Here is a 72,089-nt window from a genome sequence, read left to right on the forward strand (position 1 = left end):
CGAGGACGTTGCGAACTCGACGGACTGGCACTGAACCCTCCTCGAGTACAACAATAATTCGTGAATCAGAGTGTACCTGACTTCCGTTGTAAAACATGTCATACATCATTTATTTGTGCACAACACCGGACGCTTGTCAACCGGCACGGAGACCGGATGCGTCGGAGCATGAAAAACGTTGCTGAGCTTTGTGGTCAGCTTAACGTGAAACGTACAACGACTAGATGCTTTTGAAAACAGGGTATGAGTTCGCAATGCTCGCACCAAAAAGCGTAACATATTCGAAATTCTTTCACATGCACACGAAATAGGTTGAAAACAAAAAAGTGTCCGCTTACAGTCAAACGCTACTGATCCATAGAACGAATATTAAAAATTAGATCTTATTTGTTACAGGTTTCTGAGCAACCATTAGACTTCCGAAATTTACCAATAAGAAGAATTGTTTCACTTTTCTGAAATTCGCTCTTCTAACTTTCGACCAATTTCCACAAATTTAAGACTAACATAAAATACCTGAGATGAAAGAAAGATTTTAATATATTATTCCCTCCATTTTTTTTCCTGCTACCTTTTAATTTTCGACGTAGGGCAACTCAAATTGATGTATCAACCAAAGCAACAGAGTTCGCTGCTCGAGCCAATAACAATTGGAAAACAAATGTTGGTACACTACTGCATTGTTATAACGGAACTGCAGCATATGTCGCACATTAACTTTGGAACAATCCTGATAGTTCTGAATCAAAAGGTAACATTAATAGACGAGTTCAAGTTACAAATCATGGCATTTTTTATGATCAGTCACAATTTTTTCAATTGCTCCTCACAGCGCCTTGAGCATGTATTCAAAACCATTTTCTCGCCAAACTAAGTCGGTATAGGGTCGATTACTAATTGATTTCATGTTGCAGATTCTAATCTTTCCACTATCCGTCAATAATTCACGTGAAAAATCTAATCGGGTTATTATTATTATTAGTCTTTATTAATGTCCATGGCAATGTTGGGAAACTAAGATTTGCCTGTCTAAAACAAGTGCAACAGTTACAAAAGCAAAGTTTGAGAGATGAGAATGCCAAGAAAACAACTCCAGAAAATAAAATACAATAAAAATTGTTAAGCCAAAGTCAACAATAAAAAAACAGTAAAAGTGAGGGAAACAGAGAGGTTAGCCTTCGGTTTTTTACGGTATTTAAGGGCCTTTTTCCATCAACCGGATCCTAAGAGACTTATTAAATAAAAAATATCCAGAATATCGTAGAACCAGTATCTAAGAAAGAGGTAATTAAGCTAATTAAGAGGTAACACCACTCCAGCGACCAAAAAAAGGGCTCAACTTTGACGATTTATTTTGAGAGTATGGGAAACGAAATAGGATTTCTTTTCAGAGTGTTTATTTAACAGATATTGAGGTATGATAAAAAAAAATTTCATTATCATTTCGATGCAAAATGGCGGCGACGGAGCCAATCTAGGATATCGCCTTTTTTTAAAACTCCTTCACGGGACGATGGATTTCTCGTAAAATATAAGACCTGGAACAAAAAACCAAAATATGTTATAATCTATATACCATTGCCTATAAAAGTGCGTAGGGAGTTTTTTTTTTTTTTTTTTAATCAAATGTTGTAAAAAATGGTACACTTTTCAAGAAATGAATCAATTTTAGCCAAAAAATAAACAGTAAATTACTTATGAAAGAAAAGCTTACATTAGGTAAAAAAACAGCTACGTACTTTTATAGAGAATGTAAATGTGAAGCTACTGTTAAAATTTCAAATCTATCCGACCAACGTCGTTCCAATAATCTATCCTTCCAACATTTTTCAAATAATCTATGCTCACACTTTGAAAAAAATTGATTCGGGAAAAATACGTTAAAAGTTTTACGAGCAATCAGCGCGCGCTTCGAGGTACTCGGGCAAAATCGAGTTTTGAACCTTTTAAAAAAATTCTTTCACTATAGAACCAACTGGATATTATTCTTACGGCCTTAAAATATTCTTTAAGTAAAAAAAAAAACGCACTTTCCAAAAGCCTAGAGTGGTGTTACTTAAGATGCCGCAATTTCATTCAATGACTAAAATGATCGCGGTATCAACAGCACTATTCGTTTCAACCAAAAATTCTATCACATCTCAGATATGATATTTGTGTACCAATGATTTCTATAAATCAATATTTCTGCTTGCAGATCGTGCACCTTATGTACTTATGCCGCATAATGTGATATTCCAAATTATATAATATAAATATAATATCTAACGGGTGTATCCAAACTTACCGCGTGTATGCATACATGCTGAATTTATTCAAACGGAACACCGAATCCAACTTGACCTATGAAAATCTCATGTACCATATGAGTCAATAGAGCGTAGTGTGTTGACTTTTTTCCGCTTCCCAACCAGACAAAGGCTCCAAGCGCTTTCCATTCGGTTTACATAACCAAGCCCTTTGTAATTTCTCTCTATTGTGGAGCAGTATTTCCACATGTTTTTCAACGATGTTTGAACCCATGTAGGCAAAGCATTATTCATAAATTGGTTCCCAGAATCTTGATTACTGGTGTAAGACAAGTGGTTTTAAAAAAATTATGTTATTTACCTGAAAAAAATTCCATAACGGTCGAGATTGTATTTAGAAAAAATCATTAAGAAATTGAAAGCTCTATAATCAAGTGAACAGTTTTCCTTCGTACTTTAATTTTTCCCCACTCAAGAGTTTTGATTATTTATTTTCTGTGATCTACTGAATTTTTTACAGGCTACAATCAAAAATGAAAAAAAATTCTTGCCTTAACTTATTATGCTATCTTAACTATCTTTTGACCAAAGCTGAATGTGCTCATTTGCGGTTACCAATAAATTTTGCATTACTTGCAATTTTTTGGCGAAAGAATTCGACTGACTGTAAAACGCAAATTTGTAAAAATAAAATATCTCAAAGATTAATGATCAGGTTCACGTGGTAAGTTCTATTTAACCATCATTTTGTCGCCGTAATAAGGAGTGACAAGATTTCCCCATCGCCGCAGTGCGTAATTGCTTGATCTGTCCAATTCGTTGTATTAGTTTTACACGTCCCAAAGATATTAGGGCTAATTGTATTTAGCAACCACATTCAGTGCTTCCCAAACACTTTCCCCAAGTTCCACATAGTTATATCACACAAACTCAGCTTGATGTAATAACGGATACCAATAAAGTACCAACGTGGTGGCCAAGTGCGAATCATCTAAATCTGCTGTCTTGAAATTATCCAAGTGTCTTACGTGTTGTGGATCTCGTAAAAAACAGGCACAGATACAGCAGGTCATCAAGAAAACTGACAGCATTCGTGAAATAAAAGAATGAATTAACAAACAAATCAGAGAAACAACGTCGTTATAGTATGACGATGGACGCCATTTAAGAAGCTGTCAACTTTGAATTAGAAAAAATTGACGACTTCACCAAGCTAATTGTAGAAGTGATGCAAAAACCAAAGCGCTGTAAAACTACTGCGCAAAGTTGAAAAATTAAACCGAAGGATCGAATCGATGTACCTGGAGCAGAAACTAGAATTCCTGGGACAGAGAAGAAAAAATCACAAAGTAAAGATACAGGGTTCACCAGGTACGTAATGATTCTCACCGAAACGTGGACTTCCACGAAAGCAGAACGTGCGAAATTCAGAGTCTACCAAACTTACTGGGTGTAGTCCTTGTAAATTGTATTCCTAATCAATAAACACGTATAGGTTCGAGAAATGGAGACAATTATGACAGTTAAGAACTGCTTAAAACTTACGTTGGAAATAGACCCAGAAAAGGTAGTCTTGTATGCTACGCACAGATTTCCTTCGGAAAATACATACAAGCAGTTCCTAAACAATATCAGATCCAAATTAGGCGAGGATGATGATCGTTACTGAGCATCGACATTGACACACTACCGAAGACCATATGGAGTGGTAAACAAGTATGTTTATATTACGGGAGAATGAGGTTTTGTCTGAAAAAATGGAAACTAAACAACATCCAAGCATATGCACTAAAACTAGCATCATATATCACTACGCCATTATACTAGAACTATAAGAAGAAAAAATTATAAAAGACCCCTTGATCACAAATCAGCACAATCGAAATGGAGAGGCTAGAGGGGATTGTTCTTAAAGAAGACTAGGTAAAAGTCCGCATTGGGAACAATGTAAATAAAACTACTGAGGAGTTTACGGGAGTAATAACAGCAACGAGCTTAAACGGGTGAACGATATATAAAATATTAAAATGAAGTAACACAAAGAACAATTGACGTGATACACAGAATCAAGCCAAAAAGAGATAAACTAATGCAGAGGATAAGGCAAGAGTCTTTTAAAGGAAACGTAAAAGGAGAATTCAAGGGACTTAGGAATATCGTAACAACAAAAAATAAGAAAAATGGACAGAAAAAGACAGAAAACAACAAGTAGAAACTATGCAAAATTATAAACGGAAACAGAGGAACAGAAAACAGTACAATCGATACCAAAAGTTTACAAACAAATATAAATTGACTAATGACGACAGACAAGAAAGAAATTTCAGATGGCTTCGCTTACTTTCTTCCTCAATATCGGAAAAGAAACAGCAGATGCAATACCAGTTAGCAAAGATACAGAGCACCAGGTACACAAAAGGCTGATGCAAAAAAGTATTTTCTTCTCACTGATTAGCAAAGCCGAGATCTACAAATACGTACAAGAACTCAAGATCAATAGAGCTCCCGTAGAATTAGGGGTTCCAAAGATAGCTAGATATACTAGCAGAAATAACGTGCGATCTTCAAACACGTAACACACATATTTAACCTTAGAATAGAAACTGGTTGCTTTCTTGCTATTTAAAAGAGAACCACTGTAACTCGAATCCACAAAGGCAGTGACAAAAAAGAAATGAAAAACTATAGGCCCGTATCAATGATACAGAACGTAACTAAAATTTTGGAAGATTGCATTAAGGTCTTATTGAACGGATATTCCCAACCAAAAGTGAGTCTCCATGAGAATATTGAACACTTCGAGATGAGATAAAAATCTGAAAAAAATTGATCGTAACCGAGTCAATGAGATATTTCGTTTTGAATAATAGTAATGCCAGAAAGTTGTTAATAAACAGTTCGAATGAAAATTTGTTCAAAAAACCTTTAGTGAAATTTGTTTTATTTCATATACAATGAATTCATTGACTTTTCTAAATACCTATGAATTTTTTTGGAATATTCGGCCATTTCGAATAATTCGGTTTTCCAAAATTTTCTAACGTCTCTAAAACTTTTTGAGTCTAATATATAACCATTCACGGAAACCTCTCCAAAAATTCAGGACTTTTGATCCATTTTTCAAAGTTGAAAAAATTCTCGGAGCCAGTTTTTTCAAAATCACCAAAAATTCCAATAAAATTCATAGCTATTCAAAAAAATCAATGAATTAATCCTATATGAAACAAAACATACCTCACTAGAGATTTGTTAAACAAATTTTTATTCAAGCAATTTATTTTCAACTTTCGGGCATTGTTATTATTCAAAAAGAACTATCTTATCGAAAAATTATGACTGATGTTTTAAAAATGCTTATCTCATCGCGAAGTGTTCGATATTCTCACCGAGACTCACTTTTTGTTAGGAATATCCGTCCAATAAGACCTTAAAAATCGTCTGATACAATAACTAGACAAAAACGAAATAATCTCCAACAGACAATACTGGTTCACGCAAAAAAAAAAAAAAAACCATAACGTCGTACGGTGCCTTACAAAATATCGACCTTGCAGAAACCTTCAACACCGTCCACCGTTCGTGGAGTTCTGTTACTAAACCTGCACGACACTGATTTACGCGGCACTCTGGTTGGTTGATTTCAGAGTTATCTGAATAAAAATATACAATACCACCCAAGAATAGTTAAATATGGCCTACCGCACTATCCTTTTTGCAAGTTCTGCAACCTGATTTAGCATATCGGGACAATCTCTTGAATCTTGAAAACCAACTGCGCATGCGCCAAGTAATCCAGTCTCATTGGTCGGCGAAATCTTCCCGCAGCGATATTTTTGTCTGCAATGCAGGGAACCAACGTACACAAAATGTGTACGTTTGAATTTTCAAAGAGCATAAGCATTAAATTCCGATCGTTCTTTGAATATTCAATTTTCCGACCCAATAACAAATGCTTGGCAAACCTTTCCGAGTCACTAGCTCAATTATTTGAGATTCTAACCTCGAAAATTCGTATCAACTACATCGCCGGCAGAAACAGAGTTTGACAGCCGAAACTCGGGATGGCCAGCCTGCACGAACAGCCGATAAAACTCGCGCATGCGCAGTTTATTTTCAAGTTTCAAGAGATTGTCCCGGTATATGTGAACGAAATGTAGGACATGACACCGTTATAGGTAAACAATAGACTTAGCAGTCTCAAACTATCTCTCAATGAAAATAAAACGCAATACATAACCCATGTTTATGACCAGAAGAAAAATGAGTGCAGAATGGAGTAAAATAAAGAGAGTGGACAAGTATAAGTACTTGGAAATAACAATCGCCTCAAACCTGAAATGACAAGAACACGTCAAGAACACCGCGCTTGGGTCAGGGAAGCAAATGCGCTCTTTTCTCAATATGAGAAACATAGTTGATACCGAATAATGATAATAATATACTACAACCTCGTTAACTCGATCTTGGAATACGGAATAATAGGCTGGGGAGGGAGTACAAAAGAATGCTAATGCCACTGATACATTCAGAAAAACTCATTATATGGATAGCATTCAAGTAACGGAAGGACTACGTTTTTCAACTCATTGAGGGAAGCATATGCACGTTATATATGGACATATAATGTGATAAACGTATAGACGTCAGACAAATATTCATGATAACAATCCTAATTGAAGTCCGCGCAGACAACAAAGATGCAGAATTGAATATAAGACACCACGTACATTAAACGAGGGCGAGCACTAACGAACAAGTGGCAGTTAAAAGAATAAAAACTACCAGAAGATAAAAAACAGGAAAAATACGTAGCGGCAAAACTATGGAACAAGATAACCCTGGAAAAGAAATAAATAAACGGATAGTAAACAAAGCACGGAGCTTTTATAACTCTATCTTTGTAACTTAAGCACGATATCATTGGTATAAAAGAATAAAGCATGTATTGGACTTACACGTATTACACTGTACCTATAAATTATATTACATATAGCATAAATCATACACAGGCATTCGTCTGTGCTTGAAATAGAGGGCTATAAACATTATAACACTGTATGCTTCTGTATTCTTCGCAGTTACGTTGCGAAAACCGATCACTACAAGATGTGAATCTCATCATTTTTTATTTCTTATTTCATGCTCTAAATTCTTGAGCTTTTAAAAAATTGATAGTCTCAGATGTTTACTGTTCGAGAATGAAAAAACACATACTATACATTTAGGCTGTTTAGTATCGAAAATTTGATACCGATTCCCGGTATATCGAAACACCGCTCATGCTGGTGATTACGGTTATTACAAAACTGATTTTTCTACCGGTGAATAACGAAATACTGAATTACCGATAAAATGTTGAAGTAAAGATGAAATATCTAAAAACCGCTTATGGAAGTGCGTATCAAATTCCAAACTGTTGCACCTGATTGCAGCAAATAGCTGAATGTACATGCAAGTTGATTGCGTAGAACGCAAATTCTTCCGCGGTTAACCGTAGTCAAATATATCAGCTACTATCATTCAACAAGGCGGTATCACTATGTCAAAATACAACATTACACGAAGATTATTCGCACTACACAACGCAGAGGAAGTACCGCGAAAGTACAGAATACTCAGTGGTTTAAAATCTGCATTTTGATATGACGGTCACCGTAAGTGAGAGTTGGGCTTTCAATATTTCGGTGTTTCGGTATTTGGTATGTGTAGTTTCAACTAACGATATTTTGGTGTCAGTATTGAAAGCCGATCTTTATACCGAATTATTTTGAAAAAAATTTTTCAAAAAAATTTCTATTCACCGAAATATCGCGTAGTCCTACTATACATCATTGGTCATTGGCATCATTTGGGTCGACTCATACATATAAGTTCTCTTTTAGGCAAAACCAGACGGACGTGATCATATTGACCGCACATCGTTGGTCCAGTTCGATTACTCGAGGCACAGTCTTCTTCGGAACATATGCCATTTCCGGATTGCATTGTCTGTAGATATGCGTCGAAGACGCAAATAGCAATCCTGTATTTGCGATTGGTTTCAAAGAGAGGGCAGGTTCCGTTTGAAAGGCGAAGCGATTCGGAATTCCGCTTGTTATTCCGTGCTTACTCCTCCTTTCATCCCTCTCGCCTTCTTGCATGGTGACCCACGGGCGACCCAAGCGAGCAGCGATTTCGGTGACCCTTGCGAACCCTTTCAAAGGAGACGACTAAAGGGCAAGTTACGTAACATTTTCATCCGAGCAAAGAAGGCAGGGAGGTACCTACCCCAAAGGTACAACAAGCGTCACAACATTCCAACTGAATTCGAATCGAGTTCAATTTAAATTTCAAACACTGCTCTGGCTCGCAGCTAGGTTATACAAAAGCACACGGCCTTCGCCCGTTCGAGAGAGAACTTTCTGGTCCCCGTCTCTATCCCGAGTAACAGTTTAATGCTGGAAATTGCGAGGTTGGTAAATAGTCGTCGGGTAGTGGAACAGAATGAAAAGAGGAATAAGTTCGACATTTGATTCTTCGTGATTATACGGTTATACAGAATGTGCTCGTCTAGAACATTCCAACAATGAGAAAACAATTTTCTTCCTACGTTTTTTTCTTGTGTCAATGTCGCGTATCTTTTCGAACGCTAATAATACGACATTCCATGCGATGCAATTCTTCCAGCAATATTTTTCTCCTCCTTTAAAGACGAATACTATCCATATTTCCGGGTTAAAAGCGTACGTCAATCAAGCAGTTCATCATTTTTATTTTAACCGTTTCATTATTTAATTTTTCTTTAAAGATTGAGTGAAATAAACTTGAGAACGGAAAAAAGTTTTCAAAGTTACGAAGTCTGACGGAAATTAATATCAAAGACAGATAATATATTGCTAGAAAATGTGCCGCGCCTATTTGTCTTCACTCTATATCTCTGTTCCGGTCATTTTAGCTACCGCAGAGAATAATGATAAAGAGAATTCGTTCCACCGTCCTGAATCAAATATTTGTAAGGGCTGCTAAATGTAACGTTTGGGAAATCGCGAGAGACAAGAGGATGAATACATAGTAAACGGACTATCTTCTTCTCCGATGTGTTAAAGTTACGGATCATAAACCGAAGGAACGATTCGCGCTTCATGTCCCGTGCTATCTTCAGCTCATTTTAATACAGATAAACCGTTTCATTTGGATTTAGTATAACGTAACTATTATAGTAGTGGAATTCGTCTGCATTTTCGATTTCTCTAAAACGTTTCGTATTCTATTGATAATTTTCGCATCGATTGCATAATAGTTGAAAAAATTAACTTCTTTGTCCGAGTATTTTATTCCTGCGTTCTAGTGAATATTAATCGAAAAAAAGCGCACGATTGGATAGATTTTGCATTTATCGCATAAACAGCAATTTACAACGACAGTTTATCTACGACGTGTTTTCTCTGAATAACATTGATGAAACGGTCAATACGTCAAGAGAATGAAAATTGATTCCCCACAAAATTGCAAGCCCACAAGAATAACGTAAACACTATCATTACGTTCTCAACGGGTGATTTCAACTCACGAAAATCATCGTATCTGAAATTGTCGATGGAAATTAATATGCTGTGAAATTATCGTGGACTACCGAAGCATCGATAAACTGTTGAGAAAAGATAATCCGAAGACTTGATACTGACGATATAGCGAATCACAATACAGGCCGTTTCCAAGTAAGCAACATAGTATGCTGGGTTGCCTACCGCTAAGGTGCACAAATATCGTTACAACAGATCTGCCGAGTTATCGATAGGCAACTCGGTAGGTAACGCGTTCAAGGTCCTCGCTAACGAGCTGCACACAACTTAGCAAGACGGGCGGTTCTGGCTCACTCGCGAGGACATTAAGCGCGCTAATTATCGATAAGTCGGTAGGTCTGTTTTACCGATATTTGTCATCCTTACTGGTAGGCAACCCAGCATACTGCGGCGTTTGCTGGGAAACAACCTGTATTACCACCAAATATTGCTTCTCCGGATTCCCTGAGTAGAAAACAATAAATATCGAGGTTTGAAAAACCGAAAATGTGTATTGCACGCAGGGCAACAATTCGGGCACCGCAGTTGGAGATGTAAATAACTCAGAAGAGCGAGGTCTAGACTCTGGAGAAAAAAAAAAAAGATGAAAACAAGACCCGAATAGGTAAGGTCTGCAATGGCGTGGAAGGAGTACTCCGCGTGGCTTCGTGGCATTTGTAAGAATAAGTGGCACTTTACGCCGCTGAAGTGAAATTAAATTCAACCAAGATAAATGACAGAGACTAAGCCAGCTGGGTGCGAACATGTGAAATGTAAATTAGCCTGAATTAAGGCGAATGGTCACAGCCCGTATAAAATGTATAAATATAACCTGTTCCCATGTCTATGCCAACAGTCGACCACCTTTTCGCTCTCCGCAGGATTTAATTAAATAAAAAGGCACACGTATGGTGACAAATAGACGACGTCCTTTACGTCCACCGGTGGCTTTAAACTTTATGCACTCGGATTCCAGATTTGCGTAATAGTACAATTTATATGAATTATATTTCGGGTCAGCTACTCTCCGGGGAATATTATCGGGTCAAGTGCGATTCGAGTTGAAAACCGTTCGAGGAAAAATCACCGCTATCCGTTTACATTCAACACTTGAGCCTTTGCGTTCCGTAGCGAAGTATGGTAGCACTCTTTATTTTCCTGAATAAGTGTCTACGCGATAAGTTATTTCTTTTAATTATACAGAAGGCAGCCTAATTACTCGGTAATCAAACTGATCGTGGCATGTTGGCAAAACTTATTGCAAACTCTCGTGATTAATTGTTTCGCAAATAAACTATCCGTCACAGCTTATACAAAGCAAAATTTTAACAGTCGATCGACGATGCGTGCGTTTAATTTTGATCGGTAATTTTAAAACAGCAATCCAGTAATGGATCTACAATCTACATAATTAGCTTCAAGTATCAGATTAACTCATAAAGGAATGATTAATTTTTAGCTTAATCTATTGGTCGTGGTATTTTTAATACTTTTCTGGAATTTCCAAGGGCCAAAAGTTTCTGCATTTGCATGTATACGTATATACGTATAATGTACACGATACATCATCGCGGAGAAAAGTTTTGACAGCGACAACGAAATCTATATCTGGTTATAACAATGAGATGCAATTTAATATAATTAAGTAACGTTTGATCATTAATTACCAACGCTGAACGGCATATTGTCCGCTTTTCAAGTCGAGGCTACAAGTTCACTTTCACTCCGGAGAATTAATGAAAACCAAAATTAAATGTAACATCTGGCAGTAATATCATTTGTTGGGTTAATCAGCAGAAGAAGAAGAGAAAATGAAGTAGAAAACAAAATGTATACTCGCAAATTGAGCCGTTTCATTAATTCCTTCGAATTGTTTCACATCCCAGGAGGAAAGATTTACATCTCTATGTTCACGGTAAAAAATTCAACCTTCGATATTTAATTTATACATGGAAGTGTGAACGATACAAATGAAAGGAACGATATTCATCTTAATTCAAAAAGTCGATGATACGTAAAATTGTGAAAATAAACGGTGCGTGGAAATTCTTGAATGCTTAAAAAATGGAACAAATTCTACGAATGACAATAAAAACAGTAATTTCCTCGGCTCTCAGTTCGTCCAGAAGAAGATGATATGAAACCGGAAGTCGAACGTGATCGTGTTTCCAGACAGATCGGCCAACATAATTTTACTAATTTCTACGCGTATAAGCGATTCCAGGCGAATGGATGTTGAAACATATTCATATACGGTTGGAGGTGTTATTTTTTTCCTCGTTAAATCGATTGAATCATTCGTTCGGTGTACTATAAATCCGACATTATTGAACCCCTGATTTGTCATTTGTGAAATGTTCGTTCCCTCTTTTCTCTCCTCGCTACTTTCTTTCATGCTATGGGTTTTTTTCACGCCTTGAACCTTGCATTTTCCATCGAGCTTTTCCGTTAGTTTTGAAATACTTTCCAGTCACGTACTGGATATGCATGGACTTTGAAAACGGCAGTTCCGTGCTTTACGGAATATTAAAGATATTCGCAGTAACCATGGCTGGATATAATGTGGAGCACTGAATGCCATTAGGGAAGTGATTATCTGCTTTTTACAGAACTTACTTATTTTCAACTCGGTATTAAATGTGACACGTTTTGTTTCAGCATCCGTCCCAAGATTTATAATGTTTTCTAGTTTTTCAGGGTAGCTGCTTTGTTCCGAGAGTCACATACAAATTAACTGAACAGAAGCGTCCAATACAGTTCACGAAATGAATAATCACAGACATAAAAATTGGATATAAATTTCTAACGAGTGTCGTACAGTTTCCTGGAATCATTATTTCACGTTGAAATTTATTCTTCATTATAAATTGAGTGTAATTGGTCAGCTAAAACAAACGATCGAAATTTTATGAAGACAACAGCGATTTAAAAATTTTTTTTGATCCTACAAAAACCATGCAATCAACTATCCATAAGCCATTTTTTCTTCGAAAATAAATTTCGCACATTGAAATAACCAAATCCTAGCGAGCCTGTTTTTCACTCTTTGTAGTTGAAGAAAAAATCCATGCATTATATACGCGTTACAGATATTCTTTGGAGCTTGCAATACGATATAGAAGTAGTAAATTAATATTCAATTGATGCATTAACTTTCCGGCTAACTTTTTTTCGATTCTATACGAATTATGTGACAATGCGTCCGCCAATAATTGTTACATAAGTCGCATAAAATTCAACACGCGTTTTCTTTCGGACGACAAAAAAGTTAACCGGAAGGTTGAGGCGTTAATGAATGTTACTGTACGTAGGTCATAAAGTCAAGCAATCAGAGAGTCGACACTTTACGTCCCGGCGGAGGAAATGTTTCTGTAATTCTTCAAGTCGGCAGATTAATTGCTTGCATATACATATATTAAATGCCGAGATAAACGCCATCGTTCTTACAGAGAAACGAAGTAGTTTCATTGCCGTTTTCGACGTCGGAAAAGGTTCGCATTCTTTCTGCCAGAGCTGACTCCCATATTTTCACGTCAACCCCTATAACGCGCAACTTATTACATAAACCTGAAGATTGTTGTTTTCCGTTTTTTATCCTCGATTCTATCTGCTTTCCTCCGCTCGTGTTGTTTATCGTTCTTCCTTACAGGATCCAACGGATTTCCTTTCCCAAAACTCTATAGGCGCGTATCGTTTCGATCGCGAAGTGAACGTTCTTCTCTTTCCCTCCTTTCCTTGCCTTCGCCAAATTCATAATTCAATCATTTCTAAGATAAATGACTATCCGAAGGAGATGGAAAAATGGGAAATGTTTTCACCTTGTTTCCACTCCCCTTTTTCACCAAGCTCGTTATAGATATATCGGCGTACTCGTTCGATAATTTATACCTTGTCGTTTGAATGTGAAGCATTAAGAGCTTTTTGATCCTTTGATTACGAATATTTCCTCACGTTCCTTTCACTGAATAAATCGACTGCGTTTTCGTGTTCAATAAGTAAAGCTACTCACGCAAAATTTCACTCTGGGACTATTCACGAGTCTCATTATTTATTCCCGATCATACAACGCCCGCACAAAAAGCTGTTCCCACATCAAACCCGACTTTCGGCCGTACCCACACGAATTGGGAAGACTTGGGAAAACTTTTTTCCACGTTTTTTGCGTTCATCTTTTACCAAGTGAAAACTTGAGACGTTTACTTAGCAAAGTCTACATAATTTATATCCTGCCGCATGCGAAATTATGGACAGACACCTGTCGTGAATTGTACTGCGTATAATTAAACGGCGTAGAAACAGTCAAATTCTATTTAGATAGGCGACCAGGTAAACATTTAACCCCGTCTAAGTATAACTTTTGGAATAGCAGAAGCAAGGGTCCGACCTGTGTAAATTCCACATCGAATCGAAATTGAAGTATGAGAATACACAACTATTTGTCTACCTGCAGAGAAAATGGATTTTTAAAATTTACTCAAGCCTTTTCCAATCAAGTTAAATAACTAATTACTGGTATGTATCTATGATGTACGTATATTTGCCTTATACATAATTATATTATACTATATGATAGAAAATTCCTCTGAGTACATCTTACGCTATTTCATTTTCTTCTTCACAACATGCAATGCGAATTGGTATCGACAGAATGGTTTGTCATCTGTTATAGTTTAATACGCATGCGCTACAATCCGAGAGGAGTTGTTTACCAGGTTGACCAACCGTCATAAAATTAGACGGCAGCTTGCCGCGATATATGCAACCTCAAAAATTTCGACAGTTGTCAGTGTTGAACACAACTGTCAGCGACCGTTGACAAAATTTTTGAGGTTACCTGCGTGACGGTTGGCTGCCCTGGCAAACAACTGCTCTCGAATTATGCGCATGCGCATTAAACTATATCAGACAGCCGGCCATTCTGTCATCAGCAATTCACGTTAGTCACCCTGTCCATAAAATTCGATGTTTCTCTGTCTGTCCGGCCAATGTCGTTTATAACTCCAGAACTACCGAACCGATTTTAATTAATTTCCTTTTTCCGTGAATAGCTGCAAAGTTTGGCCAGATTTTAGGCTATGTTTCGTTACAACCAGATTCATATTTTTGAAAATACAACGATATTTACACGCCAAGTCGGAACAGGATCACAAACTCATACGAACGCTGACTAAACTCTCACAGATTGAGGAAAATTACGTTAAAAAGTTTTCAAGGTCTCGACAATCTCTACTACAAAGTCCGCCGGAGCGTATGGCCGTTTCTGATAACTTCTGGAATAATAAAGGAAACAACAAGGCAAGACGATATCGGTATAACCGAATGTGGGACGGTACTTTGGTATAAATGGATTATGGAAAAGGGTAGGTATGATGTGTAACTGAAGCACATGATCGAAACGGGCAAGGATAAAGGGACGTGAGCCAACAATTACCGAAAACGACAAAGTTAGGCGCAAGCGGACAGCCGGCGTATAATTAAAGGGACTCGAACCGCGCCATCAACTGTTCCATTTCCGTTTTACACTCGTAACCGTTGCGGCTGGAGGCTGGGCACCGTGACTCTCGGCAAAGTTTTTGCCTCGAATTAGCGCGCGAATTTGCAGTCGGATCACGAACCGCACGCGTGTTATAGGACACGTGTGTCCCGGTGCTGACTGCGAATCAACACTCCGAGCAGCCGTTGGTTTACCGCAAAGTGATCAGACTCTACATTTAGGTACCTCTACGTCCAGGGTGCGGGTTCGTGCACCTGGTGCGTGCAGCCTGCATTCTCTCAGATAAAACCTGACGTGGGGGTAAAAGATTGAATTACCCGACGATGGAAGGAATGAAATGGCGAATTTTTAAACAAGTGGAAATCTGCGTCCCAGAATTATTGAAATTTAGAAATTAGTTCAAGTGTAGAAAATTGAAAACATAGAATATCAAATACTGAAAGGTCAAAACACGGAACGGCGAAATGTTGAATCTAATAGGATTCCATATTATCGAAAGGAATTCTGAGTATTCTGTGTTTTTGGTATTTTTTATTCTCACGTTTCTTCTGTGTTTCTCCTTCATACTTCTACTTTCTACATTTTCAAATTCGAAAATTTAAATTTTCGCTTCTTTAACCTTTGGCTGGCATCTTGGGGTCACTGACGACCCCAATAGAAAATTGCTTGCTGTAACGAAACAATTTAATGTTTCGCCTTAAATTTTTTTTTTTTTTTTTTGGGCATTCAGTTAAGTCTCTTTTACAAGATATAAAAGATCGCAACAATAATTTTTAATCTTAAGGTACTAAAAATTTGAAAAACTGCAAAGAACAGTTTTGAAAAATTACGTATTTCATCAAAAAAATTAATATCTTTGTTAATTTTCGATATTGAGGGCTGAAAAATTGGCTAGATACAGTCAAGATATTGTAATTTTGAGAAAAATTCAGCTCTATTATGTCAGACGAAAAAAGGCATTTATTTTGAAAAATGAAACCAACAATTTTTGGCGCAAAAAAACTCATTTTTTTCAACGATATGCATTTATTTTCTGAAAAAAGTTTTTTTTCACACGGAAACCGTTTGAAAATCTTGTTTTCATAATACTTCAGAAAAAGTTGTTTCCGTACAGACAACCGTAGAATATACGATATCTAAAATAATGAAATCGTCTCGTATGATTCGATAAAAAAGCGGTTAGAACAATAAGTTTTGTTATTGAGTAAAACGTGTGCATTTGTTTGAATTTGAACATAGAAAACGTTTATTCCAACATGTTTGAACAAATAAAATTTCAGATGATTCCAGAATATTCAACGATATTTGCAAACAAAATTCACAAAATATAATCGCAAAAGAGTTCTGAAGATTTTATTGAATGATTTTGTAAGATTTCAAATAATTTCGAGATATTTCTCGATGGTTTTAGAGATTTTAAATGATTTCCGATGTCGTCCTTCCATTTTAACACGTGTAAATTTCACCACTAATATATGTACAAATTTGATTCCTGGCTATAAAAAATAAATCATTACATCGGTTGAATTTGATTTTAAAATACGGCCACACTGTCATAATTCTAACAAAAGATAATTGGACGTACATGTCATTCGATAATAATCTTTTAAAATTACGAAAAGGTAAAAAGTGTTGAAAGTTGACCTGCTAATTAATAACAATCATCTCAGTTTACCACGATGAAACGAGTTCTCTTCTGAAAGAGGACATTACGTCAATTCCTCTTTTACAATAGACGCGCCGCTGTCTTCAGCAACCATTTCACTTGTTAAAAAATTGCGGAATCTCTGAAAAGTTTTTGTTAAAGCTTAACCCGGCGTAAAAAACCTACCCAACATTGTGGGGAAAACTGAAAACGAAGCGGAGTTTCAAAGTTTATAAATTCGGATCCACGAGTTAATGACCTCTGGAGGATACATTTGGAGAAGAACCGTGCACGCAATTATTTCCCTCTTTGTATTATCCTTACCTGTATATATATATTTTCTTTCCGCAAACTTCGGGATATAGAATTTTTCTGGATTACGCTATGACCGTTTTTCATTCCAAGGAAAGAAAGCATAAACAGTGAACGAATAACGTTGTCCCCAGTTTTCACAGTGTCAAAAGCCAAATAATGGACCTTGGAGGATCTCACATCCACCTATTTTTATGCTCACGCTTGTATAGCCACATAAGCATGTCTAAAAGAGCCTTTTTAGGGTGTTCTTACAGATTTGCTCGTGCCTCGCGAAGGCAAGAAATAAAAAGGAGGAAAGACATTAGTCACTTGCTGACAATCGTCTTTATGTATCCGGATCTCCTCCCTCGAAGCTGGGGATCGCGATTAGGGTGGATTTATCAGATTTTGACGGAAACGGGTCAGAGACCGCGAGTCCAACAGCTGCAATTTTTTTATTTTTATTTATTTTTTTTACTACCAGTTCCTTGCAGTTGCCTTGTTTTCTCCAACCAGAAGTGGCTTTGGTTTGCTCTCACCTTACGTCGCGTCGTTTCAAATTCCGTCCAACCGTCTTATTTGTTTATTTTGTAATCACTGCAGTGGAACCTAAATGAAAATTATGAAACCGTAATATTGTTTATTGCTTCTATTATAGTTACGAAATGAGTTTCGCGTCAGTATCAGTATTACTGATCATTTAAAGGTAATCGCGATGGTTTCAGAAATTTAATTAATACATATTCGAACGGATCTTTATATCCTTTTTTAAACGACGTCGATATATATATATATATATATATATATATATATATATATATATCGAAAATTTAAGAAACGAAGTGTCCAGATTTTATTTAAATCTGAAGTGTAATTCAAATGTCCGAAATTTTGCTTGTTCAAAAACTGACACTGCACAGATTTCAATTAATTTTACCTAAATCAAGATTATACTTGAAATGATCGCGCGGATTAGTTATTTTTACTATTCATTTTTATACACAATGATGTAGTACCTATGATAAAAATGATCAGAAAACGTAGCAAAGGGAACAATACTATAGTGTTTTACAAAAGAGATACAACAAAAACTATTATTCAATATTATGTCACAGTAAGTCGCTTATTTTTCTGGGTATATAAAAATGGTGAAAACATTCGAAAACGAAGTACGTGAAAATTGGAGTATTAAGGAAGTTTTATCGCAAAATGAATTGACGGTTAGAAAAAGATGAAACTCGAAACCATTCTTCTAATCGTCAATTCTTAGACGAAAAAAGTACTTTGCCATAAGAGTACTTCTTAAATTACGAATATACCGGAACAGTCTCTTAAAACTTGAAAATCAACTGCGCACGCGCCAAATAATTCAATCTCATTGGTCGGCGAAATCTTTCCGCGGCGATATTCTTGTCTGCGATGCAGGCGTGCCAACGTACGCAAAATGTGTACGTTTTAATTTTCAAAGAGCATAAGCATTAAATTCCGACCGTTCTTTGAAGAATCAGCTTTCCGACCCGATAACAAATGCTTCCCAAACCTTTCCGAGTCACTAGCACAATTATTTGAGATTCTAACCTCGAAAATTCGTATCAACTACATCGCCGCTAGAAACAGAGTTTGACAGCTGAAACTTGGGATGAACAGCCGATGAAACTGGCGCATGCGCAGTTCGATTTCAAGTACTTATCTTTAGATGTTTACATTACCCATGTTTCAAATCCTATTTTTCTCTAACCGTCAATTCGTTTTACGATAGAACTCCCTTAATTCGTGCCCATGGTGGTCACGTCACGCAATTCATGTGCGTATATACGGAAAAGACACAGGTGCAGACATGGCAGCTTAATATATAACCTTAAAGGTGATGGGATGGAGGGAAAGCCTGAGGAATTTATTTGAGGACATGGCTACCATTATATCGAAACGGATAGTTCTGCCCAGGAGATGTATTTGCGGGTGTAAATAATTTATGAGCAAGTGCTCGACTGTCATCCGGACACCTTGGAGTTTCCTCCAATGCTCTTGAAATCGACACTCCGGCTGCATTGTTTATTCCGCTGTGTGTCAGCTTCGCTCACTTTACCTAATTCAATATGCATCTATAATATATTTTTACCTAACCGCGTTGATTCACCGCTATTCTCATACACAGCCCAACGCCACATCTAATTGTAATCTAAATGAAAATCTAATGTTTGATGGTAATACGTTGAGAAAAGTTGTGACGGGAAGGTGTTGTCTCCTTAATTTCTATCTTCCACTTTATTTTATTACGGTTATTTATTTATCTGGTTCGTTGCGAGAAGTCTTATCAATTTATCTCAAGATAAATTGGTGATTTTTCTAAGATGTTTTCTTTTAAGTTTGTCAATTTTTGGAATCCTTAGCCGGTTAAATCATGGCCTTTAGCTTTCTGGACGACTTTTCCTTTTCGATAAATTACAGTTGCCAGAATCTCTCTGATGAACTTTTACAACAGAGGTGGAACGACTTAAATTGAATAATTAATTGAAATAAACTTTTCCAGTGCACTTGATGACACCAGCGATATCAAATTTGTAAATAACTTTACTCATTATACACAAAACGTCGCAATTTCTCCCAACATATTTTACCGGATGCCTTCTCCTCCCTTTTCACAACAATCCCGTGAAAAGAGTGTTGTTTGTCAAACTTGAACCTATTTTCTATCAATCCAACATTTACAAATAACTCTAAATTAACTTAGAACTAATTTACAAACTATAAATCAATGAAAAAGCCTTTTCTACACAAAGCATCGTTTTTTTATCGCTTATGCTTCGGTTTTTTTTTTTGTTCTCTTTCTTATCATTATACTGGTATAATTAGTCGTATCAAAGACCGAGTCGACTACCGACAAAAAAAGATTCTGTAGCAGTAACATTGTGAAATCGGACAAATCTATTTGATGTTTAACGATTTTAAAACGATTTTAAATGAAGCATCGATACCCCAGACATTTATTTATCATTCGAATATTTTCTATTTGTGTATTTGTAACGAGATCTTTGCACTTGACGAATATGATAATTAATAAATTATACTCGACGTACGACTATCTCGTAATAAAATTATTAAAAAGTATGAATTTTTGTTCATCCGAGCCGTAAACTTTATACGATTGTTACAATGATGTATCAAATATTATGTGACCCGATTTCCCGTGAATATTTTTAGACTCTACAGCTGGGTAAACAAATAAATCGCATTTAAACTTATTTGGGAAAGAATCGAATCGGTGTGTACAGCGATAAGTGTGAGTGGACAGTCTCCATTCCTATCCCGACGAACTCGGCAGCCATATACTGAATTGCACACTTCATTTCAAGTGAATATTTATACGCTCGCTTAACGGTCGGTTGTAAACTCGTCCGAAAGTTTATGCATCGTGTCCCTTCGCAGTAGTATTACTGCAATTTTATTGCGTTACTTAAAGTGATCTAGCTTTCTACTAGATCAGATCGTTGATGCAGCTTCCGTGTTTCGCTGGGAATTACGACAAAGACAGATGCGATACACAGACGCAGTTTGGCTTATGGAAGGAAATCACTTCTCACTGAATTAAATCAATCACATTTTGCCTTTTATCAATCTCATCTGATTTTGTACAATTATTTGAAACACGGACGGGCATATTTGTACTTTTCAAGTCCAACGTACAGAAGTAAAAAATTACTTAGTACTGATCAGATTATCAATATCCAAGTACAGATGGATTTTGTATTGAGAAATGCGACAAGTACCAAATACCGGTGTATTTTTTATTTATAATTCTAGTCGTTTCTAAGTACTACGGTATTGAGGTGATTGGAACTCGTCAATGCTGTAGTTGCAAAATACATAAATCGAAAAGTAGGCCGAGTTGCCAAATGCATTTATCTCTTTTAAACATCGTTACACGTGATCTCGTAATTTTAAATTTACGCGGTTGTATCGGTCATGTCAGCAATTGTTTTATCGATGTATATAAAATTTGAAATTATATTTCCAACATTTACCATGTTTGCCGAAGAAACTTTAAACTTTTTCATCGTTATTGTTACAATTTTTTTCCTCATTCTTGCTTTTACTGCTATATATTTCAGAAGATGAACAAATTGTTCCTCAAAAATTTAGGTTGCAACTATTCTTGTACTATTTTGAATTCACACGTGATAATTTTCTCATTCAAAATATTCTGGAGATATTTAAGAACGTCATAAAATCCTGAATTAGTAAGTAAGTCTTTACATTAACAGTACAATTTTAATTAGTATTTCCTATTTCACAAAGTAAAAATCAAAATTGCACTTAGTATTTTCTGTTTAAAAAAATACGAAATAAATTTTTACTTAGTATTTTGTACTTCACAAAGTGCGAAGTACATCAGAACTCGATATTTAGTCAATATCAAATGCAGAAGTATCATGTACTTCGTAATTACCGGGGGTATTTTAAGTACAAATTTACTCAAGGGCTGTGCATTCCTCATATGAAATCTAGAATATAGTTTAAGATAAAGAAAAAGAAAAGAAAAATTCAAAATAATCAGATTTTTCAGACGGATCAAGTAACGAGAAATTCATCTTAAATAACGATTTTGATTGGTCATCTTTGCGGTATAAATGCCTGAAAGAAATTTCGACACCGTTGAACGAGGAAAGTTCGAAACACATAACTCGGCATTAGGAGCAAAAGCTCCTCGAAACGAATAAAATTCATTTTGAAATGGTATACAATGCAACGAGGAGAAGGATCAGCGAAGTTTTTCTTTTGAAACGAAACTCGGTCAACGATACCGCGAATTGTACTTAGCAACGGTGTTCCAGATCTAAATGCGGATATCATCATCTATCAGTTACCGCGGAACGAAGGGTAAAATCTCGAGGGAGGCCGGGGTCGAGGCATTTCTAAAAACGCAGATTGCAATATCGCAGGGACGACGGCGGAATCCCCGTAATGGATTCAGGAAACATCTATCATCTACCCGCCATCAGCGTCAAAATCCCGCAGACCGGCAACTACAGCGGGCAGCGAGCTTTTCCACACACATATGTACGTGCCGGTGCAAGCATGGATGTAACAGGGACGCCGAATACCGAAGAGTAAATATAAGAGCGGGTGAATAGCTGATCAGAGTGACTGGCATCTCCGTCGGCGAATTTTCACCCCCCCATCACGATTTCTCCAAGACCAGACTCGCTGGTTATTTGCGATGAGATTTCACGGAAGTGTTTTTTAAGCCCTGATTTGAACCCCCCGCGATCCGCGGAGAGGAAGAAGAAAAGAAGCCGAGGGTTTTTCATGAATTTTAGAGATTTCCAAGATTATTACCGAACAACAATCAACCTCACCGAAAGTTTTCCAATCGTCCCGTCTAGTATATAAGACGTTATCGTACACGTTGATACAAAATTATGTTTTTTTACTAATTTCTTCTACTTTATGTACGTGTTTCAATTTGTATACGAACACCGTCGTGTAATTTATTCTCGAGGCAATAAATTCACCTCGTGTAGTTCCGTTGAATTTAAAACTCCTTGACGTCTCGGAAATTGAAATATTTCCACTCTTGGGAATTAAATTTTTGTTACCCCGTTATAAGGTTAAAGAAGTTCTTATAATGGAAATAAAGAATTCATTCGCAAAACAAATCGTGAATTTGTCGTCAGCAATCACCGGGACGTAAGCAAACTTCTATATCTACTCAGAGCAAAACCTTTGATTTGGTTCTCCTAATCGGACAATCGATTGAAAAAACGTTTGAAAAGTCTACAATGGAAACCGTGCTGCAAACACATGAGAATAATTAGTATACCGTAATCTTTTTTCAGAGCTTGATGCAAATATTCGCGAGATGTTGACGAGATTTAGGAAAATTGTATTTTTTTTTGCTCGTATTTTACGATGTCACATGCTCCCATAAAAGAAAAATAGTTTTTTAACACACGAAATTCATTTTCAGCTTACTCGTAATTGTTTATTCAGAAATAAATTTTTGTCAACCTCTTGAAATGTAATTTTCAAATACCTGCGTCAGTCGAACAAATCAGAGTTCTAAAAAAAAAATGTATTTCGAGGGGTGTACACAGATTACTGTAATCTCTTGTATTCATTGTAATAATGTATATTCTCTGTTATCTTTATGCAATCCATGTGTAATCTTTTCTAATAAGTTGCAATGCTGCTGTAATATTTACAATATTTCTGCAATCTTTGCAATCCTTCTATAATCCCTGCAATCATTGTAATAAATTTGTGATATTTTTAATTGCAATCGATATATGGCCATGTTCGCATAGTGTGTTATTTCGCTTTTCTAAATATTACGTTAAAATACAGAAATGCAACAATCAACGAGAAAGATCGTGGAAAGTTTGCGTCAGCTTGGCCAATGAAAGAATTCCCGTGCATCTAACAGTTAAAACTTTGTCAAGAAGTTAAGGTGGTGTGAGCAGCTGGTCTTTGTAGAGCGATAGCTTTATCCGTCGAGAAAGTTAATTTCAGGTTGTACCACTGCCGAGCCCTCAAGTGTTTATAATCTAAGAAACCGTATCTTATAAAGCTGAACAGCTTAATTTGCAATCGCCGTCCAGGTTGAAGATAATAAGAATAATGCCTTGTGATTATGGGCTGGGTAGTCTTATCAGGGTATTGTTGTGCTCTCCCCGCCTGCACCCTCGAACATGAAAACGCTTCAAGGTTTTTTAACCTCTCAAGTTTTCACCTTATCCCAAAGCTTGAGCCAAAGCTGTTCAAATTCGAGAGATTCTCATTGTGCGAGGACCTTTATTGTCATACCATTGTTTACGGAATCCCGTGACGCGAAACTGCTCAAATCACACCGCGAGAAGGTAATGAAATAAGAGTAACGGTAACGATCGTGTTAATCTACAGATGTTGAAACGGTACCTTTTGAATGGAAATTCGCGTGGCGAAATCTCGCTGCTACTTTCACTTTAAGGGTGGACGGGGTTTTATATACGACGTCAATTCAAGAGAGCATGCAATATCGATGCCGATCCACGCTTATCAGCACACCGGGGGTAAGTGAAGTAACCCAAAGTCGATGGGATCCCGGCTCTCCTCGAAGGAAGCCAGGGAGACACTTTTGGGTTCCTTTTTCGCGGGGGAAAAGGCAATTCTTTTAATGGGTTGCGTGATGGCCCGATCAGTACGTATCCGGAACACGCAAGCCGAGGGAAAACCCAACTCGCCATCCCGTGCTCGAAACTCCGGCGTCTCTATGGCGGCAGGTTCGGCTGACCGTTGGCCGACGTCGACGTCGAGGGTGGGTATCGTCGGATAACGCGGACGGCGACGATGAGATAACCGAATCAGTCGAACGTGCCCATAACACGTTAAATTGGAAAATTATCTACGATTTGTTTGCGCTGTCTTAGCGACGACGAAGAATTCGTCCCGCGTCGAACCCAAGCGATCTGGTGATGAGATACGAGGCTGACTGGTTTAAAAAAAATTGGTACAAGTTAAAGGAACCGTTTAAAGAACCTCTTGTTTTTATTTTCCTAGCATTTGGTTTAGGGGCTCGGATCCGTTCATTCGTAAAAAGGAATAAGACTTTCCCTGTGCATGGAAATAGTGTTTTTGTTCAGAAAAACATCGCGCCGTGAAAATATGGTGTTTACAGTTTTTCGTTGTATGGATTATGTAGTGCCTGGGGGGTGGGGGTAGGAAATCAGTAGAACCGAAAATCAGAATTGACAGAATTCCGAATTTAGTAAATTCTGATGACAAACGTAAGAGAAGAGATACTGTCAGAAATTTTAAGTCCCTGATGGTGCCCAATAAAAAGCTGCAGTTTACCTAAAATGTATTTGGTAGAGGGCTCTATTATCCGAACCCATTTACTTCAGAAAACGTTAATCCAAGAATTCAGAGATGCAGAATTTAATAATGTATAGAGTCAATATTCCAGTGAACGAATTTGTAGAAAGTTTCATATTCTCAAATGTCCAAATATTATAAAAATAAAAGTTGGAACTTGATCATCTAGAAATATATTTACGTTCGGAATTCTGACCATTCTGATTTGTTACCCGCACCAGCGCCTGGGTACAGACCTTGAATTTGTATTCCCAAAGCAAAGTTTGGAATGAAATACTGAAGAAAGAATCGTACATTTTCGATGAAGGCAACAATATTATACTGTAATAAATAGCTAAATCATTGACCGATGGTCAAATTTCCCACTGGAATAATTTTCTTCGCTTACAGAACAACATTCAACCTCCGAGTAACGTAAACTATCTTCTATAATCTACAACAGTCGTATATTATTCATACCAAGTACTTGGAGCAGACCGACCGCAACCGTACGAAACTACAGAACCGTCATTCGACTCAGCTAATTGCAAGACCATACTATCCACCGATGATCAGAGGTTGAAGTTTAGATTAAAACCATCCGAAGAAAGTTGCGAGGGCTTTGCGTCGAATCTGTGTTGACCTTTAGGAAGTTTCACAAACTGACCACAGAAGCAGAAACAGAGCTTCACTGCCAGTTTCTCGATACTACAGGCTGTCTGTCCTATCCTGAAACTAAAGGTTACTTAAACACGAATTGCAATCAGTCTCCAAGGTACGTATCGAGGTATGAAATCGACCAGATGTCAACGAATTTAGATTAAGATGCGTAGGAAAAATGCGACCAATTCTCATCTCCAAAGACTCCGAGTGCTCGCAATAATGGCAACTCTTGATTTTCTTTTCAGTGTGCCGGCACTCTGCTCTTGCAGAATTCCAATTGAATTCCGCCTCGGGATGAGAAATATCGAATAAGACATTTTACCACACAGCTAAATACGTAGCGAACCCTTGATTCGACCACTTCGTCTTTTTTGTTCGTTCTCTAGGCTTGAATCCGACCAAGCAATCAATATCTAACCACCATTATTCGAACTAAAATGCAGAGTAAGTTCACTTATTACTGATCGACTGTTTTAAAGCCCACGTAACTTTATCACTGGCCTGTTTAACCGTATTCCAGATGAACGTCTTAAATGTTCGCCATTCTTTATTTTCCTTCGCCAAGATTCACCTATTAAAGCAATCACGAAACAAGATTTCAGTGATTTATAACGATATGCTAAATATAATTAACTAGAATCATGAATATTGTGTCAGTTTCTTCAAATTAGTTCCAAAAGATTTTCGTAGTTTCAATATTCGTTAATTTCAGGTGAAATGGAAATATTTCGTTAGTATAGGTATATCTGTTTAAAATGAAGCCACTTGTTATGTTTCTGAAATGAGAAACGAAGTAGACAATACTTATTGAAATCATTATCAAATAAGCAGCACAGCCTTGTCGGAGCCAATTGTAACGGATCGAAACTTTTCAAGTATGACATACAATGGGAACGTTATAAAAATGCGAGCATTCCGTTACCCGTGAAACTGTTGGATCGAGGGTGAAGCGCCTCGGGTATGGAACACAATCATGTTGATGATTTGCTCAAATGAACTAACGAATAAGCTGGTACAGCATTGTTAAAACTTTATCGTCAAACTTCTCACTTTGGCACTACGAACTGCAAGATGCAGCGGCTCGAAAGTTACCAGCAGCAGTTAAAATTCATACCATCCGAGGAATATCTAGAACAGAACCAAATAAAATGATTCACCATTCTCATTGAAGACCCTTAAAAGTTTAATACAGAAATTACAGAACAGAATGAGGAGTTGTTACCGCTTGAGAATTATCTACAGACAGTATCTAGGACGGGATAAAACATCGCAGTAACATCGCGGATGCGTGAAATAATTTAAGTACACAGTGTGTGGTGGGAACCGGGTTACTAATTAACCCTAATCGATCACGTTTCTTTCATAGTTTTTTTGCTCAAAATCGATTCTGTAAAAATAAAAATAATTTACAATATTAAAACAATCAATTTTCGTTAGGAAAACTGTTAGAGTTTTTTCTGCGATCCTTAACCAATTACCAGATATTTGTCTAAGATTTTTAGAACTCATTATTGAAGCAGGGTATAATTTTTTTGGAGCTGGGGTCAATTTCACCCCGTGTGGCCGTTATGCGATTCTACTGACAATGAGGTATCAACTATTAGGGTCAATATCTCAGCTAATCGAATTACAACAACTTCTGATAACATCACCTTCACTATACTGCCATTGTTTTTCATTTTTTGTTTGTTAAACTGATGGGGACTTATGATCACCGACGAACAGAGTTATACTAATCCATCGCCAGTTGTAAAGTAGGTAATTTCCATTCGGTAAAATGAAATGAAATAAGTATTGAGGCATAACAATGTCCATGATCGAGGTAGAACATGCCCTGTTTCCGCCTCACTGACCACCGCCCATTTCTAATTGTGACCCCCATTTATCATGGGCTACAAGCTGCTTTCGTGTTGATCCTATCCCGTTGCCCGTTATTACCCAGTTTATACACACCTATTCAAATATCATCTACGGCTGTACTACGAGATCAATATTTGCTAATTAATACCCGTCAACCAAAAATAGTGACACTGGCAACAGTATCGGGTTACTTGTACCGTTGGTTATGAAAGCCGGATAACACCGTGCAGTATAATTATTTACTGGTATTATTACATGACTATAACAACGTTATTACACTCTCGGTCATTAGTAGGTCTAATTATTCAATTTGAACTTTGCTGACCATCTTGAATCAGAGTATTTACTGATCCTTTGTTTGGTTTTCAAGTGTTGATATCTACACTTTCGAAACAAGCTGTTACATGAACTAGGATAACGAGTAACATAACCTCCAAAACCGATGCATATGCGATGGCCTCTGATAAGAGTTTTTATCGCTACCCAGCTGAAAAAAAAATATCTTTTTTCACTTCGAGCGAGTCGTTGTACCTTCATCAAGAGCACAAAAAATAATTAATTAAGCGACTTCAGCGGCATTCTCACTTTAGCTGAAACATAAAAAGATTGCAATGTCGGATATGCTTTTCGTCTTAAGCCGTCATGTGTACATCAGAGTGGTCCTTACTTAGGGTGTTGACGAATTGCTGGAGCAAAGAAATAAAGTATAAAGTGATCATAAGATCCAATTTTATTCGTATGTCGAAGCAAAAACCTCTTGGAACCAGCGTAAGAAGTTGGCGTTAAAGAATAATCAGTGGATAATATAGCGTGTCCATTGAATTGTATTTGAGGTACGTGGTGGCGCTGCCGTATACTTGTATCCATTTAGTCAAGTTAGCCTTCTTGAGACGGCTGTTAATTATGTTACAGTGACGATAAAGAACTTCCAAAAGATGTGTGATATTAATTAGAATCCCACCAGATCTGTTCAGTTGGGATAAAAATTTGAACTCAATTTAGGTTGCACGGCGCGAGAAAAATTCAACACCCCAAATAAAGAATTATTCGGGAGGTTATGTTGCCCGCTTCACTGGTTCATAGAGTGTGTTGGGAGCGTAGATGTTGACAGTAGACGGTCGAAAGAGGATCGGTATTAAAGCTGTGTTCTAATTAAACAAGTTATTCAAAGTCGGAGGAGAAAGCATGAAATTAGATTTCTCGCGCACCAAGTATTCGGCTTTGAAAGGAGAAGGGATTCGGTCGGACTCGAAGTCTGTATAGTTTTTAATCGTTATTTCCTCACGAGACGTATATAATACTGTCTGTTCATTGTACACGAAATGATTTAGACTCCAAGCGTGGATCGTTCCGTAGTAGGTGACAGACCAGAGTAGAAATTGAGACGTTTTTTCATATCTCAAAAACGCGGAACGTTTAGGCAGCTGGTTTTGGGTAGGCGAAAAGGTCGGTGTGTACAAGGTATAAAAAATAATAGTAACCCCTGCAGATGCTATAAATTTCTTTGGACGACGGGAGATGAAACCGACTGTAAGCTCGGCGGGATACGAAAGAACGGATATAAGGTAGTACGAAAATGATAAATTTCTTGTGAAGGATGGTAAATTGATGTTTGCAAAAGACAAGCGAGAGGAAGTCTACGGGTGACGATGTAGGGGGGGGGTGAAAAAGTTGAGGAATCCCGGGGTTTCGATGCCGCTGTGTCACTCGGGCATTTTTGAAGGATTCGATTAAGGCTCTACCTCCGACCGAGATGGACCAGAAGTTCCGGGAAGGGATGGGAAATAACCAGCGAACGCCCTTCGGCGGCATATCGCTTCTGGGGAATTGAATACCGCGGGCTTTTCCCCATCCTCTATTTTTATCCTTTATCTTTCTGTCCCGCCTCGCCCCTCCGCGAAAATTACATTCCGCAAGTACGAAACGAAGATTTCGATCTTTGATATTTGTTTATGCTTCACGCCTCGCCCCTCATCTCATAACTTAAAAACGCCTCGGTGCCGCTGCCGCACAGGAAATCGTATTTTCCACGAAACGAACGATGATATAACGTAAAAGTTATCGATACGTTAAGTATACTGGACTACTCAAGCGTTCGGCACCGGTTTATATTTCGGAAGAAATTACATCGGATGCAGGTGAAAATTCAGATTTATATGAACTATAATCATGCCTGTACAAGCTTATCATTCCAGTGGGTCAGAACTTGAAAATATTCACATAGATTACGATTAATTATCGCGAAATTCTAATCAATAGAAATTTAAATTCTTAGACTAATGAGATTCGACATCTTGTGGCCAATCTCAATTTTTGTCCACCTGGATTTTGACCCGTGTTAAAAATATGAAAATATGGCAACGATATACTTTTTGCATACAAAATAATTTTGGTATCATATTTTCAATCTCCCATTAGTCATATTGACTAGTTCTAGTGACTAATGCAGGCTTGAGACAACCCTATTAATAAATGACGGTGATGTTATCGGAAATATTACCCCATTTGGTTAATAAGTATAAATAATATCCCGGTTCAAGTCAGTTGTACAAAATCGTAGACAAAAGTTGGCTGTTTCCAGACGAAAACGAAATAACAGCATCGATTTGAAAATAAAAAATACCTCAACCTAATGGAAATCAACTTACCTGTTTTTTAATAATTGTATTCCAAAATCGAAGAATGGCCATTATTAAAAACATTTTCGTAGAATTATGTTATCGCGGTTGCATTTTATATATCGCTAGGCGTAGTGCGACACGAAATACTGAATCATATGAAAGCCCTTGGGCAATTAACGAGCTTATCTGACGAATTTTTAGTGACACGGCAGACTTAAATTCTTTGAAAGCGTAAGTCAACAAACTATGGTGATGAATTCTTTATTTCAGTACGATTTAACGTCACGATTGTTGATAGTGTGAAATTATTCCGCAAATTTTTACAAACTTTCCAAACGTTACACTTACAATTAGTACTTTAAGATAAAAAGATAATTTTTTGTTTGAACAAATAGTTTATAAATCAAAAATACTTTAATATTTAGAAGGTATTTTTTACCCAAAACCTTGAAATCGAGTTTTATGTCAAACTGTAATATTAGTGTGTGTAAACATAGTTTATACAATCTATGTATAGTTTCATTATTCCTATATGTGCAGAAAATCGCAATGTGTGTTAAAACAATGTTGAGGGGCCGTTCAAGTATTAGCTAAAGCTAAACGTGTAGGCCATTTAGAGAAACGTTATCAAATGTTACCCTACAGTAATAGGCATTCCAAGCAAGTGTTAGCTAGCGTAGGAAATTCAAAGTGCGTGCTGAAAGCCGGCACGCTGCCTGCTTGGGAATGATAAAAAAACTTCTCTAAAGGGATGTGTTAATAATACATGAATTGCTCAATAATAGTATCTTAGCAAATATATTGTTTATTGTATGTATTTAAGAAGAAAGACAATTTATAATCAAATGTCAAATTTCGAAGTCCACGCACCTAAAACGCGAAAAGGGGCTCAACAGTCTCGTTATATACGCAACTCTAAACAAAAACACTCTAATACGTTTTCGTTTAACGCAAAAGTAAAAAGATGACACGAATTCTACGAAATTGCAACGGCAAGTTAGTAGATCTCGTGCCATTTCTCTATTTCTATGTCAAAATCGCCTAGAACACCCTTTTAATACTCAATGAATAATAAATTGACGTTTTATCAAACATGTCAATGTATATTATTAATTATTAATAATTAATATTTAATAAAGTAGGAATAAATTGATCAGGGTGTGACCGTAACTGGCATTTCTGCCATTCCCAGGTAATAAATCGATTTGCAAATAAACTTTTCAAAACGTGTTAGCTAACGTTAAAAAACAGTTCTGGGCAAAATAAGGACACGTTGCCAATCGTTATCACTAGGAATAGGATGCAAAAATTTGCAAAACATGCGTTAGATCATACACTGAGAGAAATTTTTAGTTCCGGTTACCGTTCAGTTCTTAACTATTTTCATTTTTTACCACAACCGAAAAATATACTTCTAGGTAGAAAATGAAAATTAGTCTCTTAGCTGTTACCGGAAAGTCTAGTATCCGTTACTATTATTTCTCATTACGATCACTATTTGCTATACTTTCTTATAACTGTTGCGAAAATTTAATGCCTGAGCAACAATAAATTGACGTTAAAGCCTTGTTGAACTAAAAAAGTAAAGTAAACCTCACAAACTGATTTTGCGTTGCAACAACCAAAAAAAGGATCGGCAATAGCGCAAAATGGTTAGGCGTACCTCGTTTTTCGTAATTTCAACGATATTCAAACAGTTTTTTTAACGATACCTGTTTTACTGAATTTTTCTCAGTGTACTTCAATGGCTCTTGAATAAAATTTCCCTCGTAAATAACACGATGAGAACCGATCAATTTGAAAAACTGTTTCGTAGAAAGAATCCAGCGTTTCGAAACTTGTAAGCGCGTGTAAGATTTAAACAAACGCGTCTCAGCTCCGCCCGACTAGTCGTTATTTCTACGTGGGATAAACCATGTAAATATTTGCGTCAACGTACAAGCGGAAGAAGTTGTGCACTCGTACACATGTACACGTGTACATGTACCTCTATGTGTGCCATTGAGGAGCGGGAAGAAGATGAGGAGAATACACCGCAATGCAACATCCTTGGCAATTTGGTTTTACCGCACCGCCGAGGCTTATCTTCCGCTGCTTCTCGCGTCCTCTTTTCCTCACACTCTGGCCCGCATCGGCATCCGCATTCGCAATTCAGGCTGAATTCAGATATGCGGGTGGTAACGGGGTAGCGAAGTGACGAGTGCCAGGCTGCGATTTCCCGTCTATATAAGAAGCAACGTTATTTACACCTGTAGTTCGAAGGTAAGATATGCTGAAATTGAAGGTAGCGGGATATCCATTGGCGTGTAAATCGGATCTCGAAAAGTACTGGTATAAGACTGACATCGCTTGACGCCGCGACTCGTCGTGATATAAAGGAATAAAGATAAGAAGGGACGAGAAAAGACCGAAATCGGCAATCGGTGGAGAGCAACGGAAAAAGAAATTTAGTTTCCGCACTTGAGCCGGTAGCCTTTGATTACAAAGTTAAATTCAGTTTATGGTAATTCGACGACTAGATATACCTGCAATCGCCGACTGAAAGCAGTGTCGTCACTTTGCGAAGAGTCTTTGTGTTATATACAGGCCGGATCTTTCAATAAATAAAGAAAATGCTCAGCGTAAGCTCGGATGGGAATAGATACTTCAAACGTTGTCGTTTCAAATGAATTGTTCCCAGTAGAGTCGAAATTGAAGGTGGCATAGTATTTGAAAAAGGGATTATTTAACCTTCACCGGATTCTGCTCGGTGACCAAATAGGTCGATATTTATTAAACATTTACGATCGATTCAAAGCAACGAAAATCCAGTCTTGTAAAACTTACTTGAGCCTATAATCAGTGTCAGCTGAACATTGAATTCGCTTTGTCGGCATTTATGAATAATATTCTTCACGGTTTATTTCTATACGGTTAAGAAATACCGATTGAATTGAAGAAGAAGTGAAAACAGAAAATTATGAAATAACGGCCAAAGGTTTAACTAATTGTAAAATTGATTGTGCTCAATTCAATTAAACAGCGTATCCTCTGATTACAAAAGAAAGAAATCGTTAAATCGTGTACTGCAAATAATATGGCAATGGAATGAAACTAATTGTGAACCAGGATTAATTTCCACAATTTTGGAGACTTCCAGCTTTCATCCTCAATCTGCCAGAACGCCCCCAGATGCCAACGGAAGTCGCCTTCTTGACTCTGCTGCAAGCCTACTGAGCGTCAAAATTGATCTCTCAGAAATAGCGACCCAACGGATTACATCCACGGATGCAACTGACGATAAAACTTATAAAGGAATAGCTGAAAACCTACCAGTTATTGCATTTCTAAGAACACCACCACAAGCATTAATGAAAATTAATAAAACACATCAGTCGTATCAGGATTTTTCACATCTTAGGTATGTTACCTGAAGATTGTGATTCCGTCGAGTCATGTATCGAAATTTGGCGGTCTACATAGAACTCATCAGATTTCAGTGAAAATTTACAGGTCAGAGTTATTTAGAATTTAGATGAAATAGAATTTTGAAAAGTTAACGTATTTGCATGGATATATTTCTGAAAGTACGCCTTCCATACAGTTTAACAGAAATTGGAGCAAAACAGTAATTGCCACGATCATTTTGGAATTAGCGTCTCTTCATTTAGGTGATCGGGAAATAAAAAAAAAGATCAATCATCACTGTCGGTACGCCGCTTGACTCTGTCGGTATGTCACTGGATTTTGCCGGTACTGCAGATACCAATCAATCACGAATCCTAACAACTATCGGTGGGTTACCATCAAATTTCAACACAACAAGTTGAGCATCTGCTTTACCAACTGATAGTTATCAGCTGTCAGGAAGTAGTAACAGTATTAGTAGGTCTTTTAAAACTAGCTCACGAGTCATTACTAACCAAGTAGAAAAAATAGTTGGAGTAAAAAAAAAACTGTTCAAACGTCAAAATTTGTTCCATCATTCACCCGACGTGCAAATGAATAAAAGTATATCATGGCTGAACGAGCCATGAACACCGGTAAACGTTTAATTAGCCCATTTATTTCAACTATCCACTGTCTTAACCTCAATGAGTTTATTTTGTTGAGAGATCGTTGTAAAAACTTGAGACCAGGCGACTCTAAGCATATTAGAGACGCAGCTTAAGAACATCCACGAACGTAATAGTATCTTCACGTTGCTTCCAGGAAATTTCTCTCACATGTTTGGGCCGCTCAATTTTCCCACCTGCAATTCTTCGAAATGTAAATCGCAGTTTATTGAACTGGACGATAGACCTCAAGATACTAGATGCCTGCTGTGCGAAGAGACGTATTTGCTTCCTAACAATCAACAAGAAATGTTGACGCATATTTTCACACAGCATCGGCTTGTCATCGGGGATGTTGAGAAAATTGCGTCCCTCAAAAGGTGGCTAGAAAGATAGAAAATTGTTTACTAATCATCTGTTATTTTGCTCCCCTATTTATTTCATGCACGTGTATCTTTATTGGATTATATTGAGCGATTCTAGAAATTTATATGTAATAAATAAACTGTTGTCGTTCCTAATTGCAATTTCACTTTCTTAAAATGGGTAGCTACATTCATTACTGGAGGGTGAAACTAAGCGAAGCTCCATTGACACAATTCTGCACTTCCTTACTGATGGATTGCACCCCCGATGGAAAGCCAAGTAAAAACGAACCGTACTTCTTGCTATCTGACTGCGTTGCAGAGGACAAAACTGTACGATTCGAGATACAACAGGCCAAACTGGTAAAAACAATCAGTCTAAAGAATCTTGTGCTCGTAACAAGAAAATAATACCATATGTGCACAATTTTTAGTGTACGTTTTTACAGTAATAACTGAATTCCATTAACGAACGATTTTAGTTCTTACCTTGTCCTTTTTTTTCTCACGTCTCAGAAAATTGGGTTTGTTTACAGTCATGCTCATTCTGCAAACATGTGAAAGATTCTATTTTTATGAATAGGAATGGGTCCTGGCGCAGCAAGATAAGGAGAGAGCCGACACAAGCTTCAAGCGTGGCTGTATGTTCTGTCGAACCGAGTTCTCAGGCTCGCGTAACTCTTACTTACAGCATCTCTCCCGAAAGCATAATCTACAACTCGGAAGACCTGAGAATTTAGTTTTTGTCGACGAGTTATTGGACATGCTGCAAAATAACGTTGAGAAGTATGCTAGTATGGTGAAAAACTTGGGATTCAAAAACTCCTAGCTACGATTCAATGTATTCTTTCCACCTTTCAGACTGATATGTTTTTACTGCGAAGGTGTGTTCAAGGATCGTAATACACTGAAAGAACACATGCGGAAGAAACTTCATAAAACACTTAATCCAGCGGACAAAAAGTATGATAAATTTTATGTCATCAATTATCTGGAACCCGACAGAAATTCACAACAGAAGCAGGTTTGTATTTCATAGTTCTACATCTTAACTGGATTAACAGAAGTTAATGTTGTAGATAATGTTTGATGAATTCTAATATTGCAATGCTGGATTCTAAAATCTCATTTCAAATTGTATTTGCCAGTTGTTTTGACAAAAAAAATCTGTCAAATCTATTTCAGTGTCAATTAAACTGTTCTATAAAATCACAGTAAAGATTGCAGAGTGTTGAAAAATTTGTAGAATATCTTTGAAATGTTGGTAAAATCTAAAATTTGGTATTCTTATGTTACTGTTGTGATAAAGGGCAAGATCATTTTATTTCCGTTTTAGAATTGCGTTGACGATTCTGAGGATCCAACTGGCTTCACCAGCGGCAGTGAGGATGGTGAAAATGCATGGTCTGATTGGGATGGAGAAAGCGTCGATGTAGTCTGTCTATTTTGTCCTTACAACAATCGCGACTTCGCTAACATCCTCAGTCACATGATCAGCAAGCATCAATTCAATTTTGAGGAAGTAACCAAAGACTGCGATTTTTATCAGAGGGTACGAAAAATAATATAAAAATTAGAATATTCTTCGAAAACATAACGAATTAATTTCTATTACTTTCCTAGAGTGTATAATAATAACTTTTTTTTTTTTAAATTGCTTTTATTCAATATCTTCTCGAAATGTTGGTGGGGTATGAAAAAAAAATCTGACTCTTTGAGAAAGTCACTCTACTTTTTTTGCTATTCCCATTCATTTCATTCAACAGGTGAAGATAGTAAATTTTGTACGAAGACAAATTCACATACAAAAAAAGTGCGTATTTTGCGATGAGGCCGCAAATGATCTTGGCGAACACATGAGTCAATTACGCCATTGTAAACTACCTGCTCGTCGTGTTTGGGATCAGCCAGAGTAAGTATTTTAACGCAACATCGCACAATCCGGGTCAACACAAATCTGAAAATTCCACTCATTTATTCAGGACAGTAAAAATTGCTTTATCGTTTTCTCATGATTTGGAATCAATTTCACTCACAATCAAAGAAGCAATTTTGATTTTAGTATTTCAATAAATCGATTTTGTCAAAAACATAGATAGTCGGTAAATTTCTGTACGCTCAACATTTTCAACAATTCTTTAATTACTCCGTACTTTTTCCATGTAATAAATCAGAGATTAAGTATATCATTTCTTGAAACACCAGTAGAGAATTTGCTGTCTTTTAAAATTTTTTATATTTTGATATTCTAGATACTATTTTCCAACGTATGAAAACGATTCCTTTCTGTACAATCTCGAAGTAAGTGGTGGCGACAACCAAGATTCTGATATGGATAACCTTTCTGCAGAAATGTAAGGGTAGAAAACTGATAATCATAGTTATTGACAATGAGCTTTTCAACTACTTACCTCGCAATTAGCTTTGACTAATTGAATTAAAAAAATTCTTTTTTTCCAGGAGCAACCTGTGAATAAAACTGTGACTCAACCGACTAAAAATCGAACTGTAAAATGTATATACATATAATTGAGTGTGAGGTTATTTGTAAAAAAAAAGTAAGAAATGATTATTTGTACAAAAGTATGTTTAGTTAAATTATGATTGCCCGTAATAATTTATTAAATTGTTAAAAGTTTGTGTAAAAAAAGAAAGAAAAAAATATATATATTTCGCGTTACTATAATTATGTTGTTGGTAAGTATATCAAGTATTTCATTGTGAGTCAGCAATTAGGATATTTCAAAAAATAAACGGGACTATCACGGATTTGATCTCTTTATCTCAACATGTTACAAATGAAACATATTTCCATATCCTGTTATTGATGTGTAGAAGGTTTATACAAATGTAATATTGGTTTCTTTTTCCTTTTTTTTTTTTTATGATAAGAAATCAGGTTCGTTATATTTTTGCGACGAAAATAAAGCGCATTTACACATGTCTGTGATCGATTATACCATAATTCAAGTAATATACAAACTCACGTTTCAGAGCATTCAATAACAAGCCTTCGCTTTTATTCATCAGTATACAGTTATTCTCAAAATATAAATAGATATATTAAAATAAGATATTCTTACAACAAACCTGTTGCTGTACTGATTATATCACTGAATAAACGCGATATATCTCTATTAATAATCTCTATTGCAAGGCCACTGCAATTCACAAATATATTTTCTCTTACAACAATTTTTTTAATTTATAGCTAAAATCGAAAAAACGAGGTATTATTTTTGTAATTTGATTACCCAACAGTGAAACAGGCACATTTAAGTGAAAAATTGTTCTTGGTCTTTTTCCAGGCTAATTTCATCAAGATTTTACACTCCAGTCATGTCTCAGGAACGTTAATTTACTTTTATTCGTCAATCGCAATTACGGTTACCCTAAAATAGTAAAAATCTATCCTAACTATGGGAAATCGTAAAAGCGTTCATTTTAGATATACATACAATCCTTGTGCGAGATTCAATAGTAAAGTAAATTGAGTCGAGTTACATGTATGTACATCTGCTTATACGACTATCAATACTCGTCATGTAGGAATGAGATAATCAGAAAGGTTCTGCAATAACAATCGGAATCTTCTGAACACTCCAGTCAAACCGGATCCATTGAATGTCCAATTTTTCTTGAGTGATATAACACTGTAGTAAATTTTCGACGTGTTCGAGACTAGTTAAAAGCTACGAACTTGTCTGCGAAAGCGCAATAAACTCAATCTTTGGCCATGCTCAGTGCAACGACTCTTTAAACCCCTTTTTTGCAAATATTAAATCATTTGCAAGATTGTTCTCGTGCGTTACCAAGCCGATAACATCGTACCCTCGTTTTGCCATCATTGACGACATAAGCTCAAGACTATTGTCGCCGTGAATGTATTCGACGGAAAGAGTCTGAAAAAAGAAACAAATATTTATTGATTGCGGTTCTTGCACGAGTTGCAAAGTCAGTGATAATTATAACTGTAAGAGCTCGGCCCTGAAAATCAATTTGTCTCATTATGCGGTTGTCTTGTTCTCACCTTTATATCTATCTTGTCAAAAGGAATCGTTTCCAGAACTTCTAACTCTTGTCCCTCGATATCCAAACTGAAGTAATCTACTCGTTTGAAGTCGAGCGCTGCGACGTAAGATGCCAATGGTAAGCACTGTATTTTGATATGCTCACCGTGATGGGCCACGTCTGGAGTGTTTTCCAAGCCTTCTTCATCAGTACCGTGTTCCTTGTGTAACCGACCGATGTTATCAGCCATCAGAAAAGTTCCCTGAAGGAAAATTTATTGTTGGACATAAATAATTGCAAGATATAATGAAAAGATAAGTGAAATGGTAAGATCACTTCCTACGGTATCGATGTCAATTTGAGAGTATGCTGTATTAAGTCTTTACTGATGGTGTTGAATGTGACTTAATGTCAAAGCATGTAGATATCACAGTCAGCGTAATTCTACATGCAACGCGGAATACAATTACCCAAAAAAAGTTTTGTTTTACGCAATAATGCCGAGAAATGTATGCCTGCGATTAAGTTACCACTTGTTTCAGGAATACGGTTCCTGCCATTATTTTCTCATTAAATGTAACATTTTTTTGGACAGTTTTGTTTGAAATTTCATACAGAATTGTACTGACTACAGCATTTTCACAATAATTCTGTATAGAGTTCAATAATAGTCAAAATGAGCGACATTTTACTTGATTGGTAAAGACTGACCAGAGCATCTCCGTGAAAGTTAAAATGTTGTTAAAAACTTTATGAGAAAAAAAGCAACTTACCAGCATAGGATATTTTTTAGTACTAAGACAAGTGTTGGATAAGTATGCCTTTCTATTTTTCTGCTGCAGTTTACGGTAGTTGATGGGATCAGCCTCGATGAGAATACCAGTCCAGTTCAAGTATCTTTCGAAGAACAAAGTGTTGCTTCTGGTCTGACCGTCGTAAGCACCGCATTCTATAAAAAACCCATTTGTCTGAAAATAGATAAGAAACAAGACTTGGATTACCAGCTAGAGGAAAGTCTGGGAGTAAAGAAAATCGGAAAGTATGTTACATTGATATTGTGTAAATCATAAAAATCCACTTGCCATGTTTTTGAAAACCTCATTGATTTTCGCTGCTTGTCCCATCGATGGGTCGATCACTTCTGGGTTATCGAGATTGTAAGGCAACGATGCGTTGTATCTATTTACTATCCACTTTTTCCGCATCTCCTCTAAAAGTCCAGGATCAAACATGGAAATGCTCTTGTTGTTGTAGTTGCTTTTTTCGACTGAACAGAAAATTAATACTCATATAAGATCCGTGCTGATTTTATTTCAATCTAATACAATATCTTCATAATAAAAATTATTTCAGAGATTTTCAGAAACTTTAAGAATATCCCATACTATTTGCTCAAAAAAATGTTGCAATAACTTTCCCAGAATTTAAGTTGGTAAGTTTTTACCGACTGAGTAAAATTTTGTTCATGTCGCGCGGTTATGTTATATTAGTGCTAGACGTTGATGCCAAAAACTTGCAGCCAACAAAAATATCAAAAAAAAAATGCTCATACCAAGCAACAATAATGACAGAAAAAGTACTTCGTCTAATTTAAAATCACGACTAAATTGCAAGGATACATATTTGGATTATCTGGTATTATTCTCACAATGTGCAGAAAAATATTTCAACAATTGTATTTTCGACATAGCCGGTAGAATTACGCTATTTGATGATAGTCAAACCAAGTGACATTTTACTCAGTCGGTAAAACATAACTACGGCATCCTCTTAAGATTTTCGTAACAGTTGATGCTGCTCATCGCCATGAACATTAATTCAGAGGTTTTCAGAAACTCTCTGAATTACCCAAACTATTCACTTGATTAGTTGAATAATTTGATAAAAAATTTCGCTAAATCAGACTTTTGGAGCCTAAAGTAAGGTTAGCTTTCACGGTCAAATTAACCAAATCAATTAAAAAAGTTTTAACGCAATACAGTGACACTTAATCAACAATACAGGCGTTCTTCAATCTCTCACGAATAAAACGACTTTTTGTGTCGATTCTATATTATTTTAAGCTAGATGCGTGACCGCGTTATGCAAAAAAAAAAAGTGTAACTTCATCCTATAATAAAAAAAGAAATTCTACTCATGCTGCACATCGATATAAGTAGTGAAGGCCAGCTAATTGTCATACTTTTCTGTTTTTACGTATAAGGATGGAGATTCAATAAATCTTGGCTGTTTATTACGAATTTTCATTTCGTCAAACAGTCGCGAACAGAAATAATCCTTTGTTCACGTCTAACTTTTATACGATTCCCCTGAAAATAACCATTTCTACTATCAAATTTCTGCGCTAACAACAAAATACTTCAATGATTCTCGTGCGCAAAATAATTCCAATGATTGTTTCCTGAAATTCTTTGACGTTCTCCATCAGCGTATTTTTGTGTATTCATAAAAAGAACAAAAGAATTTCCATTCCACTTTAAGAGACACGTGAAAGATTCACTTGAAATGTATATCGTAGATTCGAATACTGCTATACGCAACAGAGCATATAATGCTTCGCCATAATCTAAATTCATCCCACGTTAATACCGGCCTATTAACTATACAATACACCAACTATTCTATTGTATAGAATTCTGCAAATATATTAGTTATTCGCTGGTAAAATGTCTCTGCACTACTTAAAATGTGCAGAATGGCGTCGCAATTTTACTACATTAAATTTCCACTTTAGAATATATATCATGCACTAATGTAGCGCCTGATGCAGATGGTATTACGTCACCAAACTTGCTGCCAGCATATATATATACATATATTAGAGAGCTAGGTATAACATGGTAGCAAAGAATCGATACGTTTTAGTAATTATAATTACAAAGATAATCAGAATAATCTTACATCAGTTTCGCCGGTACAATCATTAATCATTCGTTCAACATGTTGAGTGATTAACTTACGTACACAAAATCCGGTAGAATTTTCCGTGGATTATGTGTGTCAACGAAGCTATGAAACTTGACGAATCAATTTGAGATAACCCTGTCACAGATAATTTACTCATCTGTCATCAGGCTTCATAAAAGTTTATAGAGAGAAAAACTTATATTTATGGTGCTCAACCATTTGAACGGAAGTTATACAAGTGAGCGAAAAAATGTGTAAGAATGAAAATACGCGTCTCGGCAAGACTTAAAATTTTGACTAATGTCTGTTTCGTCAGAAAACTTATATTTTTCCAGGTATTCGGGAAAAACAACTTTTGTGTTTTGAAAAAATGTTTCACAAGTCGTAAACATTGATTTAAAAATTTGACATTTTTTCGGAGCTTTTGGTAATATTTTACCAAAGACAGAAAAATACAATTACAATTACGATTATGCCTCGAGTCAGTGTCCATGTAAATTCTAAATAAATTCTGTTATTTATTCCTGAATAAATGTACTCGTCCGACAAATTGATTTATTTAAAATCTTTGAAAATTAACTGCATTTTTGCTAAAGACTCGTACTAACGAGAACTAGCCAAAAACTGAGTACTTTTTTGCCACAGATACTACGGCATTTGGATATAGCTCAAGACTAGCGCTAAGTGTTTAAAATATGCAAAATGCCATATGGAAAGTCGTAACTCTGACAATATCACTATCAGACAAAGCCTGCACGATACTTGACTCAGTTATTGGTCCGAATAATAATTGTAACTAATAAGCGGTGACCTATTCGCATGCACAGGTGTGTGTATAATTATATAAGTACCTACAGCTCGCGGGGCAAACATTGGAAAAGCGTCGGTAATTGAGAATGAAGGTTAAAACTAAAGAGGAAAAATTCGAATTACAGGTTCATGACAATGTTGATTCTTAGAAATTCAAATATATTCAGCAGTTTGTCTAATTTTATATAATAGCTCGGACATTGTGGTTTCATATAACCGTATAAGAATGGTATACTTAAAGGCTGATAAGAAAGAAACGCTTCTAGGCTGTTTATTCAGAAGATATTGGGAACTAGAATTGAACCATTTGTTCCAAATAGTGATTGACATTTTAAATTCTACGGGTGGAGAAAATTGATACTCTCAAAACAGCGTTTATTACAATCAGAATTTCAAAAGTAAAAACTTTTCTGGTCAAATTGTAGATTGTTGTGAAATTGAAATATTTGAAATTTGGATATCCGGGTGTTCTTCCTCCAAGTGTTACATTTGTTACGCTTAGTAGTTTTTTATCCGAAAATCAAATTGTGATTTTTCATTTTCAAAAATCGAATCTGTGTGATTTTTTTTTAACTCGGTATTTGTTTTTCACCCGATTTGTTGTTCCTCTCGAATTCTGGTAATATCGACAAACGGTCCAACTTCCTCCAGTTGCAATGTTTCAAACAAAATTTTGAACAGCGTATTGATTAAAAAATATATTCTTATCCGCAACTTTTCGTTCTTGACAGAATCACGCTGAAAATTGTTAAAGCTAAAATGTAACCTCAAAATTAGTACGATTTCGAAGTCTATCCACAATCACGTCTTAAAATTGCTTGAAATTGTTTTTCTGTACATTCTTTTTGGTGTATAATAAAAATCCTGACTTTTGTTTAACAAAAAGCATAAAATTTGGCATTGCGAAATTTGATCAGCGTCTTTGTTCGATTACTTTTCATCATCCTAGACTGGAATTAACAAACAAGTTTCAATGTCTTGAAGCTAGTTGTATTAGTTGATTAGGAGTTTGCGAATCTTAGCTGTTTAAACTGGTAATACATCATTTATTCCACGCTTTAACCGCAAGAATACCATTAAAGTGGCTGTACTACATGTGAACTTTTTATATTGAATAGCTAACTTTTTCCGGCACGAGGAAAAAACTGCCCGCGATGTATTTTTCCTTACGATTAGTCTAATAAATAAAGATAATAAATAAAGATAGACTAATCAGCAATCTCAATAATTTCTGATCAGACACTAAATTTGTTTCGATATTTACCGAGTTATCAGAGCTACGAAAATTGTATACAAGAATCTAAACACTTAAGTATCGAAGTAATTTTTCTTTTTACACGGTGGTTCAGACACACATTACGTGATCTACCGATTTCGAATTAAAGTACTAATTTTTCTGAAATATTCCACGGCTCGAATATCGTTCGCGAAGGCCAACTCATCCTTCATAAATCAATATGGAACGTTGCGAGAGCGAAACAGATTCTAGAACCGTACAAAAAGTGTAATATCAGAAATCCCCTGTGACGAAAATTCTTCTCTAAAATTTTTATGCCAATGCTGTGATGTCAAGTACTTCAGAAAATGAGGTTCTCTTAAAATTTTTTCATTCATTCCGAAATAAAATATTCCATAAAATATTCGAATTTATCTTCGATAAACGTCAATCATAAAATAGACGGTCAAAGTCTTACGATGAAAAACGCTTGGACATTTACTCTTATTTGAAAAAAACTTTGCCGAAAGAACCAAGAAATTTCCAACTGTAAATAAAAGTTTACCATAGAAAAAAGTTTGCCTTAAATTCAGTATTTAATACTACAACGCAAAAAATTTTCCTGATGGTCGGATGGCAGAAAAGCTCCGAAAAGCTCCGACTTTTGGAACAGTTGTATTTTTTTTTCATGTTTATTCGGGATATTTTGAAACTCACACGTTTATTATTTAATGAAATATGTACCGAGTTTCAGAGTATTATTCACACCACAATGTTATGGGTTAAAATTCTCATTCGTCTATGGAACTCGCTGAATTTTTTGTGTAAAGTGTAACCGAGACCGGTTTTTAAGATGACTCGTTACGTGTCTTAAATCAAAACTAATATATCCACAGTAGTCGAGCCAAAGAGTAATCCATTTTTTATAATTTTTGGTTTACTACTTCAGATCCGTCATCAGCGTTCTTAAAATTGCTTTAAAAATGCAAGTCTCATCCCAATCGAATAACTGATTGCTTTTTAATCAGCCATGCAGGATCCAAAATTTTGAATTTCCAATTTTTGAGTTCAGATTCGTAATCAGTGACGTCAAACTCACCGGTTTTTCAATTTGTAGCAACCGAAGGTATGCTTCAATTGGTCAAATACTCAAGTAGTCACTTTTGTTGCATCACATGCATTCGTCAATATGTGCGATAGAAAAATTTCACTTCCACTTTAGCACTCTCAATTTCATGCGCAACACCGCTACGGCTGTCATCCATGTATACCTATGATAACGATATCGCAAACATCAGGGCCGGCTTATCCACTATGCCGACTGGGCACCTTCCTATGGGCCCCAAAGCAATAGGGCCCAATTAATAATAATAAATAATTTCTGAATAAATAATTTCTGTAAAATTGAAAAGAAAGCAACAAAATGATAATATCGACGAATAGACTCAGAATAAGGAGCATATATGAGGTATTCCAAACGAATGTGAACAATGTTTAACCCCGATAGCCACCAATTAATGAATCATCGATTTTTTCGCTGATTTTGCCGCACAAAATGGACATTTCCAAATCGTTCTAGATCTTTTGCATTATAGGCTGTTTAAGAGGACCCGCAAGTGAAATTCTAGCAATAAAATACATGTATGCTCGAAGGCAGATTTTTTTTGTGCATGGTTTTGGGTAAGAAATAATGTCCCACGTCGAAAAATAATTTCGGCAAAATCTTCACCGTGATCGAAATTTTTATTTTCGAATGAAAAAGAGTTTCGCTAAAATCATGCTTGAAGTTGTTCGAAACACTCGACGGAAAATGTGAAAAAATCGGTCAATCTTGATATCAAGAGATACGTTTTAAAGTAAATAAAAACCACTAAAAGGCCGTTTTTGTACTAGCAAGCTTCTCAGTTTCATGTTTTATAACTTCTACTGTCATATTTTCAACAATATTCATTCTTTAACAAAACCAAAAAATATCATTCTGGGTATGAAATGAAAATTGTATCCGGATTATATCTTTAATCAAAGAAAACGCACAGATAATTTGAGTTGAAACAAAAATGGAGCTTACGAAAAAAGTTTAATTTCGTAAATTTTAGTAAAATTGATTCTTTGATTTCGAGCAATTCAAAACAAAGTTTAATTTTTCCGTACTCCGACAAAAGTGTAAGGTTTTCATTTTACGAAGTAATCAGTTTGAGATACCTCGGTTTTAACAATTGGTGCAAAAATTCCTGTGGAACTAGATAATGTCTACTTGATGCGGTACAAGTATAAGGAAAGCAATTGGGTCGGAGTGAAAACTAATATTCTTTGTTGATAACGCCTAACGTAATCAAGGATTGTACGAAACAGGGCCCATAGTTATTATACATGCCCTGGTCGATTTCGACGTTGAGATATACAGTGAGGTACGTAACATGTACATGATATGTACGAATACGTTTGTCCTTCTTATAACGGCAACTTGTCTATTAGTACAATTTTTTTTGTATCACTAACTATTTGTAAGTTGTTACTTATACGACTGCCAAAATTTATTTATTTAATTTTTGATCAATATCTCCCCGAATAATTGTTTAAACAACGAAATGCTAATAATCTAACTTTCAGATCCACAAACTTCCTACAACTTTTACTTGAAACTTTTTGTCCTCAAATAAATATTTATCAAGTTATAACGCTTTCTATGTTGCACCATCGGGTGGAAGGTTAATAAAAACGCGGGATGCATAAAATAATGATGAAAATTCTTCAAACATGTGGAAAAAATATTGATGAGGTGACAAATGGCAATAAATAATTTGCTTTCTTAACTGCAAAAAAAAAACAGCAACTACCTGATGGAATTTTGTTCAAATTTATATTATATTTTGGCAGTCGTATAAATCGTTAATAGTTAGCGATAGAAAAAAAGTTATCCAACAAAAAAGATAGGAAATATCATTATCTGCAATAAAGGTCATTATCATTTTGGGCCTAGAGTGCACGGTTACGGAGATACAGGCCGAAACAGTTTTTCTCAAAATGGCGGCACTTCCGCCCTTAAATTTTGTAAGGATTTTGTGAACGTACATTCGGTACGTCATACTGAACCTATTTATGAAAAAAAAAATAACTCCTGTAATTTAGGGCATTATGGTCAAGAGTAACGGGTCCCCTATTGCCTGTACTATATATATGCAACATAGGATAACAAGTCCGATTCTATATGCTCGTTTACGTTAGTCTACAGATATGAAATAAAACAGCACACGTTTGAATAAATAAACTAATTAAAGAAATTATTCCTTATCTCATTTAAATATATCCACTGTACGAATACTTTTGTCCCTCACTGTACACGACACTACGTATCTCAAATTGCGAAAAAGGGCTTAACAGCCCGATTATACATGCAATTCTGAACAAACACCCTGCATACATTTTCATTTAACGTAGAAATAAAGTAGAATTCGTGCCATTTCTTTTTTATTTTTGTTTTTTTTTATCAGAATTGCGTATAGAATGGGGCTGTTAACCCCTATTTCGCGTTTCACACGCGTGGACTTTGATCATTTTGATATTTCGAGATGAATACGTCATCGTCGAAATCGACCAGGACACTCCCTTAAGCAGTATCAGTCAAGTTTAAGAGAACGCTGCGATCCGTCTTTACCGACCGCATTAAGTGTTGCTTATTTTCACTTTTATCAGAGACTACCCGCCACTAATGAGAAAATACCGCAGTCAGCGAAATTCTGTATACAATGCGAAATACAAATACTCAAAAAACTTGTGTTTTACGCAACAATAATGCCGAAAAGGACATTTCTGTAATCGAATTGCCACTTATTGCAGGAATCCATTTCATGACGTTATTTTCGCGCGGAACCAACAAGTTTTTGAATAATTTTTGTACGGCGTTACACGTAGAATTTCGCTTACCGCGCGATTTTTGCATCAGTACTCTTTAGGGTTTCATAATAGTCCAAATATACGACATTTTACTCGGTCGGTAAGGGCTGACTACAGCATCCTCGTGAAGGTGGTTGGAAACAAGCCGGTAACCCACTGCAGCGTAAAAATGATAGCCCGCCTTTCCTTTTCTTGTTATTATGATATTATTTAGTACGACACGTGACGTAATTGGGGCCCGTTCACGCATGTCGATCAGCGAATCAAACTCGCTTTCAAACTTGTTCCCTGACAAAATATTGACGAAAAGAGATTGTTTTGCCAGCCATAGACAATTTACAGTATTCGTTAACGTCGATAGTAAGTTTCGGATGCGCAAATTATTTTGAAAAAATAATTACGCCGGTTGTTTTGTCTCAGATTAGTCTTACCGCGAAACGTCATCGACGCATTCATGCTCGATAACACATTTTCTTGCAAAATATATTGCCTGTCACATTGTAAGTTATTTTCCTAATTTTCAAGGATTGTTCAGCAAATCAAGAACCGAGTCAAGCATTTTCACTCCGCAAATCACGTATAATTAAGATCGCGCATTGATGCAATCTCGTTAAATGATACAAATCAACGTTAACGGAACAAGATTGACCAACAAGTGGAAAAATGGCGCTTATGAATGAAATTCTGGCAAACTCGGTGCGTCTCAAGTAATGGTCATCCGACACATATATCGTACAACTAACAATATCACTTTCTAGAGATGAAACAGCTGTGCAATTTAAATCTTTAACCCTGCGCTGACCATCTGTAACGATATCGTTAAAACACCATGCTGGTGTAACGGATCGAAAAATAGCTGATTGTTCCAAATTTTTTTTTCTTTTTTTTTGATGGTTAAAATACGCTAATGAAACGTTTACTTTCATTTTTTTTCCATTTTTTACAAGACGGTGTAAACTCTCAAAGAAAGAGTTTTCAAGCTATCGGTCTTAAATTTGGACACAACATTCTTCACACCGTTCTTTTTATTGCTATGGAAACTTTTATTTTGAAATCTTCATCTTCATTTTTTTAACGAATAACTGTGAAAAACATTGGCCAAGTTTGATAGTTTTTGTTCAAACCACCGCCGTTTTGTCAATTATGATAAAGAAAGTCTCTTTGGCAAGATAACGGCTTTCACACTGATTAATAATCTTTTTACTAATATTTTTTTAGTTAACATTTACGGCCACAATCGTTTACACCGTGAGGAATCTTTTTTTTTTTTCGAAGTCATTTTCAACCTTATAAAACAAATGTAAAGAAAATAGTAATGAACGTTTAAAAATTTATATTCTGTTCTTAACGAGTGCTTTAATTTGGCATTGAAAACATCAGACTGATCAGCGTATTTTAACCATCGAAAAAAAAATCGCGAAAATCAGCTACTTTTCGACGTCAAGTCCATTTCTATTTGTTAAACAACTGAAAATGTTGTGATGTAAACTGTTGAATCATCAAGTAGAAATGTTAAACTGATTTTAAAATTTTTTTTAGACTTTCCGGACGCTCCTAAGCGGGTTAAAAATGGCCAAAAACGATATCGTCATAGATGGTCGGCGCAGGATCAACGAAACAAGTGATCTTTTATTCAGACCCTTGCTTATAACTTGCTGTTAAGTGAACAAGAATCGTGACGTTTACAAACCAGATGAAATGAATTTTCGTTATAATTTGTTGGATTATTCTTCATCGCTAACAGCGACCAAAATTATTGAGGATAAAAAATACATGCAAAATTTATATCTACCCTGTTTCCGAGAAAAAGACGAATCTGTAAACTTGCCGTTGCGCACAAATTCGACGTGTAGATTTGTCGCGTTATGACGTCACTATCGGTAGAAGTGAGTCACCAACATTACATCAAATTTCAATCTATCGGACCAAGTCTCAATTTTTTACAAAATTTTTATATCACGAAATCTTAACAAAGTCATCGCTGCATTTTTCCATACTTCGGTACAAAAATTTTAATCTCTGATTTTGAGTCATCGTTGTCACCACGTGACCAAACTTTGACTCGTAACCGGCACGTGTTTATTCTTCCGATGGATAACACGTTTTTCTCCAACGTGTGACTGGCTGACGTAATTTTATTTAACCTTGCATCTACTTATTGAAGCATTCATTCATTCATTCATTCATTCGTTCGTTCATTATGGCGAAACGTACCTTGCTGGCCAATAGTCGCGATGAAGAAGTCGTCCTCATAACTGGGTAACGGTTCTGTGACCGAAGTTTTCGACACAATGACGTAGAGACCGAAGAGAAACAGAATGGTTGCAACAATGACGTATTTTTGGCGCCAAGCTAGATGTACAAGGCCAGTTCCAATTTGCTTTAAGCGCTGCAAACGTTTTTAATTACCATATTAAAAAACATTTGTCCAATAATCATGTATAGATACTGTTAAACACCCGCTTCAATCAGTTAATTATGTAAGCTATTTTTGTCAATTGTCATATGTACGTCACAAGGTAATGGGCACAATCATCGCAATGGAATATGCTAACGATAAGATCACAGATCAAAAAGAAAGCAAGTGTCACGTGATTTGAAAGTATGAGGATAGTGATTTTCGTGCTGTTCCAACATCGCCACAATAAGTGACGCCTTTCATCAATTAAAAACATTTACCACTACGTAGGACTTTCTAACCCGGTATAATAAGGACGGGATAATAAATTGAGAGAGAAAAGAGGCATGTAAAGCAAGCTGAAATAGATTTTCGGCACTTGTGTCACAAGTGCGCTGAACGCCACTGGGCTGTGATACCTTTGCACTTGAGTGTTTAATTGAAAGAAAATCTAACCAACAACCAGTTTTTCCATAGAGACTAGAATCGCATATCGCCACTCACGCACAATCGAATTGCCAAAGAATCACGTGGCGATGTTGACACATTCAAGCCTCACCTCACATCAACGACTCTAGACGTATAAATAAAGATCACGGATGATATGAACGACAAAAGATACCAGGCAACAGCTGCGAACAAACATCAGCTTCCAATAGCATCGTAGCAAAGTGCACGTGAATACTCATTGTTACGAGAATAGAAGTTAGCAAATTCAAGTCAATATTAGATTCAGGCACGTGTTAGCTTCACTTATTAATAACAGAGGATCTCTAACTGCACCCCATGATTCAGCTGCTATCAACCGTTACTTATACGGTTCAAAGGTTTCGAACATTCCGGAATCGTACTGGCTAGTCTCGTTACCTCCATTCTAATTCAAAAATCGAACACTCGGTACGGAACTCCGATCCGCCTTGCTTCCGCAACCGACTTCAGGGCGTCGCGTCGATGGTTCACGGTACACTAACGCTGGTTTAGTTTCGGAGTCATTCGGAGCCGGTGTCGACATTCGGTGATGCTCGGTGTGTTCCTCTCAAAGCAACGACGTTCTTAGTCCTGGGGTGAGGGCAGGAGAGAGGGAGGGGGGGGGGGGGGATTAGGAGAGGGAGAAAGAGCAAACAAGTTACACTATCGAAGGCATTCGCGTAGAGCGGATTCTAGACATAAGTGTAGACACCTTTTGGTGAGCGCTGCTGGTGCGACGTGAAGCTTGCATAAGGGTACCAGAGTATACCAAAGTACGGTTCACGTCAAGCATGCTGCTGTTTCGGTATACTTTGAGAGTTTCTAGGCGAGCCAACTACTTATCGTTAGCTGAACACGGTGATCTCGAAAAGATTTCTCTGTTTGAAGTTTGAGGCCCGCCGAACGCCCATCAGGACCAAAACACGCGTATCACGTGCGATATGTGATGTGGATTTAGGCTCCGCGTGTAATTTCGCGAGTCACCCAAGATTTTAGCAACAGTACTTGTTCGAGATTCGAGATTGAGGTGTCAACGTTTTTGACGATCGTTTCAACGCCGCCGAGAGTGTTCACTCTGATACTGATCGCGACGTTTCTGCGACCCGCTGATGCGCCCACGCGGTGACTGAAGATTTACAAAGATAGCCAGCCTTGTGTATCGTTGTAAAGCAAGTGAAAGGGTGCGGAGGTGACGGCAGTGTTCTACACCTACCGACTCACCTACGGGATTATCAACGGGGATTATGTTGTTGATTCGGTTGGTAACGATGAAAGTTTCGAGTTTCTCGCCTCGTCCCTCGTATAGCTTTAAGGGGTCTCATTTGGCTGGCCGTGTTTAGAGATCTTTGATCGATGGCTTAACGTACGTAAATACAGTCACATGCATCCACGATAAGTCCGTGATCCACGTACACGAATCTTATTGAGTTCTCAAGATGTGGTCTTAAGTGAGCGATGCGCATGCGCAGTGAGGAATTTTGTCATCCATCTATGCGCACGGATTTGGAGTTGTAGATTGGAGAGAACAACGGAATTCAAGATTGCCTACGCTTTAGTCTGCGGGAACACTTTAAGTGGGAATATTTCTTCGATTAAGCCCTTGACTGTCAGTGACACACATATGGGCAGAAAAAAGTCGGGCCATTTTTGTAGCACGATACATATATGGGCATTTGAAAAAAAATATGTTTTACTACATCTATTTGACTGTAATTTAGCGAATCATCGTTTTTAAGGTCGCTGAATTGTAGGATAAATCTATGAAATTTTTACTCCGACAAATCTCATTTTCGCCTGACTGCTAACGGGCTAGAGAGTCTGTCAATCGCAAGCTTAGTTAAATGCCTAGATACTCGTCGCACAAGTTTACTTCTTTAATTACCCAGTTGCTTACACTGCAGCCTTTTACGCTGATGAATAATGGGTAGCATTACAGAAAACTGTTGCGATTTGCTAACTGTTGGCATATTGGTGACAGTCGTGTAAGCTGGATTTCATTATCAGCTACTGTCAGTTACCAAGTTTCGTCTCTCCGTTTGTTTGCTGAATTCTTGACAAATAGTATCGAATTTTCGGCTTGTGATGCGATACACTGGAAACAAATATGTGTTCAACAGAAATTGAAAGTTGGCGTTAACTTATCGCCAGAATGCACTAGGTCTCCAAATATTTTGTACGGATTGATCGGTACTTCCTAGTTGACAGCAAACAAGTTGCAATCAGTTCATCTTGTTTAGAAAGTTACAGCTCAACTCATTTACCAGCCGAATCAATCTACAGAAACATCTTTTTCGAGCTTAAATTCCCTGTCCGACTTCTTCTTTATCGACAGAAGAGAAGTACCACCAATATTCTATTCAATGGTACCATGGGAACTGTTGATCGGATCCGTTTAATCAATGCTTCAAGGGCTCCAAGTAACTGGAATGAAAATAATTACACTATTTATGGTTAAAAATAATTCCCGAGTTAGTGTCTTTCAACCTCAAGAATTATATGATATTCCACAGCAATATATGTTCGTACACGCAAGTGCAAAAGATTAGTTGATAAAACTGATTAATGCTAACAATCTTTTCAGATGACGCCACGCGAATCGAAAGTTACGCAAGCGGTAACTTCAACGGCACATTGAACGTAAAAGAGGCTGAACATGAATCAGATCTTTGCGCTTCGTCTTCATATTTGTCTTGCATCATTTTCATCTCACGCTGCTATTTTGATCGTACGATAAGTTCCGCTGATACCTGATACCGCGATGTAATTCCTGATCAAAACGACAATCTGTTACCTGTATACGGTAGTTTAAGATTCTGCCAAGGCTGACGGTACGATATTCTCTCGGTCAAATTATTGACCGTTTCACTGACGTTGCGTTGGTCAACATGCTGAGAAACTTACCATCACAGCTGCTAATGTACGCACAGCTGGGAGAAGTCAGCTGGTACCGTTCGTGTCAGTTGATCATGTGACACGCTGATAATAACCTGCTGTATCCAATATGGCGGCGCTGAAGTGCGAGTCGACGGATGCTCTCAGTGCGGATTTGTCAAAATCGCCGATATTCTCGGACCACACCGTTGAGACAATAAAGGAACATGAGACTTCCGGAATACCGCTTCAAACCGCCTGGACATTCTGGCTGGACAAGTGAGTTAATAATAAGGAAACGGGAAGTATCCAAATTCCCCGGATACGTGTAGTATATGTCTATAGTTTATGCCCGCGAATGACATTGTCAATTTCAATCAAGCTCCAGTACCTGTAACTTGATGAATAAAAATTTCACTTTCACCACGTTTTTGTTTCTCAAGTTTTTCACTTTCTCACGTTTTCTTCGTTGCCATCACTGACGATGTATTACAACAAGTAATCGAACGTTAAAACGTTTCGTAATTATAATATGCATTTTTAGCATTAGAAATTGTGTAAACTGTCTGTAAATTGTTTGTTTCTTTGTTGCTTACAACGCGTGTACTCCTATCATTATACGTATCAATTACTACTTGTCTAGATTACGAATACTCGCAGTGTTTACATCCAGATAGTTACACGTAAGACGAATCATTCGGATCTTACATTGTATTTAAATCTTACAACGTTTTTCTGATTCTACTTTTTCATGTTGATAAGATTTTATCGAGTTGTTTGTGGTACACTTTTTTCAATAAATCGTAACTGTGTCGACATTGATTATCTTCTTTATTCTTTTTCGGACGATAAACGTCAATGTTTTAGTGAAAAAATACCACTTATCGTCATCATTTTTCCAACAGTACTATAAATATTTCCATACTTACAATAACTAAATATATATAATTGTTGTCGTGAAGTAATGTCCGGCAAATATTACAGTTATAAGATTCTATAACCAAACCAGAAAATAATAAATGTACTTTAAGTTCACTAACTTTCAAATCTTCATCCGGATAAACGACATATTTGTATCTTAAAAAGTCGTAGTAACTTATGCGAGAAAACAAATTATTGATCCAGTCGACCGGAATGCTCGTCAAATAAAGCTTGAGAAGTTTTCGTTGGCAAAATTTTTAAATCTATTGTTTAAAAACGAGCAGTAATTCGCCATTCTTTATCGTTATGCCAGAAAATATAAATATATATATAAATAAAACGTTCAACTCTTTACAAAAATACGTATTTTCCATTAGTTTCGGTACATGCGTCAACGACTTAAAAAATTTCAAAGAGAAAAGTTTTTTTTTGTTCCATATTGTTTTCATGAGAAACTTCGATCGCAATGCGGATTATGTTAGAATTGATGTAGAGAACTCAAATTTTCAGGAAATTTTTTAAAATTCATTTGAAAGCGTTTAAGCCCCTGGGGGCATAAAAATTCATAAACAACCTTGTTAAAAACCACTCGAAGCAGCATAATCGCTATAGAAGTATCTTCTTCAATAATTCATACTTTGCTATCCGGAACCATTGGAAATGAATACAAATTATTCTTCTCCGTACTTCAAACCATCTGTGATCACTTGAGATTCCTGCCAATCGATCTTTACTTCAAATAATTATATTACGATGTGTTGAGCGCAGTGTCACGTGACCGATTTAAGAGTTTTTATGAGAACGCAACTTGGACCTTAGAATAAATTTGGAAATTTTTGTTCTCTTGTCAGCTGCAGCTGAATAAATTTACAGATTTTTCTTGAGAATCGGGAGTCGATTCTCATCGATTTTGAGTCGATTTCAGCAAAGATCGGCCGGTGGAGTTTCGATACAAATGATCGATTTTCAGGAACCAAAAGATAGATTCTTGAAGAGATTAGATCTTAAACCCATCACTACTGAAAATCGTAATTTCATATTATTTCAAACAAGCAAATTTCGTCAACAGAATTCAATATTCTCCGTGAGAATTAGCACATCATGACATTTTCTTTATCCCTTGTTCCAGTACATTTTAAATGATCGCTACGCAAGAAAGTCCCGTCTATAGTATCAGCTTAATCTTTCATATCACTGAACGACTTTCAATCAGTTTACTTGAATTCGTCACTCAAGCATCGTATCTTACCCTGAAATCAATACTTGCATAACATGAGTCAGATTTGTATCGAGTAATCGCATAATTTTGTAGTAAATTACACAGAACCAAACCACTCAATTAGATTTAAAGATAGAAAACAGATTTTTCTAATAATTAGTATCGGATTTATAGCGCAACGAAGAATTGTACTTATCGATTAGAATGTCAAGAAACTTCATTCACATAGGAATGGAAAACAGAAAACTTCAATCTAATTTGCCAAATACCATTCGATCGCGATTTTAATTACCATCATACGAATTTTCCAAACCTAAGATTTTGAAATTTGATTAGGACGAGGATCGAGATAAAAGTTTGTATATAATTTTGGAACAACGCTTTCACCGTCATATCAGGTTGGTTATAAACTTGAAGCATTTAAATTTTCAATTCCAATACATATATTATTATTTATACACCTTCCGTATGATATTCATGAGGTGGGGAGAAATTCGATTTCCGTTCTGAAAAATCTGTCAAAATTGTTGAAAAATAACAAAGCAAACTGCATTTTTGTTTTTACAGAGCTATTTCAGGAACAACGGCAGAAGAATACAAGGCAAATTTGAAAAAAATTTATACCGTCAACACGGTACAAAGTTTTTGGGCGGTCTTCAACCACATACCAAATGCTGGTGATATTCAGGTCAGTTTTTATCCTTTTTTTTTTTGTGAAAATGTATACTATAGGTACACATATACGTCATTATTGTGCGACGATAAAATCAAAAAAAAAAAATTTTTATAAAAACATAAAGAATTCAGATTTACCATCGCAAGATATCGAAACCAAATACATTTTTTGTCCGGTGAATATACCGTTTGAAAAATTTCACAGATACAGATCCAAACTTGCAATAACTTTACTGAAACCAATACGACGTGAATTCGAATTCTAGGATAAAAAAATGTCGCATTTCAAAATGTTCCACAATTCTCGAAAAAAAACAAGTTCAGCAAGCATCTGTTCGAATTCCTCGCATCTCTGAAAAAATTCCTAAGATAAATCTACGGTTAGTCGCGATTGTGAGGGTCTCTTGTAATAACGAAAAGTACCTTGACCCCAAAATCAGGCATCCATAGGCATAGGAAAGTACGTTTTCATGTTTGACTCTCTCATTATCTCGCAAGATATGAATAATCTGGAATTATTTGCGTACTGCAAAACAATTCGTTTCTCGCACCACAAAAAAAAAACCGCTATTAAAGCAAATTTTACTTACGTGACTTGAAAATTTAGATTATTGAAGATCGCGGCTGATGAAAAAAAAACAAAAAAAAACAAAAAACAAAATTATAATTGTAAGTAAATTGTAAAACAGATTTTTATATTTTTCAAACTCACGGATTATCGTTTCTTTTCCAACAGGTAAGGTACAGCTATCATCTGATGAGGGATGAGAGATACCCGTTATGGGAAGAACCCGTTAACCAACACGGTGGAACATGGAGACTCAAATGTCACAAGTACGATACGGTAAGTGGACATCGGGTTCCCAATTCGGTTACCAGCACACTGACACAATTTACCGAAATTTCCATTCGCTGGAGGAATTTTCTTGCGAAACGAATTGCGAATCAAGTTACGAAGGTGTATTGGAAGTATCGATAACAGTAAAGACACCAACGAAAGCTTTTATTTAGTTATACATGCTTTATTTCGAATCACCCCGAACGATTGAAAATCCATCAGCTTTGTTTGAGAAGATTTTACTCGACGATTGTTCGTTTTTTGCAAAAGGTCATTTTCCGCGCATGCATTTTTTGAATAAAATCAGCGATCGTTAAGTAAGATTGAACGAATCTATTAAAATATTTTTTATGATTTAGAATCGATTCGGAACGAAGCATCGAAATCTGAGCTTTTGCTCGAGATTCCAATGTTTTTCGTTTTTGTAGTTTTATTCGAGAAATCTTCGCAACTTGTGAAAAGACCAAATTCACAACTTGCCAAAATTAACGAAGAGCATCGATTTTTGGCAAATAAACCTAAATTAAATTTGATAATGTTACACAGGCCGATGTATGGAAGGAAATCGTTTTGGCAGCGATTGGAGAACAGTTTTCCGACAGTGTCGCCGAGGGTGACGAAATCTGCGGTGTCACAGTCTCAATCAGGGACAGAGATGATCTTATACAGGTACGCTTGTATTTTAACATAATTATTACAAAGTTACGATTTGGCAAATTCCTTACAGGACAATAACTGAATCACTTTTCAATACCAGGCTTGAGAATTATGGAATTCAGTCTGCATCACCACGTGGTTAAAAATCTTTATGTAATAAGGCTGCTAGCGGACAACGGGTTGATGACTTATGTTCGTACAATCGTTACATAACAACTTGTGTTTTCGCGTATCATTATTTATTCATTTATTCAAAGACAGTTGTCGTTTCGCCGTCCTTGAAAAACTGTTTTTATTAACGCGGATAATAAATTACAATACGTAGAAATCGATGAAAAATTCTTGACCCAGAAAATTGACGAAGAGTGGAATGAGGTTGACATTTTTCTTGTACAATAGACGCGACGCACTTACCGAGTGAAAATATGAATAAATCTCGACTGGATTAAAAGGCGGAATCGTTTTTAAATCTTTTCACACGAATACGCAGATTTGGGGAAAATATTAACTATACAAATATACATATTTTCTTCAGATATGGAATGCCAACGCCGCTCTGGCGCCTTCGGCCACCGTGCTGAAAAAAGTTCATCAACTATTGCCGGAAGTCAAGTTCCCTGCCGAATTCTACAAACGTAAGTGTTTCCGGATAATTTGATCACGAATATTACGACTGTTTTGATGATATCCTCGGTACGAGGTGATTACAGATCGTTACATGCGTTACGCACGAATACTTTTGTCAGTACGTATTTCGCAAATGTTATTCGATTGCATAATCGACGACGTGAAATAATGACAGTGATATTTTTAGCCCATCAATCCAATCACGCTTACGGCCGTCGCTGAAGACCAATTTACAAATATGTCGAAGTCGAAGTGGCAATGGATGAAAAATTGATACCCAGTACGTAAAATGTGCGTTCCGACGAACATGCGATCAGTCCTGCAATGTTAGTAGTGTTATATAATTTTATGGATTTTTTGTACATGCCGACGAATGTGGCCAAAGAATTATGGCAGGCAACAGCTGATCTGAAAAACGCATCCTACCATAATGTTATACATGATATAGAGAAAAGCTGTGATCATCGTGGAATGATTGAGAGGAGTAAGAAAGCAAAACTGTCGTTTTTCTTTGATCAAATGAATTTCAAAGCTTTTTGTATAATCCGTTGGTATTAATGATATTTTAATATTTTATTGCAACTTTGTGATATCGAATTTGATTGTTTCTTTACATATTATACAATTATTGGTGTTTTTTGAAATGTTGAATATATATTTTTTTACACTCAATTTTTCTTCAAATTACTTCTCACGTTACGTACGATAATTTTAAGGTCGAAAAAAAGTCAACCAAAATATGAAGATTTGTTTACACTATTTTTACGACATCTAGAATTTTAATGCGGTCAATATTCATCTTTATTTATTTATAAGTATCTTATAGCCCTGGAATTTGACGAACGTATTTCTATTCAATATCACCGAATGTCTCCAGAGATTTTTATGAAGATTTAGGTGAAACTCTGAAAATCGAAACATTGCAATTTAGATTCGTCCACGGAACAAAAAGGAACGAACACAGCACAGAACAGTTTCTTTTTTAAATTTCGCTGTTGCAAATTTATAAATCTGTCGATGGTATTAATTATCATACCGAGACAATATTTCGCGCAGAAATTACAATCCATTTCCTGAAATCCCTTGCCAAATTCTTAGAGTTTCTTCGAATCGAAAGCATAATCGGAGTTATATCCAGAGATCGAGGATTTTGCAGAGAAAATCATTGTGTAAAGAAAACGTAGCTGAAAAATGTTCATCAGTCGAATTCGAGTATTTTCTTTACTTATTCATGCAATTTACCAGGTATACCAACTTTTCAGTGAAAAGCTGACAATCCATCGACGAGCAGCTTGCGATTAGCCATTTTGCAAGTTAATTTTCACCTGTAATCAGTTATTTCTCACGTATAAGTAAGTATAACTAGGCTTCACGATTACTGGAATCGAAATTGAAATTTGTATTTTTCATCTCAGAATCAGTAAGGAATTGGATTGCTTTGGAAAAACAATCATTTCATTGGGCTTCGATACCTGTAATAAAAAACAGTTTCAAAAGTTTGACCTCGCAAGGGAAAACGTCATTTAATTTTTTCGTAATTTTTTCCCACTCGAGCGCAATCGATGACTTGAACTTGATCCCGAAAATGTTCAAAAACGCAATTAAATTCCGTGCAAAAGTCTCCGCTGACTGAAACTCGCGGGTCAAACAGTCGAAAGGTTAAAAATTGAACTTATTTTTCACGTTTTTTAAAACTAAATCATAGACTATACGATAAAAATTCAAACTAAATTTCGATAAAAAATTAAATTATTTACATATTGCATCCAGGATCAAGTGGTAACAGTTAGAGAAAAAAAAAAAAAAAAAAGAATACCGTCTTCCCCGCGATATTTGAACAAAGAAAAATTCCAATTCCGATAGCGACCTTTTAAAATTCAATATAAGAAGTATCCTTCAGCGAGGATTACTTTTGCCACGTACAGAACAAGTTTTTCAAGTGATATAGTAAAAAATGTTGCCTTTACAAGCTTGTAACAAGTGTCCTAAAAATTTCGATTTGCGTCGTAATTTGCTCGTCGAGACGACTCTCGCTGATTTGAAAAAAAAAAAAAAGAAAACAAAACGTTTCCAAACTTTTTCACTACGCTCGAGTCGCGGGTTTTCAATAAATTTACACCACGAATATACTTTATCGCCCATTTCGCGGTACACAAAGCTATTACAAGCTGATCAAAACTGCCATACAATATCGCATAATGAAAGCGTTTTCGAGAATCCTCGAGTTCTGCGGTTACAGATTATTGTTCGCTGTTGCAAAAACGGATATATGTTAATAAGTCAATCAGTCACACCCGACTGCAGGCTAAATACGAGGATATCATTCGTTCGGGGGGGTGGGTGGGGAGAAAACCAGTCTCGCGAGTTTAGAAGGCTGTTGAGAAAAATTTTATCATCATTATTAAATTATCTGTGATTAATCGAGTGAGTTTTTGCGAATACCTAAAATTCCTAGTTGGCCGTTCCCTCGCCGATCATCATCCCGTCTGCCTTTTAAGATTATGTTTGTTGTCGCGCCGTCTCGGCGCCAGGCTTTACACGGTTCGACATCGCGATTCGACGCGGTATTCAAATTACATCCAAGTGCTACTAGTTATATTCCCGCGTCGCACAAATCCCCATTTCCGTTTTCGATATGCCGCATATGACGCGTTATTTCGAGCAACGAATCGATAACGGGGAAACGGTTTTCAACGATTTTCTCCGTAATCGCGAGTTCTACGTCATCGATTTACTACATTTACACGTATTTAATCACAATACGTTCGACGCCATATCGGTGTCTGTATAAATTCGTTATTTCAACTACCGGTCGGCTGGTTTTTTTATTCCCATGATTTAATTGCGATTATGCGTGTGTGTGTGTGTGTGTGTGCGTGTTTAAAACAAAGCAAAAAAAAAAAAAAAAACGAAAACATGAAAACAAGTCATATCGGACGATGCAGCTCGGGGGGGAAAATTATGGACCGTTCGTAAATTACGTCATAGGTTTTAGACTATTTGGGAGGGGGGGGGTCACGTTGTGACTTCGTATGCAAAAAAAAAAAAAAAAAAATTTTTTTTATCAGCGCATTCTCGCTGAGATCCTGCGATTCGGAACTGTTGTGGCTCTGATAGCAAGTAACGGACAAAGTTTCCGCACTGTCTTTAATTAGTCGCTGGTTTAAAAAAAAAAAATCGAGCCGAGAAATTCCATTTTCGCATCTAAGTAGGATTGTTAAGGGGGGGGAGGTCGTAAAACCCTCAAAATTCGATGACGTAATTTACGGAGACTCTCTCAATGTCGGTCAAAAGCGCTATTAAAATTTGAAACATAAATGTGAAACCTATGCGTATTGTATATTGTTGTTATAAACAACTTCTAACATGGGCGCGAGATCCTGGTTTTATTTTTGTTTTTTTTTTTTTTGTTCTTTTGAAACCGAAAAAAAAATCACCACATCGATATAAATTCGCGCCAACTGTGTTTTTGCGAAAATTTCGCGAAAAAGATTTTATTCAGGAATCCGGTAATCGATAGATATAATATTATATCCTTAAATTATACTATATCGTAAATCAGGAGATACTGCAATCAAACATTCAACCGATCGAAGCGATAATATTAACGTCGTTATAATATTCACTTATTATAGTTACTCCGCAAATCCATACATATTTGTACATGACGAAAAATTTGTTACTTATATTTAGGAAAATTCAACACTTTTGAAGGAACTTTTTATCGCCCGCCTCGGTATTGAGAATGAATCGACGAGTTCTTTGTTACTGTTTTTTTTTTTTTTTTTTTTTTTTTACAATTAACGTCTATAAATGTGTTCTACTTTAACATACGTTTCACTTCAAATGAGTTCGATATAAAAATATAAAAAAGGTTTTTCCCTTAGTTATTGTGTAATAAACTAAACGCTAATTGGTTAAATTTTTCGTCAATCTCATGTCCAGGCAAACAATTCTTGGATTCAAACGCACCCCGTTAACATTTTCAAATTATCGAGTGGTCAAATTTCTTTGGTATACTTTTATCGATTTCCACAATTAATTCTCGTTTCCACCGTTCTTCGAACTGTGGTGAGAATTCGATTGAATTCGAACTAATTTAGGTGATTAAAACCATTTACGAACCAGACGTTTTAATATCTTGAAATTCCGACCGTCATTTTTCTGCTTCATTTTTTCTTTTTTTTTTTTCTTTGTACGTATCTCAACTTTCAGACGGAAAGCAGTCAAAGAAATTAAATTTTTTCGCGAGTTTACACTCGCATGAATAAATACCCAAGTTCACAGTGTTTTCAATTTCATAGACATACGCGAATTTTCTATTTCATTGAATCTTACAAGCGGGTTTCATACTTTCGTAAGTATTGCACGTACGTGTACGGTTTCTAATACATGCACAATTAATTACTTTCTTGTGCCTCCGCGTTGTTCAAGTTCGGCGCAACGAGTCGAGAAACATCGAGAATTAACGATAAATATTAAAAGTCGTCCAGAAAAGAAGCAGTAAAATTTTGCTGCGCGTCTGCCGATTCCTTTATTTTCCATTACACTGACTGTTTTTTTTTAAATAAATGAAAAAGAAATCTCCACAACCGAACGAATGTTATACATATTTTACCCCGTATTATCACAATCGGTTAGATAAATCTTGACATCTTTTAGCTACGATCACGGATGTTCTCCAAGCATCTGCAATTAGATATGTCAGTTATACACCCGAAAACACAGAGAATACATTAAACGTATCCAATTTTACGGTATAATGTCAAGTGTATGCTAATGTGTGAATCTTTTTTCTTTTTTTTTTTCTTTTCTTTTTTGTTTTCAAGCCGTATTATAACACGAAACCGGTGCGAATTAACATTACGTTATTTCAACCGTGCGTACACGTCTATAAATTTTTGCGCACGTGTGTGTGTGTGTGTGTGTGTGTGTTCATTATGCATACATTTGGTATAACGAAAACTGTGTACGAATGTATGTATATGTTACCTATAATGTAACCCAAAGTCCGGCAGGTGCCGGAGAAGGGAGTAGGCGACCTTGCCAAGGAGACCAATAATTTAACTCCATTGCTCGTTGAATTCCACGTAAGTTGTAACGTGGAAATTTTATTTATTTATTTATTTATTTTTTTTTTTAAATTAAAAATTTTTTTTTTTTTTTTTTTTGTCTCTTCCATTTTCCCTTCTTACTCGAGTATTTTTCCCATGGAATTATTACCGGAGGTGGAAAATTTTTCAAACTTCTTTTCGCCCGTGTTTCGTCGAAGATCGTCAGTAAAATTTTTCAACGATTTTTCGGAATTGCGGTCGTAACGTAAAAAATTTCGACACGAAAACATTGTCAAACGAAAGTTTGAAAGCTACGGGAAAGTGGATCCAGCTTAGTTGCACTAAAACTGTGTTTCCTTAACTTGTCGGTAGAGAAGCGATTGAAAATTAACGAATCTCGCTTGAAAATTAGAAAATTTTAGTACGACGGATATCGTTATAATTTTAATTATTAGTAGTAAATTTTCTGGTTACGATTCACATATCTGTTGCCGGTTTACTAGATTTTTTCATTCAAGTAAGGCCTCGACATCAATTTATCGGTTCACCAACTTCAAACAGTCTCAATAGTTACGATATAATCAAAAGCTCGTAGTAACGAAAACTTATGACTTATACATTTTCCGAATGCGATCGCAATATTCATTTGTAACTATAACTTTCGGTGATGATAATGAATAAAATTGATAATTAGTTTCGGGTACTTGGTGAAGAATATATTGACAAAGTCGGACAAAAATTCCGGTTTTAGCATTTAAAAAAAAAAAACCGAAACGATTACGGGTAGCGATATTCTTTCAAATTTATCAACAACCAAACTTTCCTTACGATTAACTACAAAATGAAAATTATAATGCTTGCTCAATAATAAATTGATGTTAGAGCCTTATTTAACTAATAATAAAAAAAAAAAAAAAAACAGTTTTCTTTTTCAACGATACCTGTTTTACTGAATTTTTCCAGTTACTGTAACAAATGAAATTTTTTGCCCAGCGTAGGATTAAAATTTTTTCACCTCGTTGAAAAGAAAAGTTCTTCTAATGAAATTCAATCAAATTGACTTGGTCAGTTTTTCACTTTTTGAAGCTTGCGTGCCGTGATTAATTTCCTTGTTTATCAGGTTCTTTCTTCCTCCTCCAAACGCGACGAAAATTTCAAGTCGAAAGAGACGCTGCATCTAATCGTTTGTCACACGTATTTGACGTCCTCGGGTTAACGGCTGAATACATGAGTTGATAATTATCGGTCTCTCGTGATCGTGCAAGTTGACGGATGACATCACGAGACGATGCGAGCCGCACGTCAACAGTGATTACAATAGGGTCAATGCTATCGGCGATTTATACATAGGCATTAGCATCAGCTTGGTAAAAACGAGATTCTTACGTATAATTTACGTCGCATGATACGTGGCACAAATTAGTTTACATGCTTAGGGGCAATAATCATCATATATGCGCTGTTAAAAATGCTTGTAATTGTAATAAATTTATGCTAAACAAAAGTCAAGCAGAAGTAGAATTTTTGCGTAGCAAAATCGAAGAAAGTGGTTGGAAATTTTTTGGAAACTTGATAAGAATGTCGGAGTTTTTTTTTAAATAATTGTTGCAAAAATACGGAACTGCTTTTTAAATTTACCAAGCTTGTGGTATGAATAGAAATTGTTCTGAATTTTCTCTACATTTTTGTAAATTCACCGAACGTAGGTACAAGAAAATTAACTAACGGGAATAATAATTTTACAACCATGATTAAAAAATGGAATTTCTTCATATTTCATTTGACTTTTCTTCAAATCCTTTTAAAACCAAATCAAAATATTCTTCTTGATTGTTCCTAATTTGAGTCATTATTTCTAGCCAAGTCGTTTGTTTTATTTACAATTTTATTGGAACAGAAAAGAAACGCATATAATTTTAGTGATCCTCAATTTCAGTTTACCGTTTTCAGTAAAATTAACACTAAATTAGTAAAACATTGATTCGATGTAATTAAACAAACGTTTCTCGAATTCACTACGCCGTAACAGCCAGAAAATTAGTTTTCATTTTGTACCTAGAACTACATTTTTCGATTGTGGTAAAAAATGAAAATAGTCAAGGACCGAGCGGTAACCGGAACTAAAAATTTCTCTCAGTGCAGACGTATGTTTAATACACATGTATGTTGTAATCCATGAGATATAATATCGTCCCCGATAGTTTGTGCAGCGATGGATAATAATCGACGATTGATTTTAGCATTAGCTTCTCCGTTTGAGAGAGCTGAGTTGCGATTTATCGAGGTACAACGGCCTGCAACTGCGCGTTCCTATTTCAATAATTATTATCCGTTACAAATCGGTGATCTCATGCTCGGCGTATGTTCATGTGAAATCAATAAAAAAATTTCACAAAACGTTTGTAACGTACCTACATATTTCTTTAATGCCATTAACGCTTTGCACGCGATCAGAATTATTTCTCAGTATATATTAAGGCACACACATTTTTGCCTCGCTAATTTGCGTCTCACATTCGTTTGAAATATTTAAGGACGAATCCGGGGATCCTCTTAATCAACGGTTAAGAAACGAGTGAAATCGTTGTTAATAGCGGCAATGATGGTGAACACAAATGAAAAAATATCTGTATCAATTGATTGTTGAAATGAATCCGAGAAAATTTTAATAAAAAGAGCTGAGATGTCGACGACGATTTGAGAAAAGGTTTTCTAATTCGAACGATCGAAACTTGGATTTTTCATCCGATACCAATTTATTTAGGCTTATTTTCTCCGCCATTGAGATCTCCAAAGATTGTTTTGTGACTGTACTTATATTATCTATAACGTAAGATTTCCTGAATGTTTTTCAAACAATTTATGACGAGCTATTCGCCGAGCAAGATGAGCCCAAAGACAATCGTATTAGATCAAAAACACTAGAGTTTCATTTTGAACGTTCCATTTATAAACCTTCATCAATTTGTTGATATTATAACTTCTGTTATTCAAATTTATTCGGGTTCATTTCTATCGCACGTTAAAGACGGTGTTCATTATTATCATCGGCGCTACTGACATTGCTGGCGATTTTTCAAACAGTTTTTTCGCTTTCCTTAACCTTCGATTTATAGACAGTCTGGCCGATACATCCTTATTGTTGTTGAAAGTCTGTTAGATATGAAAATATTCGATCATAACATGTTTGTTCCCTTGAAAATATTGCGAGATATTTTAGTAAGATTTCGGAACAATTTATAGCCTACGTAAGTATTTCATTAAAACACGGTTATATGTACCTAATTATTCAGAACGATCAGAAATACTTCGAAGTTCATCAGCTATATTTTACGGTTTATTTTTTAGAGCATAAATTCTGTTTGCAGATGGAAAAAGGTTTTATAATTGCCTGATCTTCGGTTTCTGGAACGCTTCTTAATTGTCCCCGGAGACGTTTAAATCATTTCAGAATTCTTCGGAACGATTATTGCTCTCTGAATTGGTCGAATAACGAGAACCTGGCTATTTCACGGTTTTTCACAAAGACTCGCAGCTCTCAACTTCGAAGAAATTAATTCAACGTATATTGCAATGAGAAATGATTTTCCGAGTGAGATCACGGAAAATTCAGTGCGCTTTAAAGTCTTCAACCGTTTTGTCTAACTAAATCTGTATTCTTATATTCATGTCTGCATTTACGTTATGAAAATAACAAATGACTCCGCATGAATTCGAATTATTTTCTGCTCCGTCATTGTGTTCGGTGTTGAGTGCTGAAATATATCTAAAACGACCCGCAGGTATAAGATATTTATAAAATTCTGTGAAAACCCGTCAGACATATGGTTTATGAGAACCCTCGAGGCAAGTTCGAAGCAATAAAGTTTCTGAAAAATGATCATGTTTTCAAATTCGGACAAATATGTTTTTTTTTGTATATTCCAAGTCACAATTCCATCGTCAGGGTTAAATGAAAGTCAAACTCACGAATAAAATCAACGCTCCCAAAATTACACGCAAATTCTATAAGAGGAAATAAAGGATATGAGATAATACATATTTTTCCTCCTAGCAGCTCGCACGAAACAGGATGCAGATTTTGCCGTCCGGCAATTAGCGCGACCTTGTCGATTGGTGACCTGCAATGAAACTAATTGTCTCGGGAATTCCCCGTAAAACGATGACGCATTAACTCGGTATTAACTCAGACGAACCTAACCTAATACGACCTGAGATTCGTAGCAGTCGGTCGCTTTACGCCTGGATTCAGGCAACGCGCGTACGGTATGACAGGCAAATTGCCTGCCGCCAGGCGCTGCCTGGGGAATCCCCGGCGTGCTTTTAGCGTCTATCTATGATTGTCACGGTTATTTTATAGACCTGCTCACGTGGCCCGGCAGCGTACGTACATCGGTGAACTCGTGTTTATATCCCACATTATAAACCGCGTTAGGATTATCGCCTGGCGATATATAACGGTAGTGATAAGTAGTTGTTTACCGTGAAACAAACCGAGGATTTCGATATATAGGTTATGATTGGTTATGACAAAGTTTGCTTACTACGGTACCGGTAAGTGTCTATTTTGGTGTAATGATCTTATGCAAATCAGGTGAATCTTCCGACCGGATGCTTGACGATCGCCTCGCTTATATTGTTTGACAATCATCGTTCTTCGAATTTAACGCGGGCTTAGGCAGTCGGAATAAATGACCGATTTGTTGTAAAAATAGACAGTGACTAGAACCGATCGGCGAGGCTGGTGTTGACACGTGTTTACACGATACACGCCTCGCGTGGCTGGCTGCGTGCGTATGATGTTTGGAATCTGTTCGATCCACTGGATCGTCGAGACGTTCGTCAACTGTCGTAAGCGTGAAATTCCACATACACACGTGCAGGAGGTAGTCACTTAATTTCTGAATAACCTGACGGGTGTAATTGCTTCGCTTGGCAAATTAAATTAGGGCCTCGTTAGCCGGCGTGACGGTTAATCGCAGCTGGTGTCATTTCACTGTCAACTTCGACTTTGTGCGATATTGTTAAGTGTGTTACAGGAGTCTCGCCTCCGGCATTTACTTTTCATCGTGAAAAAGTATGACCTCACGGTTGTCGGGTATAAGACAAATTTTAGTCACTGGGTGACGATGGTCACGATGATTTGCATCCCAGTTTGTGGAAATACACCTGACGATGTTTACGGATAAAAAGATAACACCGTAAATGAGCTAAAGTTTAACTCATAAGGTACACATCATTATACCATTATACTTATACCATAATTTTCCCTCTAGACAGATGCAAAATGTGACTAATTGCTATCTATCGCCTGCAGAGTAAACTCAGGCGAATAACTCAAGCTTACATTTGTCACGTGTACACGTGACGGCAAATTTCACGGACTAGATTATCCGTTTTTGGGAATTTGGCGAAGCTGAAATCATACCTAGGTTATTCTACTGTCTTTTCAAGCGATACAATCTTACACCTGAGAAGAAATCGCACGCGCGTAATTTCAATACAACCGCCATTGACACACTTGCAATCTTATTTCGACTGTAAAATTATTCCCAGCTCTCGTCAAATGTTAAATACTGTTTCACACCGAATAAAATTATAGCATGATTAGTTGAGCGTAACTTTTCCTTAACCAAGCCTTTAATATAAATTCATGATTTGGTGCAATTCACGCGCGGATGCGTCTTCTGCAATTGTAGGAATCGTTGAAGGGAAAATGTAGTCGCCCATATAACGAATGTACAGTGGTCATGGTTTCAGAACTCAGATATTCATTTTGGTAATGCGTCTATCAGGAAATTTCCCAGGAAAAGTATCAATTTCCAGTGTTATTATAAAACAATTTTTTAGTATATGACACAAGCCATTTGTCAATCGATAATTGACAAACCAATTTTTGATAACTTGACTTCGAAAATTTTCTTACAAATAGTAGATTCAAAATTACCAATGCACGGTTCTAGAGAAAAATGTTTGTCGTTTCTTCCGCTCTTTCGTAACCACATGTTCGAACGGTACACAAGAGTTCAGAAGACCGCACGGAATTACAAGAGAAAATAATGAATATTCCATGGAATTCCATTCTCGGGATTCATCAAGCTATTTGGAGAAAGGAGCGTTGCATTCCGGTTAGAACTGTGAATACCTTTATAATGGTAGAGCGAACGCGTGGGCAAGTGCGTTAATCTGTCCTGCATTGACGTGACGCAATTGATGTTTGTCACCAGATATCGCCAAGGAATTCTTGAAATGACTTTACGACCATGTAAATTTGGAACGGCGCAAGTGGGTGTGGCGAAATCGTCTATAGCCGACAAGTTTTTATTAAACTATTTCCATTTCAACAATTCGGCTGGGTCACGGTCAACCAAACTGCATTTATGTACACGTGTAACATTGAAGTCAAAGATTGAAACTCATTTGGAGAGCTTTTTTCATCGCCTAAAAATTATTGATTGCTGCGTGCGTTTTCAAATTTGCAAGATTCGTTGAACCAAGTTTTCTAATTTGCAAATTTCAAATCCGGTTCACATGTTTGGGAACTTTTTTATAATTCTACTTCTCTCCGTTTTATGGGATATTAATTGAAATTCAAGTGTCGCATCGATGATTTCTGGCACCAATCGTAAATGAGTTGAGTATTTTGATTGGCTGGGATAAGAATGTTCGGGAAGCTGTTTTCGTAGTTTTATGATTATTCAATGGTACCTGAATACTGTAATTTCTCGTAAAAATTCTTGAACGTGTTCGGAGTGTCATCTACATTGTTTTTATAGACGCCGGCTTGAAGACGCCATCGTAATGTCTATCTCGTAAAACGGTAGTGAATGTATTCGAGATTGTTGTTATTTTTTTTTTTTCTTCTTATCGATTTCTTTTTTTACAGATACACGTATCGAAGTTTGCTAAAGCTAACGAGAAACCTGTGTAATACAACTTGAAGATTGTGAACTGATAGTGAGCTCGATAATAGCTCATATATAAACCGGATTTTATCCAATATCTGAAAAACAAATTTCTACGCGCCGACAGAGGCGCCACAATTCAAATGAATCTCGTCTGCGTATGAGATTAGAAATTGAGTAAATAGATTAACAGGAATCGTTGATATTAATGTTGTTTTGTTATATGGGAATATACGATTATATTACATTATCGTTAGAAACTAGCAAATCAAATTTTGAATAACACGCGCGGCAAATTCCACAAGTTCAAAATTACAATATTTTAATACTTTATCATCTTTTGTTTTCTCTCTTGTCTGTTGCTGTTGTTCAGTTTCTTCTTCCTATCGCTAGGTAGGGATATTATAATGCCAGCCAGCGCCAACGATCGAATCTACAAATTACACGGAAGAACGCAGGATCGTTCCTACCTGACGATACATGTTAGAGAAACAATAAATTAACCCGCGTACATAATCAAGTCATCATATCTCTTCGGAGAATAATACCGTCATCCAATTCGATATGACAAGACAATCCTTAATTTCAAATAACCGTGTCGCAATTTTTCATTATTCATCATTATTCTTAGTGTTTATTTTTTTAATTTTTTTTTTACACCATATATGTAATTACCTTCACGTTTATCTATCCTATAAAATTCACATTATAGGTGGGTGTAATTTCGGGTGATTCAAATTGATGAATGCTCACCATTTATCAACGGGTCAGATTTTGGTTCTTCTTTAACGTACATAAATTTTCACGCATACATTCTCTATAATTCAATAATATATGGCTTACAGTCTAGTCTTTTTAACCTTTCTCTTATTATAATACGCCCATAATATCATTCGATTCGTAAAATATTTTTATCCGCATTCTTTATCATAACAAAGATGAATATATTCATCCGAATGATTACCTTGCGGCACCATATTTCGTTTCGATTTAAATTATACGAATAGTATTCGTACTATTTTTTGCTAATGTATTATCATTTGCCTCATCGCTGTTCTGCAGAAGATGGAAAGCATTCGTCTCATTATTGTTCTTCTCTCTGTTACATGCATACTTTCTATGGTATAATTTGACAAACCCATGGAAATTTTTTTCTCACGACTATTATCACATACATATATTTTTTATACTTAATAAATCAAGGTTAAAATAAGAATCCCTCTCTTCAACAATCAACGCCAATTGAAAAACCGGATAAAATTTTGATAACGTTCCAAATTCAAATTCACGCCGAACGAAGAAGCTCGTGCGTCGGTTCTAATGGTTAAGAACGAAGCAAGCAGCCTGTGTAACTGGAAACAGGTATAACAGTTGGACGGCACGTGCTGAGATGTTTAGACACGGCTTAAGCCTTCCGCGTGAATTTATAACTCGTGAAATTCTTTCGGATTGTCAAACATGCTCAAACCGCGTTCAAATGAACCGCGAAAGTTGAATGTTCGAAGAAATTGCGAGAATCTCGCTGGCGAGTGAATCGCTTTTGAATTTCCCGACGATTGTCGAACGCCAAAAAAATTTCTCGGCTCGTTTTTTAAACCAGTGTAGACGACTGATTTCCGCGGGTTGTTTACGTTTATTTCAACGTGAGCGCGGCTTAAGAGTTCGACGGAAGCCCGACGTCCTTGTCATGGCCGCGGGGCGTCGCTAAGCGGCAAATTATGACGCGTCACGAGGCCTCAAAGGCGAAACTTGTCCTCGACAATTGGTAGATTTCCGTTTTTAATCTTCATCTTGTACGTAATATTGCCGGCATGGATGCGTATTACACGTACACAAAGACACGCGTAGCAAATACAGCCGGCTACAGACGTACGTATGTTAGGTTATGTATAGGTTATGTACACGCCTATGTACTTCGCAATTCCGAAGATTCTTCAAGAATTTTGGCAACACGCATTAATGTCACGACTTAAAGGTCGTTACACGGATGGAAATGTTCCTTTCATCCGTGCATATATCTGT

The 72,089-nt window shown here is 36.4% G+C and overlaps 3 protein-coding genes across 5 annotated transcripts; 2 read left to right on the plus strand and 1 right to left on the minus strand.

The window, feature by feature from the left end:
• The first annotated feature begins 34,052 nt into the window (after positions 1–34,052).
• Positions 34,053–37,282, plus strand: LOC124177537 (zinc finger protein 277). Of its 2 annotated transcripts, none has more exons than XM_046559992.1 (9): positions 34,053–34,219; positions 34,389–34,611; positions 34,782–34,959; positions 35,180–35,382; positions 35,458–35,620; positions 35,933–36,148; positions 36,363–36,508; positions 36,849–36,956; positions 37,058–37,282. In XM_046559992.1, exons 1-8 carry the CDS (start codon positions 34,195–34,197, stop codon positions 36,952–36,954), a joined length of 1,260 nt encoding a protein of 419 aa, XP_046415948.1. In that variant the 5' UTR covers positions 34,053–34,194; the 3' UTR covers positions 36,955–36,956; positions 37,058–37,282. The 2 variants fall into 2 exon arrangements, with proteins under 2 accessions (XP_046415948.1, XP_046415947.1); XM_046559991.1 differs by having other exon boundaries at positions 34,054–34,219; positions 36,849–36,950; positions 37,057–37,282.
• A 239-nt stretch (positions 37,283–37,521) lies between these two features.
• Positions 37,522–51,412, minus strand: LOC124177538. 2 transcript variants are annotated; one of them, XM_046559993.1, is made up of 6 exons: positions 51,013–51,412; positions 49,649–49,823; positions 39,690–39,874; positions 39,381–39,575; positions 38,627–38,869; positions 37,522–38,498 (listed from the first exon to the last, which is right to left on the minus strand). In XM_046559993.1, exons 1-6 carry the CDS (start codon positions 51,091–51,093, stop codon positions 38,337–38,339), a joined length of 1,041 nt encoding a protein of 346 aa, XP_046415949.1. In that variant the 5' UTR covers positions 51,094–51,412; the 3' UTR covers positions 37,522–38,336. The 2 variants fall into 2 exon arrangements, with proteins under 2 accessions (XP_046415949.1, XP_046415950.1); XM_046559994.1 differs by lacking the exon at positions 51,013–51,412 and adding an exon at positions 50,700–50,994 and having other exon boundaries at positions 37,525–38,498.
• A 1,847-nt stretch (positions 51,413–53,259) lies between these two features.
• LOC124177539 (eukaryotic translation initiation factor 4E type 3-like) lies at positions 53,260–58,780 on the plus strand. Its single transcript, XM_046559996.1, has 6 exons — positions 53,260–53,450; positions 55,879–55,999; positions 56,723–56,830; positions 57,371–57,493; positions 58,017–58,116; positions 58,296–58,780. The coding sequence occupies exons 1-6, from the start codon at positions 53,302–53,304 to the stop codon at positions 58,328–58,330; spliced, it is 636 nt and encodes a 211-aa protein (XP_046415952.1). The 5' UTR covers positions 53,260–53,301; the 3' UTR covers positions 58,331–58,780.
• Positions 58,781–72,089: the final 13,309 nt, after the last annotated feature.

The sequence above is a fragment of the Neodiprion fabricii genome, chromosome 3, assembly GCF_021155785.1.
Source record: "Neodiprion fabricii isolate iyNeoFabr1 chromosome 3, iyNeoFabr1.1, whole genome shotgun sequence".
NCBI classification, from domain to species: Eukaryota; Metazoa; Arthropoda; class Insecta; order Hymenoptera; family Diprionidae; genus Neodiprion; species Neodiprion fabricii.

Coding starts and splice junctions, on each gene's coding strand:
- LOC124177537 (XM_046559991.1), top strand. CDS start 34,195: ATGGCTGAACGAGCCATGAACACCG. Junction 34,220..34,388: donor TGAACGAGCCATGAACACCG/GTAAACGTTTAA, acceptor CGTTGCTTCCAG/GAAATTTCTCTCACATGTTT. Junction 34,960..35,179: donor AGATACAACAGGCCAAACTG/GTAAAAACAATC, acceptor TTTTATGAATAG/GAATGGGTCCTGGCGCAGCA.
- LOC124177538 (XM_046559993.1), bottom strand. CDS start 51,093: ATGCTTGACGTGAACCGTACTTTGGTATACTCTGGTACCCTTATGCAA. Junction 49,824..51,012: donor CCAGCAGCGCTCACCAAAAG/GTGTCTACACTT, acceptor AAACGTTTGCAG/CGCTTAAAGCAAATTGGAAC. Junction 38,870..39,380: donor CTAAAAAATATCCTATGCTG/GTAAGTTGCTTT, acceptor ATTTTCCTTCAG/GGAACTTTTCTGATGGCTGA.
- LOC124177539 (XM_046559996.1), top strand. CDS start 53,302: ATGGCGGCGCTGAAGTGCGAGTCGACGGATGCTCTCAGTGCGGATTTG. Junction 57,494..58,016: donor ACAGAGATGATCTTATACAG/GTACGCTTGTAT, acceptor TATTTTCTTCAG/ATATGGAATGCCAACGCCGC. Junction 58,117..58,295: donor CCCTGCCGAATTCTACAAAC/GTAAGTGTTTCC, acceptor TGATATTTTTAG/CCCATCAATCCAATCACGCT.